This window comes from Vicia villosa, unplaced genomic scaffold (genome assembly GCF_029867415.1).
Source record: "Vicia villosa cultivar HV-30 ecotype Madison, WI unplaced genomic scaffold, Vvil1.0 ctg.000888F_1_1, whole genome shotgun sequence".
NCBI lineage: Eukaryota > Viridiplantae > Streptophyta > Magnoliopsida > Fabales > Fabaceae > Vicia > Vicia villosa.
This window is the reverse complement of record NW_026705399.1, coordinates 253593-325681: the sequence shown is the minus strand read 5'-3', so window position 1 is coordinate 325681 and position 72089 is coordinate 253593. Positions and strand designations below refer to the sequence as shown.

General features: G+C 35.4%; 4 protein-coding genes across 8 annotated transcripts; 3 read left to right on the top strand and 1 right to left on the bottom strand.

Annotated features, from left to right (window-relative positions):
* Window positions 1–4443: 4443 nt before the first annotated feature.
* LOC131631950 (uncharacterized) lies at window positions 4444–6151 on the top strand. Of its 4 annotated transcripts, XR_009292880.1 has the most exons (4): window positions 4444–4897; window positions 4986–5080; window positions 5321–5403; window positions 5896–6151. XR_009292880.1 is itself a non-coding variant. In XM_058902713.1 (2 exons), exons 1-2 carry the CDS (start codon window positions 4492–4494, stop codon window positions 4997–4999), a joined length of 420 nt encoding a protein of 139 aa, XP_058758696.1. In that variant the 5' UTR covers window positions 4444–4491; the 3' UTR covers window positions 5000–5211. The 4 variants fall into 4 exon arrangements, 1 of the variants encoding a protein (XP_058758696.1); XR_009292879.1 differs by having other exon boundaries at window positions 5321–6151; XR_009292881.1 differs by having other exon boundaries at window positions 5253–6151.
* An 18871-nt stretch (window positions 6152–25022) lies between these two features.
* On the bottom strand, window positions 25023–46052 carry LOC131631949 (diacylglycerol O-acyltransferase 2D-like). Of its 2 annotated transcripts, none has more exons than XM_058902712.1 (9): window positions 45684–46052; window positions 45516–45590; window positions 45312–45373; window positions 34989–35095; window positions 34738–34893; window positions 34547–34633; window positions 27487–27584; window positions 25328–25415; window positions 25023–25237 (listed from the first exon to the last, which is right to left on the bottom strand). In XM_058902712.1, the coding sequence occupies exons 1-9, from the start codon at window positions 45821–45823 to the stop codon at window positions 25136–25138; spliced, it is 915 nt and encodes a 304-aa protein (XP_058758695.1). In that variant the 5' UTR covers window positions 45824–46052; the 3' UTR covers window positions 25023–25135. The 2 variants fall into 2 exon arrangements, with proteins under 2 accessions (XP_058758695.1, XP_058758694.1); XM_058902711.1 differs by having other exon boundaries at window positions 45312–45397; window positions 45684–46050.
* Window positions 46053–47341: 1289 nt separating this feature from the next.
* On the top strand, window positions 47342–48748 carry LOC131631944 (uncharacterized). The gene has a single exon (XM_058902704.1). It carries the CDS (start codon window positions 47342–47344, stop codon window positions 48746–48748), a length of 1407 nt encoding a protein of 468 aa, XP_058758687.1.
* Window positions 48749–67746: 18998 nt separating this feature from the next.
* LOC131631955 (benzaldehyde dehydrogenase, mitochondrial-like) lies at window positions 67747–71013 on the top strand. Its single transcript, XM_058902719.1, has 11 exons — window positions 67747–67924; window positions 68021–68146; window positions 68238–68380; window positions 68523–68676; window positions 68868–69097; window positions 69230–69319; window positions 69629–69802; window positions 69892–70029; window positions 70140–70277; window positions 70385–70446; window positions 70537–71013. Exons 1-11 carry the CDS (start codon window positions 67855–67857, stop codon window positions 70808–70810), a joined length of 1599 nt encoding a protein of 532 aa, XP_058758702.1. The 5' UTR covers window positions 67747–67854; the 3' UTR covers window positions 70811–71013.
* Window positions 71014–72089: the final 1076 nt, after the last annotated feature.

Below are 72089 nucleotides of genomic sequence, written 5' to 3'. Positions count from 1 at the left end.
GTAGTTAATTCCTCCTTGTGTACCAATGAGGGGTACGTTGGCGAATTCTCCACAACTTTCAATGGTTTCTGTACCGCAGCGAGCCAAGGTATACCACTGAATATCATTATTAGTAAGAGACATAAGTCTTTGAGACCAACGTAAACCTTCTCGGTTTTCCGTGAAAATGGGAGACTTAGGTAAGTGTGAAACAATCCATTTGAATAAAAGAGGTGCACAACATACAATAATTCCACCACCTTGGTGATTCCTATGATGGACAGAGAAATACATGTCACCAAGCAGAGTCGGAACGGGATTTCCATTCAAAAAGACCTTTATGGCATTGATATCAACAAAGTCGTCGATATTGGGAAACAGAACCAACCCATAGATGAGCAAGGCTAGTACAGCTTCAAAAGCTATCATGCTACCAGTCTCGATGAAATCAAAGGCTCTCTTTATTAGAAACTGTGAAGGCAAACCTGGAAGGTTTCCTTTGGTAGTCCAATTACTCTCTATTTCAGATTTCTTCAAGTGGGTACCTGTTGCAATGACTGGTGACTTGGGAATGGCTTCCAAACCATTGAAAGGTATTTTGTCAGACACAGGAATACCCAAAAGATTGGCATATTCTTCCAAGGTTGGTACCAACTGATAGTCTGGAAAGGTAAAACACCGGTAGACGGGATCATAAAACTGAACCAGAGTTTTGAGAAGCCCCTCATCAACATGAGTGTTCAAGATAGGCAAAAGCTTTCCATGGCTTTTCCTAAAATCAGAAGGATCTTGTACAAAAGACGCTAACTCTTTCAGTCTTTCCACATTAGGCTCTTTGAAACCGTACTTCTTGGTATGCCTTTTTACCCACTCCATAACCTAATCCTATAATGTTTGCAAAGAAAATTCTCTAATTGTTTGGAAAAAATCATGTTTTTATGGAAAAAGATTTTTTTTTTTATTTTTTATGGATGTATGAATGCATGGATGCCACATATTCAAACATGGTAAAGCGAATATGGTAACGCAAACATGGTACTGTAAACATGGCAACACAAACATGGTAACACAAACATGGTACACACAGGTTCAAAGGTCCAGCGTCACGAGCATGAGGTCAGAGAACCAAACATGGGATAGTTCTAGTTAATCACCTGTACAACATGTTCTACTGATACGTCAGAGTCTACATTTTTCTTTCGGATATTACCGGCTTTCCACAATTAAACTCATGAGCCAGCAATATTCTCAAGAAAAACTCGTCTGAGTGTGGTTCTCCGCATGACAACTAATCCAAGTCTTCACCTGAATAGTTTCTGCACCACAACCTAATAAGGCCAGGATGGGTTGGGGTTCTACAGCCAACTCAGCTTCTACAGTTCAATGAAAGCAATAATGTCTTCGCAATTAACTCGCTAAACATATATTACAAACAAGGAACCTCCACTGAGCGGAAGGATTCTCACGTGCGCCTGCACATGACTATACCCTCCACCTAATTTCTTATGTGTACTTAATCCGGGTTAGGATTTGTCCATAATGTATCACTTGTAACAGAACCACGCAAGTAACAGAACCAGAACCACACATATAACAAAAAATGAAAAATAAAGCAAATAGAATTAACCCTTCCTTTGGAAACAATAAAAAGATGGTCCCCAGTGAAGTCGCCATTTTTCTGTCGCGGGCGAAAAATCGTTTTGTTCCTCTTTTTGTGGGATGAGACACCTGATGCCTTCTTTGGGCTCGAGTGCTCAAAAAAATGATTTTTCTTTTGTACCGACCAAACTTTTTATTGTTTCCAAAAGAGGAAAAGGAAAAAAGCTGCAATAACCTAAAAGTGGGGAGAGAGATCTTGGGTAAGAGGGTTGGTTATACGAAGGGAAGGTATTAGCACCCAACGTATCTATAGTACTCTATAGGTTTCTTTGCTTTGTTTTTCATTCCATGTTATTGAGAGGTTCTTGTGAAATAGGTGGGACCTAAGGTGTTTGTTTGATTATGCTCGCAAAGATCATCGCGATCCTCTGCATACATATCCCTTAGAGGGAATCAGAGCATCTGTAGCTCGGGGTCTAAGGGTGCTAAGGTTTGAGTGGTTTGAGAGAGAAGTTTTGCTCGCCAAGGATACGACCTTGTGCCTACGTATTCTCAAAGGGATGTTGAGAAAGTCAGAGCAATCGTAGTTCCCACTTATGCTAGTGGAAGCAAAGGAAAATAGACAAATGTCGTCTAAATGCTAGATGTATCTAATCTATATCATCACATACATCTGTTTGATTTTTGTTTGAAAATCTTTTCATTATAAGCCCGGGGCCATGCCACTTATGGCGCTTAGAATGATAAAGATGTTTTTGTTTGTTTAACCAGCCTTGTGGCAAAAAACTTTCAATGAAGTCAGCCTTGTGACAAAAAGTTTTGATTAATCAGCCAGCCTCGTGGCAAAAGTTTCAATGAAGTCAGCCTTGTGACAAAAACTTTGATTAATCAGCCAGTATGGTGGCAAAACGGTTTGATTGATTAGCCAGCCTTGTGGCAAAAAGAAATTTGATTGATTAGCCAGCCTTGTGGCAAAAAAGTTTGATTGATTGATTGTTTGTGATGATATATAAGAGATACTCCTAGCATAGAGATGAAAAATGTCTAATCTCCTAGGGTATTTGTTTTGGATATTTGGGATGCTTATAAGAAGCCCGTGGGTCCTTGTACGAAGCCCAAGAGGAGGCTATCCGAGGGTCCTTGCATTGTAAGCCCAAGAGGAGGCTATGGGAGGGACAATCCAGGGTCCTTGCATTGTAAGCCCAAGAGGAGGCTATGGGAGGGTCACTCGTTTGCACAAAGCCCAAGGGGAGGCATGGTATAGTTGGTTTGAGCTCTTAGAGCGATTTCACCGGGAAACCATACTCTATGTCCTAACCTAAACTAGGGAGATTCTTTGCACGAAGCCCAATAGGAGGCTATGGGGAACCTAGTGTTGTACTAAGTTGAACAAGCATATATATAACACAATCACAAATATGAACAAGTACGAACAAATATGAACAAGTACATGAACAGATATGAACAGTTATACATATATGACAAAGTGTGTGTATATAATGGAGTTTATGAAGGAAATATACCTGTAAGCATGATCCATTTGTAAACACGGGGGCTCGGGACTCATACTCGGGGAGAGGCCCACTTGAGTTTATTCAAAAGCTATGTAAACAGGTCTTTACAAGGGGCTTGGGACTTATACCTACATGGAGGCCCATGGTATTTTTGGGAAGATTTAAAGAAACCTTCATTTTTGGTTTGTTATTCAAAGTTAAAAAAACAGATTGATTGAGATATGTACAAAAGGCGTACAATGAAATACCTAATTTCATGTACTGGAATGGGTATGTACAAAAGGGGCTTGGGACTTATACCTACGTGGAGGCCCATGGTATATTTGAAAAGTTTTGTTTCTTTGAAGTTTTGTTGTTTTGAAAATGATTTGAAAATTGTTTTGAAAAGATTTTTGTTTTGAAGTTTTATTGTTTAAAGAAAAAAAACAAACTGTACAAAAAGAAAAGAAATGGGACTTACACTCTCTAATATTCGAGAGGCCCCACATCGTTTTGAAATGAGTTGAATGATTTGAAAGTGAATTGATTATTATTGTGAAAACAGTTGATTGAGTTTTAGGCTTACCTCGAAGAATGAGAAAATTAGATTTTTGAGTTTGAGGTGTTACCGTGATCTTCAGATGTTAGGCATCCACACCAGTAGAAAGGAAACGTTGGATGAGTTCACAGCTTACAGCATTCCATGATCATCCAATAATTGTTTATGGAATTCTACAGCAAATGGAAGACCAAACAAAACAGACAAATCCAAAAGACAACAGAGAAATAATCTCGAAGTCTTGGATGAAGTTAGAAAATTCAAGTAAAATGTGCAACAGTAATCAAATAAAAATTTAAATGATTAACTACACAAAATAATATGAAAATATCAAATTCAAATAAAAATTAATTCTAAAAGAAGATATTTTTGTGGTTTTTTCATGAGAAGATAAAATAATTAGAAACACAAACTTAAATATGCATCTAATATATTTTTTTTGGTTGTTTTAATAAGAATTTATAAAAAAACATACTTATGAACATATGAAAATATTAAAAAACATATTTTTTGTCATTTTTAATAAGGATTTAGAAGATAAAACTATATCCTATATTAAAATAAAATATTAAGTCTTTTTTCTATGAAAATAAAAAGAAACTAAAAGTAAATTAAAATATAAATAAGAAAAAGAGAAGATTGGGCCAGGAGGTATTAAAATCAGATTGGAGGTGTAGGCTCAATTGGAGAGAACTGAAATAAAATAAAAAGCAAACTGGGCCGGACCGGGTCGGGTCAGTGTGACCCGGATCCACCCAACTCACTAAACAAGGAATGGGCTATTGAAAACCCTAATCAACAAAAGAAGCAGCAGCGCTTCTTGTCTCTCCCTCACGTGTTTTCTGCAGAAAAACAAGAAAAATGGAACAACAGACAAGGTTCCTCTTCCTTCGATTCTCTCCCAACGTGAACAGCAACTCGGTTTCTCTTCCTCACTCTCGGTTGAACAACGATAACACAACAGCACTATCTTTCTCGCGGTTCTCACTCAAACTCATGGCCTTTCCCTCACGGTTTCTCTCTCTCTCGGAACAACAAGAACGATGGCGGCCATTGAAGAAGCTCGAAGAATCCAGGTATGCTTCTTCCCAAATTCCGTTTTTTGTTCTTTTTAATGATAACTCAGTGACATCTCTCTCTTTCTGTTTCAATTTTGCTTGCGTGAACAAACAACAACAACTCACGCTCTCGGTTTCTCACGGTGAAGGACTCTCCCTCTCAGTGAATGATTTTCGGCCATGGGAGGAGAACCAGAGGAAAAATCCAGGTATCACCTCTTAATTTCGTTTTCACTTTGATTTAACAGTATAATAACTCAAGCTATTTCCTGTGTTCTGTCGATTTTGTTCTAACAGGGAACCAAGTTTAACAGCAACAAACTACAATATTTAGAGAAAGAGTTGAATCAACGTACCTACAGCAAGGAGATTTTTGCGGTTTTGATGTTGAGGTAAGCTTTGATCCTTATGCTTCTGTTTATGAACTTACTGCAAATTTGTTGTTGCTGAATTTTTGTCCAAGTCAGAACACTTGCTTTGCGAATTGTTGTCGTGTTGATGTGATTTTGAACCGTGGCTTGTTTCTGTTGTGACTTTGCTGTTGAATCCTTTGATTTGCTGCAGATTGAATGATGAAGAGAACCATGCTTGATTCTGTTTTGATGCTGCAAACTTTGTGCTTTTTGTTGTAGGATCCTTTGATGAAGATCATCACCACCTCTTTGGATATTAGGGAGACTTGAAGATGGCCTTCAAGTTGGAACTCTCCACCAAGGTATGAAGAATTTCTTCTTCACTTCCCTTCAAGAACTATGTAGCTAGAAACTCTTATTTTTCAAGTAGTTTTCTTTGATTTGAAGAATTTCTCCTTCTAACAAAGAAACATGAAAACTATAAGAGAAGAGGAAGAAGTGAGAAAGCTAGTAGTATAGTAGCTTTGGTGTGATTTTCTTCAATGAGAGAACTTCCTATTTATAGGCAAAGTTAAGGGAGTGTTTGGCAATTGGTAATCTTGATTGGCAAGTTTCAATCATTGCAAGATAAGAAAAAGAATATATTCTTCATCATTGCAAGAATAAAAAATAAGAATAAGAATATTCTTATGCAAAGATATTTTTCATGATATAAGCCATGTGTGTAAATTTTTATGTCATTTTATGATATCTCTAAGTTGCATAATTTTATGACATAAAAATCTCTCTTTGGCTTTCTTTGACTTTTGCTAATTTCACCCCTCTTTTTGTTTCTTTTTTTCATGTTGCATGAGGACCTTGAAGAAAAGCATGAAGAAATTTGATCTTGAAGAATGAAGACTTGAAGAATTCAAGAATTGCATTTGAAGTTTTATCTTTTTCTTTTCCTTGTAATTCCAACTTTGTATGAATGAAACTTTGTATTCTTGAAAATGAATGGAATTTTGTAATTCTTGAATTTTGGATAAAGTCTCTATTGTAACTCATTTGAAATTTGGAACTTGTTCATGTAAAGAAACTCCACTTGTAATGTTTGAATTTCTCTTAGAACTTGAATGAAATTGTATGAACCATGAATATTGGATATTCTTTGAATGAACTTTGAATTTTGGCAAATTCAAATGATCCATGGTAGTTCTTGAAGTAATGTGAAGAATGTTCTTGCACCAATGAACTTTTAATTCTTGAATTTATGATTTTAAACCATACTTGAAATAATCTTTCAACAAATGGACTAAAAGATATTTCTTGCAATTTTCATGAATTGTTCCAAATTTGTATCATCTTCCAAATAATCCATAAGAAACAATTTTCTTCACCACGACGAATCCATAGGCCAAAATCTTGAAATAGATTTCAAACAAAACTCTTGAATTACACAAATGGAAATGGCGCACTTTATTTGAAAACCTCCATGGACACGAAATTATCTTGCAAAGAATACGTGAATGAATGAAGAATCCTAGTTTGGTCGATTCAAAGCCTTTGAGCTTATTGAAGTGAATCTTTGAGGACCAAATGGTGACTGTGGATCTTGAATTGAGATACAATTTCCATTGGATGTTGTCATAGGGATTATTTGAAGATGATTGAAACCTTTGATTGACTTCCTGGGGATTTTTAGGGTTTCCCAAATGTGATCCCTGATTTCAGTCCCTGATAGTTCAAAAATCCTAATCTGATAATCTGAGATTTCACTGTTGATCAATCCTTGTGTAGGAGATGTCTTGAGCCAATAGATTAGGTCAAAATGATGCGCTTGGGGTCTTGAGGTCATGTCCCAAGTCATTAGGTCAAATCCTGAGCAGAAGTCAGGAGTATGCTGTCTTCAGTCAAAACCCTAATCTGGTTGATTCAAAGCCTTTGAGCTTGTTGAAATGAATCTCTGAGGACCAAATATTGATTGTAGATGAAGATGATTCATTTGAAATGAAGGGAGAACAAAACCCTAATTGATTGTTACTTGTACTGATGAGTGATTTCCTGATTAAATCCTGCTGAGTCACAAGTAGCAAACACAAGCTATGCAATTTGTTAGAGATGCAAATGATGCATATGCAGATGATATGAGGCGGTATCTTAGGTCAAAAATTGGGGTATGACAATCATCACCATTCTCAGCAATCGTCAATCTTCAACAAGAACTTCATCAACTCACCATAATCGTTTTCAATCCTTCATTAGCATCATCAACAAACTGCAACGAAACTTCAACAAAATCCTCTTCTCATAATCAATTTGGATCTTCATCTCCATAATCAGCACCACTCTTCTTTCTTCATCATATAAATTCCACCTTCAACTTCAACACTCCAATAATCTTCATCGTTCACCTTCAACCAAGTTCATGAAATCTGCAAGAAGCCGCAATTTCCGCGAATCTTCAATCTTCTCTGCAAACAACAACGACATCGCAGCGTCAAACATGGAAAATTAGTTCAGAAAAGAAGACGGGAAAGCGTGAGGCAGAAACGGAACATGTACACGGTGCCGAGTTGGAGAAGTTCACTGGCGGTGGCTGCTCGGAGAGGATTAACGCCGCCGTTTCATCGTGAAGCAAAAGAGAGAACAAGCTGAATAGTCACAACTCACGTAACCCTAAATCCCTCTTTGTTTTTTCCTTTCAATTAAGTGAGCTAAGGCCTTGATTAATTGTGATTAATTAAGCTTAATGGACCATTAATCTGAATAAAAATCTGATAATTGATTGACATTAATGGAAAATTAGATTGACATATAGGTTTGAATTGAACTTTGAATCATGAGAATCTGATGGATCACCATAACATTGGGCCTTACGAATTTATGTTGTTCATACCTCCATAGAAGCCCAATCACGCCTCATTCTTGTGCTGAACAAAAAGATGTGACAAAAAAAGACATGCTATTGGGCCTTAGCGCCCAAAGTGCTTTCTGCACCATGATTTCAGCATTAAATCCCCCTGTGTGCATAGTTTTACATATTAGATTTAGTTGTTTTAACTAGTTTGTTTCCTATTTCTTTTAGATAATAAAAATGTATGAAAACAATGATATTTTTGTTAGACTTTGACGTGATAATAGAATATAGAATCATTGAGTTTTGCTAATTTTTGGTTGATAAAAAGATAATACAAAAACATGTGATCTCTTATTTTTGTTAGTTTTTAGATAGAAAACGCCATGAAAAATATTACATTTGTCAGACTTTTGCATGATTAAAAAACGAATAAAAAACATGTATTCTTTTCTAGTTAGAATTAAATTTTGTTTTCTATATTCGTTTTAGAAGATCATAAAAACACGCGATATGTTCTCTTGTTAGAATTTATTTGTTTTGTTATATAGTTTAGTTCTAATTCTTTGATAAAATGCCATGAAAAATATAATGTTTGATTAAATTTTTTTGCTAGTATTTTCTATAGCGTGCTTCCTTGTTACTACTGATTTGTTGGCTTAAATGTGCGAGATACTTCGAGAGAGCCTTCGATTGCGATTCGACTTGCTTCGTGTTCCAATTTATTTTTGGGACACAAATTCGCTTCCAGTGCGATTTGTCTTACGACTTGATTTGCGTCGTGTTCCACTTTATTTGTGGGACACGAACCTATTTCCGACGCCAGTCACCTGATCTCTCATTCATTGAGATGTATACTCTTGTATTTTCTGGTTTGTTTCTCTTGCAGGTTGCTCATGTGGTTATGCTCGACATGTACCACATGTCGCTCGTGATTTATTTTCACGACGACGCTTTCTGACTTGCTTTGCTTGATGATGGCTTACGCGAAGTATTCCGGACTTCTCTGCTCACGCTTGCTAGCTCATTGCGGATTTGCTATCCGTTCGGTATTGTCTCCTTGTCCCTTTTACCGCTTTCTGCATCATCCTATAACATGAGAAGTAGGACTTAGACATGCATCTGGCCAAGCCCTCGAAAGAGGCTCTATTTTTGTTGGTGTGTTTATATTTGTGCTTTGCGGCAGGGAGTCATGGTGTAATAAGTCCTATATGGCACTCCGTTAAGTCCTCATGGAAGGCACGCGGAAAGGGTTAGCAATCAACCCCCGCCCAGTCTCATCGAGTCCGTTCGGTATGCGCACGCTACGCGTTGCTTGCTTTTGAACTAGCACAAGATCTTGTTATCGAGTATGTCAGGAAAAAGGTTCATGCAATCAGACCCCCGCATTTCCTATAGCTCGCATCGCTCGACGTTGATGCTCGGTGTACGCACGCACCGTTTTCCTTTCAGATCCGTGACGGCTTGGTTGCTGAGAGGGATCCGCTCCTCTAGTCTAGGGCCCGATCATTTTCGCGAGGTCTAATGCTTGGTTGACTCGGGTGATTCGCTCCCCTTGGCTATGGCGGGACCGCTTTTCTACCACTCGGCCAGTGTCGTTGGTTTTGTTTGCTTTACGAGCGGAGCTCTTTTGTGTGATATTATTGTTTCCTTTTGCCTTTTCCCCCGTAGGTTGCTAGTTTAGCTTAGACTTGTACCCTTTGTATGATAACATTAGGTAGAAAGCTTTCCCCTTTAGCTTAGGCCTTCCTCATGCATTCTTTAAAACACAAACCACACTCTTTGATTTTCTTTTCTTAAGAGCTTGTTATTTCCGCTCCATTTCCAAGCGTAAGACTCCAAAGGTCGAGCAGCGGAGTGTGAATGTAACTCGTTCACCTAAAAAACAAAAAACAAATAGAAACTAGTTAGCCGAGCTACGATACCTCTGATTCTGCAAAACAGATACGCAGGCAGCGGGGTAGGACCCGTGCGAGCATAATCATTTCTTTTCCCTACATTCTGCATTCATTTTAGTCCAGATTAGCGTAGATTTGTTACACACCCATAGTTTTAGACACAAGCGTGGATACCATCGAGTACGATGGGCGCGTGGGGTTCTAACACATTCCCCTCGCGTAACCGACCCCCTTACCCTCTTCTCTGGTCGTGAGACCGTTGTTTTGTTTTGTAGTTTTCTAGCATTCCCTTCCTTTTCAGGATAAATATGTTAGTGGCAACTTTGTTGATTTTCGCGGTAGCGGCAGCTGGCGACTCTGCTGGGAACGTTGACCTATTGCGGGTCTGGACTTAGCGAGTCGATCCTAGCCCTTGTGTGTTTATCTTTGGGTGTTTTTACTGCTTCGCATATTTATCTGTTTGCATTGCATTCTATGTGCACTTTTACTTTTCTGCATCATATTCTGGACTGTCTGGATTTCTGCCTATTGGGTGGGTGTTTCAAGAGGTAAAAGGCCCAATACCCCGGCCATGTGTGAACCAATGAAACCCTAGGACAGAGTGGGAGCATGGTTTGTCTCGAGGTGTACGCCTTGGGATAGATTATGTGACCACGAGTAGAGTAGTGGTTTCAAACAGAGGTATTATCGTCACCCGCATCCGCGCTGTGACGGTGCTTACCTTCAGGCGGACCGTATACTGCGTTTCATGACCTTACCTTGACCTAGATTTTACCCGTGAGTGGGGCGGGAATCAATGATCATATAACAGGTACATTGTTGGTGACCGCTGTTCTTGTTCGTGGGTTACCGTTGTTCTTGTTCGTGGGTTACCGCTATTCTTGTTCGAGTGTACTATTGGTTCCTGTTCGTGGGGTACTATGGTTCTTGTTCGAGTGATATTCTATGTTCTATTCCAGTGTGTTGGTGACTATATGTTCTAGTTCCGATGGTAAATTGTTCTATTGGTGACTTATGGTTTGTGCGGTGGTCCGAAACTATGCCGAACCTTTGAACTTGTGCCGTATGATTTCTCGGCATCCCAGATATATCCAGTATTGTGGTTCCCACCACTTTGCATCATTGCATATTTACTTGTGAAAAAAATGATGTACAAAAAATAACTAGCATACATGTTCCTTCCATTTCCAAGGAATCATATCTTTAAGCCTCGTGCCAAGCTTTTCCATCTCTTACTTGTCAAAAATCAAAACACGAGGATTCCTTGGAAATCGAATGAACATGGCACTGCATTCATATCATGCATCTCATACATTTCATGCATAACAGGTGTTCAGGATCGAGGATCTCTTATTCAGATTTGATACTCTCACCAGACCTAGAGACTTGACTCGTTTTTATTGTGAGCTCAAAGATTAGTCATATAACAACTTTGTGGGGATTTTACCTAGAAGAAAGCTCAGTTGGGGTTCTTTTTGAAGACTTGTCTTATGCTCACTTGCTTCCATGCTTACTTTATCTGCAACTGGTTAAGCTCCGTATTGTGTGGATGTCTATAGGTTCTCTGCTTGATGATGATGGCACTAGGTGTGAATTCTATTATGGGTCACCTGATCGTGATGTTGGATCTGCAAGTCTTTGAAGTTGCTTGGGGCTCCCGAACGAGGGATAAGCAAGACATTGTCTATCTTGAGCATTGCACCATTTGCATTGTTCGAATCCCTAAAGCATTACAAATTCCATGTGACTTCGCCAGAATCTTCTGCCAGACAGTAATCAAGGGTGATCCGCAAGGGCACACCTCATTCTCAAGGTTCTGCTTCATATTTTGAGTCACCTCCTCCTCTCTTGGAGTTTCCTTGTCAGTATCATTTGCTTGTCAACAGAGACGGAAAGAGTAAGAATCAAGTTGATGTATTCCCCATGCCTGGTGTTCAGTTGCTTCCCTGTTTAATGGAATTTCAGTTGGTTGAGATTCGTGTTTTGGGTCTTTCTCACCACAGATAGCTCTCATGATTTCGATGACAATACTCGGTGTTTTTCATTCTCGGGGCACCTGATCATAATGTCAAGCCTTACAAGATGTTGAAGTACAAAGAGTCCAGGACTTCCTCGATGCAGAAATGTTTGAGTTTATTCATAATGGTTCCTACTGGTCAATCCCATTTCATATGCCGCAAGTAGAATGTTTGATCTTCCTCGAGGAGTAGCTCATGAGAATCACTTGCAACTTGTACTACCAGAGGCTTCCTTCCCAACAACTCTTGTGTGTTCCAAGTAACGACTTTGATGACCAAGCGGCAGCGGCTATTGTTGTTCGCTGATAGTAATACAATGTTCCTCCATTCAGTATGGTGATTTCTGTTTCAGCAGCTATGTTTAGGGCTCCCGACCGAGGGATAAGAAAGACTCCGTTTTCTTGAGTTTGCATCATTGGCAGCTCAAATACCTAAAGCATTCACAAACTCCAGTCGCTGTTTTTTTGGGGCTCCCGACCGAGGGATAAGCAAGACGCCTTGTATCTTGAGTTTGTGCACCACTAGAACGACTCAAATCCCTAAAGCTGAGCACTTACAACTTCTGTATGGCTTCGCCAAAATCTTCTTCTGGGAAGTAATCTGAAGGGTTCTGCAGGAGCAGATACTAATGCTTGGTGTGCTTTCCATTATGGGGCACTTGGTTATCTGATTGAAGACTGTAAGTCATTCAAAGACAAGGTTCAAGACATGATTGACACCGAGACTATCACATTCGCACTTGAGGGCCAGAACTGAAGTTCTCCTTTGACTTAGCGGATCTTCTGAAGCAATAAGTCCATACGGAGAGGATCTCCTCAATGTTGGCAATTCCTAATTCATCATGCATGTTCATGTTTAAGCTTTCTTGTTTTGTTCAATATTGTTTGCATGCAAAACTTGTTTGTCTTTGAATTATAATCACAATGCATTGAATATGTTTGCCTTGAAAAAATTCATTCGCTTTTGCTCTTATATGTTTTTCTACGCTTTTGTGGTACTCAACTCTTGTTAATAAAGCATGATAACTCCGAAGGGAGAATGATGAACATAATACCAAGAATCTCAAATGGTATGTTTTTTAGTAGAACCCTGTTGGTGATGTACAGGCATTGTTTCAAATTCCCAAACACCGGAGATATAAGGGAGACAGACCCTCGATAACCCCTATGAGCCTTTGAAGTAGGAGTTTCTTTTCTATACGAAAAAACCCTTATTTTTTAACCCAGGGGTGGGTAGTATTCAGTTAACCTGATCGTGCATTCAAAATTCATCAGGAGCACACATCTAAGGATACAACAATGGTTATCCTTCAACAGATTGAGGAAATTCAAAATCACAACGATTATCCGTCACCTCAGGAGGTTGAGACATCAGGATTATCCCTCACATCAGGAGGTCGAGATCGACAGCAAAACCGCAGTGGTTATCTCTCACATCAGGAGGTCAAAGGATGATAATACCACAATGGTAATTCATCATCAATCAAGGACTCAGGAAGTCATAATCACTTCCAACAAATCATAGATTCAGGATCACACGAGTTGTTCAAAAGAAAAGAATGAATCAAAAAGAAAAAAAAAAGAAAGAAAGCCCGCTAAGTCAACAACTTGAAAGCATGTGACTTAGGCAAAAGTTAGGGCATCCCGCTGGACATCCAAATCAAAATTCAAAAGAATTTGTCCAGGCAAAAGTTAGGGAAACAAAACAAAAAAAGTGAAAGCGAAAAACAAGGATTAGAAAATAAAAATCCTCATTGAAAGAACAAAGTCGTGTGATCAGACACCAAAACAAAAGGTAAAGTGACTGTCATGCCCGAACGCCTCCTTGATTCCTCAATCATCTCAAATTCCTGTTGAAATATGAATGTTTGCATCAATTTAACTGAACTTAGGACTGGAGAACATCACGAAGGGGGTGGGCACTAAATATTTTGAGCCTAAAAATCTTTTTTTCTAAAAAACCGTGAACTTAGCCACGTTACAGTCCTCAAAAGTCCTAATTGAAGCAGGGTTAATTCGAAGGCATACAGTAACGAGAATATGATACACTGACTACTAAGAGGTTTGCTAAAATGCTTGAGTTGGTATCACACTATCTTTCTTTCACAAAAAAAATCGATGTTACGACATCCTTTCATAAAGTTTCTTTAAACTTCCAGAAAAACATACTCTTTGCATTAGAATTATATTTCTCATAATAAACATTGTTTGCATATGAACAAGTGCTTGACATCAAGAAAGTTTCCATCATGAACTTCAGATGTTATCCTCCTAAAGGACAAGTTGTCTTCCGAACTCCGTTGAGCAGAGGCAGCAATATCTCATGTTTAATCACACTAAGGGGCACAAAAGCCTTTGAATACTCTGTCAAGTTTTCACTCAATCTGAGGCAATCAGGTCAAGATTCGAAGAATCTCTCAAAATGCTAAGCAATCAGGGGCATTCACCCAAGCGTAACTGAAGCTACCTCCAACACAGGCCATGCAGGGGCACGTTTTCAAAGTCATGCTACTGGGGCAAGTTGGCTATGATAGCACAAATCTCAAGAAGTCCTTACGAGACGAATTTCTTCAAAGTACCTGCAGGCTGGGGGCAAGACACTATGCATTGGTATTTTTCCCTCATCAGGAGATGATCAGTTTAAGTTCAGGTGTGAGCTAAACAAACTTATGAACTCGAAGACCGTCGAGAAGTTAGGATCATCATCCTCAACATTCATCAGAGACTGAAAGTCTATTACTTGTTGACATCTTTACAATCAATACGAATATGCAGAACACTATGAAAGTCAATGGTTGTTTGGTCCCCTTTGAAGTCAACATTTGCTTGACCCCTTAAGCCCACTTCCTGGTGGCATTCTCTTGGAGAAACAATGCATGTTTGATGCTCCGGCCGATACTTGTTTGGTATTCTAATTACTGCTTGCCTGTCAACTCATTGAATCCATTGCTTGTATGGAAAGTTTAAAGCCTAGATGTTTGACAATCTGTTTGCCCTTGCATTTTCCCATTGTGGGTGAGCATCACTATCCTCCGTCATGTGAGGAAACCCCGTGAAGATGTTATGCTATATCCTGGGGCATTTTCATCTGTTTATCTCGCAGGTACATCCTTTTGAGCGCATCATGTGAGCGCATTGGCGGATCTAGCCAAGTGAGAGATTCTCATTCCCCAGCTGAGTACATTCAGACAAGGTTTTCTTTGTTCCAAGATTCTCGTCTCCTCAGGAGAGCACATCTCAATGCCATTTCCGTGCTTCAGAAGTCTTATTCCCCGATGGAATATCTTCTCCCCAGTTTAATCATGATTGAATGGTATCTGATTTCCCAGCAAGCTCTTAATGAGGTTCCTTGCCCGAATTCCTCATTTCCCCAGTAGAGTGTTTCTCTCCCCAACAGATTGACATGTTTCCCCTAGGAGAGTCATCTTATTCCCCAGTGGAGTAATTTTAACAAAAGGTTCTTATGCCGAGTTCCTTATCCCCAGCGGATTTCTTATCTTCTCAGTGGACCATTATGCAGAAGTATTCATCTTCTCCACTGAGTCTCTCCTCAACAGAGTTTCACTTGCATCCTCAGCAGAATCTGTTTCCTTCAAGGATTTTCCCAGCGGAATGCGTTCTACACAAACAAGTTGGTCACTTCACATCAGAGTTGTCTCCATGACTTGCCTTTATCTCTAGGGGTGTTCGCGGTGCGGTTTGGGCGGTTTTAACGCTAAAAATCATCCGAACCGCGAGAGAAAAAAACGTGTGGTTTGGTTTGGTTCGGTTGGCTTTCAAAAATAAAACCAAACCAAACCAAATCAAACTAATGCGGTTTGGATTGGTTCGGTTGGTTCGGTTTTTTTTTTTAAAAATATTGAGCTATATACATACATATAGAGATAAAATATAATTTCGTGTTTAGCCATTCATACATTACTATAAAAAATTTATAATTGTCAAAATAAGATTATAATTTGATACATAAAAATGCTCTTACAATTTTATCTTAGGTCTAAAGAATGACATACATGAAATTGCATTCATAAATAAATATTATACAAAGAATACAATAAAATATATTTTGTATTTATACATGAATAATATTTTATTTTTGATGATATATAAATTAAAATAAATATCATACAAAGAATATGATAAAATATACCCATAATACTAGTTGATTTCTCTAAAAAATTGAAGAAATATATATTGGTTAGTAAGATTTTATAAAATAATGCGGTTTGGTTTGGTTTAGTTCGGTTTGCAAATACAAACCGCAAACCGAACCAAACCGCGCGGTTCCGCTAGAAAATGACCCGAACACATCCGAACCAAATGCGTTTTTTTGCGGTTTCGATTTGGTTCGGTTCGGTTTTGCAGTTTTCTATTGGGCTGGTTTGGTTTTGAACACCCCTATTTATCTCCACATCCCCGAAGTGTCGAGAATTTGCTTCTCCAGTGAAGTTGCCAGGGTATTCCCTAAGCAGTCAATTGGGATGTTCATATCCCCAAGCGGGATTTATTCCCCAAACAGAGCTCGCATCCAGATTTGATCGTCTCCAACAGATTTCTGATCCATCTTTGCCAGCTCGCAGTTTGTGACTTCTGGTCACTCATCTTGTGCTCCCCGCAGAGTTCTATACTCTCTCTAGGATTGCTTCAGCACTTCAGTGCCCCTCCGCTGTCTCCTTAAGAAGCGTTCGAATCATGCATCATTCGCATAACATTCTTAAAAGCGTATAGCGTATTCCTTCTCAGGAACGTTATTCCCTAAACATTCATTCATGCATCATGCATAAATCATATCATATCTGTTTCTTTCTACAGGAAAGTCATCAAGATATTCTAATGCCTCCCAGAGAGCAACTCGCCTAATCGTTACAGGCGCTTATCCTGATGTCTAAATCAGAAGAAGTTTGTCTCCCTCTCCCTGACATTGTCAGACCAGATGTAAGCCATGCTTATTCCCGATGTCCCCAGATTGGTTGAAGATATCTGTTCCTATCCTAATATCCAGATTAGTTGAAGGAATCGCCTCCGGATCTCCCAAGATCTTCCTAAGGAGCTAGCCCATTGATACCTCAGATCAGTCGGAGATATCTCCTGATGATTTATTTCATCAGAAGAGGACTGTCTATTATTCCTGATATCGCCAGGTCAGTTGAAGACACTCCTATTCTCGATGTCCCTAGATCGGTTGAGGATATTTGTTCTTATCCTGAAACTCAGTTTAGTTGAAAGAACCGCCTCCGGATCTCTAAGATCTTCCAAAGGAGCAAGCTCTCTGATGCCCCAGATCAGTCGGAAATATCCATTCCCTGATGATTTAGTTCGTTCAGAAGAAGATATGTCTGCTCAGTCCTGATGTCCACAGATCAGTTGAAGACAATCTTGATTCCCGATGCCCTCAGATCGGTTGAGGAGGTCCATTTTCTTCCTGATGCCCCCAGATCAGTAGAAGGCACAATCCTGATGTTTCCGATCAGTTGAGGACTTCCACCCACCTGACGATTTATTTTCGTCGGAAGAAGACTTGCTTGCTTAGTCCTGATGTCCCCAGATCAGTTGAAAGCATTCTTTAAAATTCCCGATGCCCCCAGATCGGTTGAGGATATCCATTTCCTTCCTGATGCCTCCAGATCAGTAGAAGGACACAATCCTGATGGTTCCGATCAGTTGAGGATGTCCACCCACCTGACGATTTATTTTCGCCAGAAGAAGACATGTATGCTCAGTCCTAATGTCCCCAAATCAGTAGAAGACATTCTTATTTCCGATAATCAGATCGGCCAAAGACGTCTGTTTTGCTGTGATATCCAGATCAACCGAAGATGTCGACCTTCTCTCTGTGCCCAGACCAATTGAAGTTTTTCCCTCAACAATGGGGTTGCCTGGTCTTTCTTGTTGCAAGTAGGATCAGTTAATTATCAAGAGCGCAAATTATCGAGTTCATTCTGGTATTCAATCTCCTTTCACCTCAACGGTTCGAAACTTTCGTTTCTCGCTCGTCAAGTTCAAGAAGTTTGAATAGGGGCAGCTGTTGCACCCCAAAATTTGCCCTCTTTCTCGGTGCTATAAGTTATCAAAAATGTTTATTTCGTCTCTCAAAAATCAAGAAATATTAAAGAGTTTTCGTTGTTTCGAGATCATTAAGTATAAGGGTTTATGAGGTGACTTGCAATAGAACCGGTCTTAGTACAAGGTTATGAGCTTAAGGAGAGCATTGAGTGCAAAGCCTCATTCTTTCTAATATTTTCGACTTAACATGTGATGTTGGTCTGAATTGGTGAATTGAATTGAGTTAAGGGTTTTCATTGAAGATGCATATCAATTGGAACTGGTTCCTTGAGATTTGAAGTAAAGTTGAGTTCAAAGGATTAAAAGTTCTTAAGCATCGGCGGAGATTTCTTAGAATTCAAGTTACGAGTCCAAAAGGTGTATATCATTCATTAAAATTTCAAGGACATAGTTTTCACTTATCATTCAAACCATAGCAAGGTCTCATTACAAAAACTTCATACACTACAAAAATCCAAATTACAAAGCCCACTAAACCATACATTTTAAGTTTCATTCAAAGCCCATGTTCAAACTATCATTACAATATCATCACAAAATTCAGCCCATGTTCAAATTATATTTGCAAATCCATTCAAGTTTCATTACAAAATTACACCAAAACTCTTTACATCATGAACAAAGCAAAAACATAAGTCTAAAGAATGAATGTTCCTTTTGCATTTTCCTTGACCAAGCACCTTCTTCAGCCATTCGGTTGCAACCCTGCACCTATGTCAATATCTCACGCTTTTTTGCATCCAAGTAAACCGAGTCAGCTCATAGTAAAACTGGTTCAACACAATACAGTCCAAGAAAACTGGAGCTGCAATTAAACGTTCAAGAAAAATCCAATTGCCAACTGAGTGTAGAGTGGACATAAGAAATCAGAACAAAAATATGGAATAGAGAACTCACATAACAGAACCAGAGAAGAAAACGCAACAGAAAAAGGAAAATCGTAACAAACTCTTGAACCGGGAAAACTCTCTCTGGATCTTCATCTTTCTCTCATCATCTTCATCGCTTCTTCAATCTTCACCACATTGAATTCTCCCTTCAATCTTTAGATTCTTCTCACTGCATCTTCATTCAATCACCTTCAAAAAATTCTGCAATCAACATAACAGAAAACCAGAAAAAACTCAAAATCAATCTTCAATCCTCTTCCATTCATAACCAATCTCACTCCTCTCCATTCAAGGATTCAGCTTAGTCTTCATCATCTTCCTCAGAACCTCCATCGATAACTTCTCATCAACATCTCTTGATCGGGCATCTTCATCATCACCATTCTCAGCAATCGTCAATCTTCAACAAGAACTTCATCAACTCACCATAATCGTATTCAATCCTTCATTAGCATCATCAACAAACTGCAACGAAACTTCAACAAAATCCTCTTCTCATAATCGATTCGGATCTTCATCTCCATAATCAGCACCACTCTTCTTTCTTCATCATATAAATTCCACCTTCAACTTCAACACTCCAATAATCTTCATCGTTCACCTTCAACCAAGTTCATGAAATCTGCAAGAAGCCGCAATTTCCGCGAATCTTCAATCTTCTCTGCAAACAACAACGACATCGCAGCGTCAAACATGGAAAATTAGTTCAGAAAAGAAGAAGGGAAAGCGTGAGGCAGAAACGGAACATGTACACGGTGCCGAGTTGGAGAAGTTCACTGGCGGTGGCTGCTCAGAGAGGATTAACGCCGCCGTTTCATCGTGAAGCAGAAGAGAGAACAAGCTGAATAGTCACAACTCACGTAACCCTAAATCCCTCTTTGTTTTTTCCTTTCAATTAAGTGAGCTAAGGCCTTGATTAATTGTGATTAGTTGAGCTTAATGGACCATTAATCTAAATAAAAATCCGATAATTGATTGACATTAATGGAAAATTAGATTGACATATAGGTTTGAATTGAACTTTGAATCATGAGAATCTGATGGATCACCATAACATTGGGCCTTACGAATTTATGCTGTTCATACCTCCATAGAAGCCCAATCACGCCCTCATTCTTGTGTTGAACAAAAAGATGTGACAAAAAAAAGACATGCTATTGGGCCTTAGCGCCCAAAGTGCTTTCTGCACCATGATTTCAGCATTAAACCCCCCTGCGTGCATAGTTTTACATATTAGATTTAGTTGTTTTAACTAGTTTGTTTCCTATTTCTTTTAGATAATAAAAATGTATGAAAACAATGATATTTTTGTTAGACTTTGACGTGATAATAAAATATAGAATCACTGAGTTTTGCTAATTTTTGGTTGATAAAAAGATAATACAAAAACATGTGATCTCTTATTTTTGTTAGTTTTTAGATAGAAAACGCCATGAAAAATATTACATTTGTCAGACTTTTGCATGATTAAAAAACGAATAAAAAACATGTATTCTTTTCTAGTTAGAATTAAATTTTGTTTTCTATATTTGTTTTAGAAGATCATAAAAACACGCGATATGTTCTCTTGTTAGAATTTATTTGTTTTGTTATATAGTTTAGTTCTAATTCTTTGATAAAATGCCATGAAAAATATGATGTTTGATTAGATTTTTTTGCTAGTATTTTCTATAGCGTGCTTCCTTGTTACTACTGATTTGTTAGCTGAAATGTGCGAGATACTTCGAGAGAGCCTTCGATTGCGATTCGACTTGCTTCGTGTTCCACTTTATTTTTGGGACACAAATTCGCTTCCAGTGCGATTTGTCTTACGACTTGATTTGTGTCGTGTTCCACTTTATTTGTGGGACACGGACCTATTTCCGACGCCAGTCACCTGATCTCTCATTCATTGAGATGTATACTCTTGTATTGTCTGGTTTGTTTCTCTTGCAGGTTGCTCATGTGGTTATGCTCGACATGTACCACATGTCGCTCGTGATTTATTTTCACGACGACGCTTTCTGACTTGCTTTGCTTGATGATGGCTTACGCGAAGTATTCCGGACTTCTCTGCTCACGCTTGCTAGCTCATTGCGGATTTGCTATCCGTTTGGTATTGTCTCCTTGTCCCTTTTACCGCTTTCTGCATCATCCTATAACATGAGAAGTAGGACTTAGACATGCATCTGGCCAAGCCCTCGAAAGAGGCTCTATTTTTGTTGGTGTGTTTATATTTGTGCTTTGCGGCAGGGAGTCATGGTGTAATAAGTCCTATATGGCACTCCGTTAAGTCCTCATGCAAGGCACGCGGAAAGGGTTAGCAATCAACCCCCGCCCAGTCTCATCGAGTCCGTTCGGTATGCGCACGCTACGCGTTGCATTCTTCTGAACTAGCACAAGATCTTGTTATCGAGTATGTCAGGAAAAGGGTTCATGCAATTGGACCCCCGCATTTCCTATAGACCGCGTCGCTCGAAGTTGATGCTTAGAGTACGCACGCACCGTTTTCCTTTCAGATCCGTGACGACTTGGTTGCTGAGAGGGATCCGCTCCTCTTGTCTATGGCCCGATCATTTTCGCTAGGTCTAATGCTTGGTTGACTCGGGTGATTCGCTCCCTTTGGCTATGGCGGGACTGCTTTTCTACCACTCAGCCAGTGCCGTTGGTTTTGTTTGCTTCACTAGCGGAGCTCGTTTGTGTGATATTATTGTTTGCTTTTTCCTTTTCCCCCGTAGGTTGCTAGTTTAGCTTAGACTTGTACCCTTTGTATGATAACATTAGGTAGCAAGCTTTCCCCTTAAGCTTAGGCCTTCCTCATGCATTCTTTAAAACACAAACCACACTCTTTGATTTTCTTTTCTTAAGAGCTTGTTATTTCCGCTCCATTCCCAAGCGTAAGACTCCAAAGGTCGAGCAGCGGAGTGTGAATGTAACTCGTTCACCTAAAAAACACAAAACAAATAGAAACTAGTTAGCCGAGCTACGATACCTCTGATTCTGCAAAACAGATACGTAGGCAGCGGGGTAGGGCCCGTGCGAGCATAATCATTTCTTTTCCCTACATTCTGCATTCATTTTAGTCCAGATTAGCATAGATTCGTTACACACCCATAGTTTTAGACACAAGCGTGGATACCATCGAGTACGATGGGCGCGTGGGGTGCTAACACCTTCCCCTCGCGTAACCGACTCCCCTACCCTCTTCTCTGGTCGTGAGACCGTTGTTTTGTTTTGTGGTTTCCTGGCATTCCCTTCCTTTTCAGGATAAATATGTTAGTGGCGACTCTGTTGATTTTCGCGGTAGCGACACACCCGTACTGTGGTACCCCACCAATAACATCACTCTACTCCTATCATCCAGCTTCTTCCTTCTAGCTTCTAGAACGTGTTTGTAACACACAAAACCAAAAACCTTCAGATGACTAACACTTTGCTTCTCTTTAGTCCACTTCTCTAAAGGAACAATTTCCTTCAGCCTCTTCGTTGGACACCTGTTGAGCACATATGCTGCAGTAGCAACAACTTCTCCCCATATATTATGAGGAAGCTTCTTCTCTTTTAGCATACTTCTCATCATATCAAGCAAAGTACGGTTTCTACGTTCAGCAAGACCATTGTGTTGAGGAGTATAAGGAGCAGTAACTTCATGCTCAATTCCATTATCATCACAGAACTTCTGGAATTCTGTGGAGTTATACTCACCTCCACCATCCGTTCTGAGAATCTTTATCTTCTGACCACTCTGCTTCTCAGCCTTCACCTTGAACTTCTAGAATTCTGTGAACACCTCAGTCTTAAACTTGATAAGTGTTACACACATCATTCTTGTGAACTCATCCACAAAAGACACAAAATACCTATTTCCTCCAAGTGAAGGTTCTGGAAATGGTCCACACACATCAGGGTGCACTACTCCCAGAGCATGCTTTGCTCTTGGAGCAACTTCTGATACAAATGGCAATCTGGGTTGTTTGCCTTTCATGCATACCTCACATGACTTCTCAGGCTTCACAATCTTAGGAATGCCATGTACAAGCTTCTTAGAACTTAGATGTCCCAGACTTCTATAGTTCAGATGCCCCAACCTCTTATGCCATAGCTTACTATCACCTTCTGAGCCTTCAGCACTCAGACACTCTGTTTCAGCTGTTTCTACATTCACTTTGAATGTTCTGTTGCTTCCCTGTTCAGATTGCATAATCAACTTCTGATTGGAATCATACAACTTCAAGAGGTTGTTCTTCATAACAACCGAGAAACCTTTCTCAATGAGCTGACCCACACTCATCAGATTGCTTCTGATTCCAGGAACATACCAAACGTCTTTGATCAGAACAGTCTTTCCATTCTTCACTTTGACTTTGACATTTCCCATACTTTATGCATAAAGATACTTATCATCAGCGCATCTGAAGCCATCAATAGCACAGGTTCATCATCTGATCCTCCTCTGGCTATATTTGCTTCTTCTAGTCTCCTTCCTTTGTTTGCCAAACAGTCTCTAGCAAAATGGCCAAACTGTTTACAACAGTAACATTGAACTTTCTTCTTATCATTTCCCTTCTGATATCTCTTCTCACCAGAAGTCGAGGCTTCCTTCTGGAATCTATCACCACGTCTATGCTTTTGGTCCTTCTTGACAAAAGAAGCCTTCAGAGCTTGCTCAACTTCTCTCTCAGAAGTTCTCTCAGTCAGACGCAACTCTTGTGCTTCTAAACTGCTTTGCAACTCTTCTATTCTCATGGTTTCCAGATCTTTAGAATGTTCAATAGATACAACAATATAATCAAATTGAGGAGTAAGTGACCTCAATATCTTCTCTATGATTACTTGTTCAGAAAGGGTTTCTCCACAAGCCTTCATCTCATTAGTGATCACAATCACTCTAGAGATATACTCAGAGACTTTCTCATTGTTCTTCATGTTGAGATTCTCATATTGCTTTCTCAAGGATTGAAGCTTCACCTTCTTCACTGATATGTCACCACCGTAACACCTGACCAGTATATCCCACGCCTCCTTTGACGTCATAGAATCAGCAATCTTCTCAAACACATTCACATCTACACACTGATGAATGAAGAACAACGCCTTTTGGTCTCTCTTCTTCGTCTCTCTCTGCGCTTCTCTTTGTTCTTCCGTTGTATCCGCTGCAACCAGAACATATCCTCTAGTGACAAGATCTAGAACATCTTGAGCACCAAATAATACACGCATTTGAATCATCCATCTATTCCAGTTTTTACCATCAAGAACTGGAAGTTTGGTATTCAAATTGCTTCCACTCATCTTTAAACTTGTGCAAACAAAAATAGATTTTACTCACACTCACACAGTGTTTCCCAACCCACAAACAGCCAAGAAAATGTGATTCAACACAACTTTGTTTCCCTGAAACAAAATCAATCACACAGTTACACAAACTCACGTTCACTCGTGTTTCCCTGTGTTTGAAACCGGAGCTCTAGATACCAATTGTTGGTGCACAAAGAATAAAGATGGTGACAAAGAGAATAACGGCGCAAAGATTAATGAGAGAGAATAAAGTTGTTGTTAATAAATGATACCTACTACAAGGCTATTTATACAAAAGAAAATTCTTGCCACATCAGCCCTAATAACGTAAACTTAGTGAACAAGTCTAAAGGTACACATAGTACAAAACTAACAAATACTAAAGTACCCTTACTAATAAACAGCTATGCTAATGGGACCCAGAAGATAACATCTTCTGAGTAACCATCAGAAGATCAGCCCACATCAGAACTTCTGATGCTCATCTTCTGAATATTGAATTACTCTTCAATACAATGGACTCTCTTGCCTAGCTGCTACTGTCAATATCTCTTTTCAACAACTCTGCTATATTTTCTTTAACATCTTAGCCTGAACAATTTGTAAGATAGAATGATCCTATTGCGGTCTCTCCCTCTACTCCAAACTCAACTCTTGTTATGGATAGTCATTCTCACGGATTATACGCGTTATTTTTTATAGTAGTTCGGTTTTGTTCTATGTGCGAACACCAATATGAATATTAAATTGAAAACAGGCTGACATTAGATGAGCCATAAGCCCAATATGTTGCATATTAAATTTTAGTTTAAATAATTTTAAAATTAAAAAAAGAGTTAATTCGTCTATGAAAAAAATAATTAAGAAATTTCAACTTCTAAAGCGAATCTTTCTACTATTACTAGGAGGTTTTATATATTTAACCTAATAAAAAAACTTAAATAAATACATGAGTGTCTGTGTCTAATTCAAACCCTGCACACTCCTTTTTTTTTTTCTCATTTATTTATGCATGTATAATAGTATGTAGAATACCATATTAATATCAAACTAATAATAAAAAGAAAAATACATGATCTGATTCAAACATATATGAGTGAATTTTTTGTTTTCTCAAACAATTTTCAACTCAAGGTTTGTACATCCAGCTTTAGCCTTGTGTTTTTGGAATAGATCTCTAAGTGCTTCAACAAACTCACTATGTACTTTGGTAACCTAAAAATACAAGAAAAGAAAGATAAATTAATATGCATGCATTGATTATGAACATATGAACAATTGAGTACTATTATATAAAACTCATACCTGTTCTGTTGTTGGTTTTGGATTCTTCTTAACATGAATAGGTCTACCCACCACCACATACAATGGATTCTTGAATGGTATATGAGATCTATAAAAGGAAAATAAGTTAAAATAAATATATTAATCATATATGTTAAAAATAAAAGGGAACACAAAGGTTAAGAGATGCAGAGAATGAGAATGAAGCAATTTGACTAAGAAAATGAAGGAAAATTTCTTTGGCCACCTCCCTATGGGGGTCACCCCCAGCGAAAATACCAAAATACCCCTGCTTCGGAAGTTCATTTCCGAAAGCGTTTTTTTTTGAAAAAATTGACTTATTTCGGAAGTTCATTTCCGAAAACATTATTTCGGAAGTGAACTTCCGAAATACCGCGATTTCTGCAGATTTATCAAAACACTCCCCCTCCCCCAATCATTTACCCTAAATCAAAACAAAAAGTGGCAAAGGCGAAAATTTGTGCAAACAGAATTCCAAAGCTGCATCAAGGCTCCAATCACACTGCTAAACAACATTCAAAAGCCCTCAATCCTAACACTTTGTAAGTTTTGAAATTTTTAGATCTATTATTGAAATGCATGTTATTTAGGGTTTTAATTGCATAAATGATATATGGTTAGGTTGTTAGTAGTATTTAGGTTGTTTAGAAGCATTTTGATTTGGTTTGAAGTTTGGTTTAGGGTGGTTTAGGGGTCTGCCATGGAAGTTGCAGAAAAGTGCATCGCAGGGGTGTTTCGGAAGTTCATTTCCGAAAACACCTCCCTCCCAGTTTTCGGAAATGAACTTCCGAATTGTATCAGAAGTTCAAATTTTTTTGTTTTTTATTTTGTCTCGCATATTAATCGATTTCAACTGTTTACAGGAACATGTCAGACAACCAACAAGCACGCAGGACTGCGTCTTCTAAAGAGGGCGCTAAGGGAAGAAAGGGTTCTTCAAAGAAGGAGGTGAAAGAGGTGAAGGAGGTGAAGGAGGTGAAGGAGGTGAAGGAGAAGAAGAAGCTTTTGACTGGTTCTGCTTCTCGTCCCCTGGGAGTCCATGGCTCGGACGCGCAGGCTCAGCCTTCAGGCGTGATCAACGCTGATGGTTCTGATACTGAGTGGGATGAAGATTTGTATAATTATCTTCATTCGGAGTTCGCTCGTCGAGAAGAATAACATGTTTTTATTTTGTTTGATGTGTATTTTGTAACGCTCGTCGGGCAGAATAACATGTTTTTGTTTTGTTTGACGTGTTTTGTTTTGTTTTGTTCGGATTTCGGATTGTATCGCACAATGTTTTTGTATTGGATTTATCATGTTAATAAAAATACGTACTACTGTAAGTAACAAATGATGGAGGAGGTGTAACCGGGGTCGGAACATATGACGGAGGAGGTGGAATTTCGGAGGAAAAAGAACCGGAGGTACGTCCACCGCGAGACAAAGGAGCCAATCATTGTAAGCTATAGTTTATCATTATCATCTGGGGACGTCATTTCTAAAAAATCAAGATTAAAAATAATAAGATTTTTTTCCCAATTTTTTGTAATGACGTCCCCTGATGATAATGATAAATTATAGCTTACATTGATTGGCTCCTTTGTCTCGCGGTGGACGTACCTCCGGTTCTTCTTCCTCCGGACATCCACCTCCTCCGTCATATGTTCCGGCCCCGGTTACACCTCCTCCGTCATTTGTTACTTACAGTAGTACACCTTTTGAAATTTGGAAGCCTTTTTTTCTCCCCACCACTCTCTCATCCCCACCTACCCGTGTTCAACAATATATATATGTAACTTTAATTTTATGTAATATTATCGTTGTAATATTCACCCGATTAAATAAAGCGAATTGTTGTTGTTTTTCATTTTATTCTGTCCAGACATATTTTCGGAGGTTCATTTCCGAATTCTCCAAGGGGGTGTGTTCGGAAATGAACTTCCGAAACACCACATTTTCTGAAAATGTAACTTTATTTCGGAGATGCATCTCCGAAATCAATATTTTATATTAAAAAACACACGTTTTCGGAGATACATTTTCGAAAACACCTTTTTTAAGAAAATAAGTACAGTTTCGGAAATGAACTTCCGAAACAAGGGGTATTGTGATAAATTCACCAGGGGTTGGCAAGAAAGTTAGGAGGTGGGTGAAGAAAAATTCAAATGAAGACTTACCCGAGTATTCCCCAAAATATTATTGGATTAATCTTGATAAATCTCGTAAGATTATGAACTAACTTGGTAGAAACTTTCCACCACTTATAAGTATTTGTCTGTCACCAAAAAAAAATGCAAATCAATGACATCTAATTTATCTAGTTGTAGGATAGATTTTCTAATAGTAAAGAAGTTTTCAATTTAATCAACTATCAATAATCCAAACTTATGTGGTTTTTGAGGGTGTACAAGTGGTACAAGACTTAACATTTAACATAATTAAACAATAATTAAATAAGACTTTACGATATTTGTCATGGTAAAATCTAAGACAAAATAGAATTTATATTTGCTTTCTCACAAATAGAATATTAATATCACTAATCTATACAGAGTTTCCAAAATCTTAAATAGTCATGTTTGGAATTTTGACGGCAACTAAGGTCATCATATTAAATTAAAACTTATGAGACTTATTGAGATAATGACTTATTTGATGTTAAATTAACATAACTAATATTAGTAATTAACTTAAATTGCATTTTGATTTACTTAAGAATAAAGTTGTTCAAAGTTTTTGAAGACACTGTATAAGATAATTACGATTTAATCTTAACAAAATAATTTGAAGTCATATTTAACTATAATTTAATTTTGACAAATTCATTATAAAATCCTATTTAAATATAATTTGATTATGATAAATTTTAACTTCTATGCAGTAGTCCGCGATGCACATCCTGAAAATGACGTTCCTTAAGAACATAATTTGTATTTGACTTCTTACTACATAGTCTTAGGTAAATACTCAAGTATCCTAGAGTATTGTTGGATATATATTATAATATAATTATTTAACGATAAATTATTTTTAATATTTAATTACCTTAAAATAAATTTAAATTTAAGTTTTGATAAACATTTATAACTTTTGTTATGAGTCTCTTCGGGTTCCCCACGGCCTCCCTAATGTTCACGATGGCGTGTTTGGTTTGATTTGGAAGATGGAAGTCTCGTTCAAGATAAAAGCTTTTGGTTGGAGGCTTTTCCGTAATAGGCTTCCAACTAAGGACTTATAGGTGACTAGAGGTATTGTTCTTCCTTTAGAGAATTTATTATGTATATTTTGTGGTAATTATTTGGAAAACATGAATCATCTCTTTTTTAGTTGTGGGGTAGTGAAGAAGATATGGTGTGAAATAGCGTTTTGGATTGGTAAAGGGAATAGCTTTTTTGAAGAGTGTTTTTTGAATTTTATGGATTGGCACTCCTTTTTTAGTGGGAATATGGTGAAAGATAGGAAATTGGGTGTAGTGTGGCTTGCTACTACTTGGGCAATTTGGTTGGTTAGAAACTGAGTGTGCTTCCGGAACGATTTTTGGAATGTCACAATACCGTTTGGAACATTAAGCTTTTGGTGTGGAAGTGGTCTTTTTTGAGAATATTACACACCCCAATTATATTTTTTACGAGTTTTGTAAGGAGCCGATGTATTTCCTCTCGTAATTATAATTGGTATGTAATTTTCTTTATCGACTTTCTTACCTCTTGATGTAATCGGGTTGGAGAACCCTTAATTCTCCCGTTATAAAATTTCTTGCTTACAAAGAAAAAGGAAATATTTTATAAGAAATAAACATGATATGTACATCTACAACTCAATTTTATAAAGTTAATTTTTAGAGTAAAAAAATGTATTATGTTTTTTATAAAAAAATCAGCTTTATGATACCAGCCTCAAATAATGGTAATTTTGTTCTTATATGTATTAAAATCTCAAATGAGTACAGAAAAATATATTTCGATTCTATCAATTTTGAGTTTGTTCACAGAATTGTTCGTTAATTGATGATATATGGTCTCGTTAAGATTTTGATCATTTGTAGTTAATACAAGTTGCAAAAGGCACTAATACCAAAAAAAAAAATTGCAAAAGGTACATAAGGTAGAAATTTAGGGCCCGTTTGGTGCGCAGGATAAAAGACATGATATAATATCTATATCATATTTTATCTCAATTCAGTATTTGCTGACACAACAGGATATGATAAATTAATCCTGAAACTTATCCTATCCTGTCTCACTAGTTCAAATTGTTATCATGTTGGGTTAAAATCCGGAAGGATAGAATAAGAAAATGATTTACTAATTTACCCATATAAAATATAATTTAAAACAAAAATTAAATATGATAAAATATAAATAAAAATTAATTTGATATTAAAATAAAAATATTAATAATTAATTTAATAAAATAAAAAAATTAGAATATTTAAAAATAAAATAATTATTAAAATTTTAAAAATATGAATTCTAATTTTATTTTTTATCAAATTAAATATATGTTTTTGCAAGGGTAATTTTGTTATATATATATATATATATATATATATATATATATATATATATATATATATATATATATATATATATATATATATATATATATATATATATATATATATATATATATATATATATATATATATATATATATATATATATATATATATATATATATATATATATATATATATATATAAAACACGCGCGCGAGAGTTAATGATGTTTTTCAAGAAAAATTGATATTATTTACTCAATAGTCAATGAATTTTTTTTTACCAATTTATAAATTTTAAAATATTTTACAAAATAATTTTTAAAAAATATAATTGTTTTATTAGGGTATATATATATATATATATATATATATATATATATATATATATATATATATATATATATATATATATATATATATATACACACACACACACACTATCTGCTATCCTATGTCAACAAAACACATGATAGGATAAGTCTTATCATGTTTGTATCATATCTTATCCTTATCCTGCTTGATATCCTATCCTGCGCACCAAATGGGCCCTTAATGAGAAGTAAATAGTAGAATTTCTTAAAATTATATTCTTAGGTCTTGAAATCTTTTGGAGTTTTTAAAGGGATTTGGAAAACATTTTTAAACACTTTGGATTTGTATGATTTTTACATTGGGAGTTGGAGAGTTTGGAGGACACTTAGGGTATAAAATAAGATCTAGCTTAGTAACTGAAAATTCTATTTTCTAAGCTAAATATTTTGTAATATCTTTTGAAGTATACTTTATAAGAGATTTATTGTCTCCCCCATACGTAGATCTATTTGATCGAACTAGGTACATAATTTATTTGTGTTCTCTTCTACTATTATTTTTGCTGCTTGAAGCCATTTAGTTGGTTATCATTGTTATTTTTCCTCACACATCAAAGTCGACGTGTGCTTTAAATTATTCAATCAGTTATTCACAACCAGTGGCATCCACCATGTGGTTAAGTTTGCAAGTGAGCACCATGAGTTTCAAATGGGACATCGATATTTTTTCAGGGACAATGACTTCGGATTGTGAAAGTTGAATATGAAAGCAATACTAATTCAACAAAAGTGGGTAAAAAGAAGTATTAAAGGGAGAGGCATTGATGTTCGCAAGCCTTATATAAGTTAAGAAGATCGAGATGGTGGATAAAACTAGAAATGCCATTATCTTGTGCATCAGAGATAAAGTATTAGGGGAAGTTGTAAGGGAGAAGACTGTGGCTGAGATGTAGGTCAAACTTGAGTCATTATATAAGACCAAGTCATTGGCTCAAAAATTGTGTATGAAATAACAATATTCTTTTTGTATTGTGCAAAATAAATCTATTATGGAGCAGCTGGAAAATTCACAAGATCATTAATGAATTGTAAAATGTACAGGTAAAAATTGAAGATGAAGATAATGCCCTATTCTGGTTAAGATCATTACTCGGATCTTTTAAGTACTTTAATGATGTCATTCTTTATGGTAAGGAATATATTACACTTTGGATGAAGTCCAAAAGAATTTAAGATCAAAGGAGTTATCAAAGTTGAAATATTTGAAGGTTTAGCATAATGGTGAAGGATTAAGTGTCCCAAGAGGAAGGAGTGAGAGTGGGAGAAATCATAAAGGAAAAATATAAAGTTCAAAGTCCAAGTCTTAGTTTTTTGATAATTCAAAGTTTAAATCTTTCAGTTGTCACAAAACCGATCACTTCATGAAGGATTGTCTGCAAGAGGGTTATTCAAGGGTTGGTTCACTAGTGGTAACAAATTGAGAGACAGAGAAGAGTTAGGTTATAAAAGAATATTTTGAAACTTTAGATCTGAAAGAAGGTGGAGTCGTTTAACTAAAAAATAGTAAGGTTTGCAAAGTTCATGGTATTGGTACAGACAAACTGAAAATGTTCCAAGACCGTGAGTTCCTTCTACACAATGTGATGTTTGTTCTCTAACTTAAATGCAATTTTTTGTCCATAAGTACCTTTGATGATCTATGCTACTGCGTTAGAATTTAATGTGAGGTGTTGAAAATTTTGCATGGTGCATTTATAGTGGCTAAAGGGTTCAAAGTATGTGGGTTATATATTTTGGATGGTTCCATTCTTATTGGTCATGCACTAGTAGCTAATCAAGATATTCTTGATAAATCTAAGTCGTAGCATTCGAGATTAGTATCTATCACTGAAATAGGTTTAGTTGAACTTGTTAATTAAGGTTTTCTAGAAAGTGAGAAATTAAATAAATTAGAATTTTTGCATTCCAAGAAAATAACACAAGGTGAAGTTTGGAAATATTGTGCATAATTTTAGTAGACCTTTTGAGTATGCTCACTTTGATTTATAGGATCCGAAAGAGGTGGAAACTCATAGGTAGAATTTTATTTCCTCTCTATTATTTATGAATTTCAGAGCTTTGAAGTTTGCGCATATCAAATAAGACAAACTTGATGCTAAGGTTGTGAAGTATATCTTCATTAGTCCTAAAGGGGAGAACAGTTATAAACTATGGAAGTTGGATCCCGAGGATCATAATTTATTATAAGTAGGGATGTTACTTTTGATTGTATATGTATGGGGAATGGGGATGAAGTGAAAAAAACTGAAGGTTAAAGAATTAGAATTTGAGATGGAGGTTTCTACAAGTGTGACTATAGACGAGGAGGTAGTTGAGACTCTTATTTCTAGAACAATTGAATGGAAATATATAATGTCTCATAATTATCACTTACCTCGCGAAAGATTTAGGAGGGATATTTTACCATCTAAAAGGTATGGTTATGTTGATTTTATTTGTTATGTTTTGAACATTGCTGAAAGGTTTCAAGACTCAGAACCAAAGATATTTAGAGAAGCGACCAAAAGCAAAGATAGTCAAAGATGATTGTTGACAGTAAATGATGTAATGAATTCACTAATCTAGAATTGTACTTGGGAGCTTGTGACACTACCTAAGAAACAAAGGGTGATTGTATTCAAGTGGGTCTTCATGAAGAAAGAAGATATTCTAGAATGCAGGATGCTAAAATCTTTAACTCTCCTTTGGGCCATCATACAAAGCTTTAGGTTAACCAATGCCCTCAAATCGAGAAAAAGAATAAGATAATGGAGAGTACTCGTTATGCAAAAGGGACTCGAAGAATTATGTATGGTGTGGTTTGTAATAGATTAGACATATCATATGCAGTCAACATAGTAAGTCAATTTATGAAAATCTTGGTCAGGTTTATCATGAAGCTTTGAAGCGGGTGTTGAGATATTTTAATGGTTCTCTAAATGGTGGTTTAAAGTACACAAAGTCAACTCAATAGGAAGACACTTTGGAGAATTGTTTAGATCCAAACCATGCAAATAATGTGGACACCATAAAATCGCTATAAGGTTTTGTGTTTATGTTGTTTGTGATAACTATAAGATGGAAGGCATATCAGTAATCAATGGCCGTAGTATCTAATACTCAAGCAGATTCAAGAATGTGTGGAGATAAATTGTGATAGTTAGAGTATCGTTCACTTGGAAATCATAAAGATTATCATGAGAGAACAAACACATTGAAATCTGTTTACACTTTATAAGGGACAAGAGTGAGTTAAATGAGATCCAGGTTTAGAGAGATCCATTAGGCTAAAGTATAACAAATATATTCACCAAATCATTGCCAAGATCAAGGTTTAAAAATTGCATGAACTTGATTAACTTTGTTGAAGAGTCATTCAAACTTTGGAGATAACAATAAGGTGGTTGGTGGTTAAATTGACATCACCATTTGTTTAAATTCAAGGTTGAGAATTGTTGTAATATGTCTTAAAACTGCAAGTGAGTAAAAATATTTTGGTACCGCCAATTTTCAGACTTGTACGCAGATCCATTTGTTAATTGGTATTTTCTTTAGCCTGTTAGGGTTTTGGAAATTATAAATATTGTTCTCTCATTTATTTTTAAGTCAAGTTGCGGAAGGTGAATAAGGTAAACATTCTGGTGACAAGAAAATGGTAGAAATTCCTAGGATAATATTCTTGAAGTATTATTCTCACTTTTAAGGCACAAATTTTCTGAATTCTCTACTCTTCTATTCTCCTTCTAAAACGAGTTTTATTCACTAGACGTTGTCTTAGTGTGCTAAGAGTGAAAAACTTATCTTGAGAGTTGTGTATTTTTCTTGATGTGAATAATTTGTTTATTCAAGAGCTTAGTTATCCTATGCATTTATAATTCACTTGGAGGTTGCAAGCTAAACATGTAAACAACTTGGTGTAAAGAATGTTGTTGGGCTAAATCTGTGTAAAAGTTCAAGTTGTTGCAATTAAACATTGAGATATGTAGAAGGCTGCGTGGTTTAAGACCTAACAAGTATAATCTTTGATGTGATCTCTATATCTCTATCTCTTTTATTCCAGTCTTTTAATTTTTCCGTTGCCTGATTATTTGGTTCTACCCCTTTCTCTTAAAATAAATAACTTAAAATCAACTTTTGTAAAAAAAAGTATTTAAAATCCAAATATCACAATTCTCTCTCTTTTGTTTGGATTCGTTTGTTTAACAAGCTCTTTTTTCAATGAATGATTTAAGAGTATCATCATCCTCAACACCTTCAATCTTTTACAATAATTTATGTGTTATTACCTTACTTAAAACTTAGCATATATCATACTCATATCAAGCACCTTTCCATTGACATTGATTTTATGGGTAATAAAGAATTTAGCACGAGAAATAATATATACCTGACCAAAGCAGAAAATTGGAACAAGTGGGTGACCCATCTCTATTGCTATTCGAACAAATCCTCTTCTTTCTTTAAGAAATACATTCTACATGCAATTTATATACTTCTTATCAGGAGAAAATTATCAATGGTGTGAATGGTTACTATTAGATGTAAGACCTTACAAGTTTTATAATTTAAGTAATGTACCTCAGAATCATGCTCCATGAAAAGTGTTTCTCGAATTCCACCAGGTACTATAATGCAACTTTGTCCAGACTCCAACAAGGAAATTAAGATTTTTTTCTCCACTGATGTAAAACCCAGCCATGTCCATACTTGTCTCAAAAATGGTATATAAAAAGACTATTCATTCAAAAATAGAGATGAGAACAGTTATTATATTCTAACAAAAAACTTTTGTTAATTAAACAAAATAGTCAAGTAAATAAAATTCTTACCATGCTGCTAACAAGAAATCTTATTTTTGAAATAGGCATGAAACCTACGTTGTCATGAAGTGCAAAGATGCCGAATGGAAAAATTGAATGTGGCTCATAGCCAAAAACTGCATGAAGATTGTGATGTTATTTTTATATCAAAGGTTAAATAAAATTAATGTGAAAGTATTACATGTATATTAGAGCATGAGTTTCAACTAATGGAGAAATTGTGTAAGTTAATCACAGTTTAATTGTGTATAAATAAATAGGGGTTCTATCGTGTAATGGTTTAACCGTACAAAATACATGTATTTAATATCTTTTAAAAATGTCCTGAGGATACTCGTTAGCATGACCCTTATATTTTATATAAAATGATTTATTTGTTGCCTCCTTTTATAAGTTCTACTTAACGTGGTTATGTGGGGGAATTTTAGCCTTAATTATCTTATTAAATATTATTTTCCTTTTAATGTACTCCATAGTTAACTAGTCATCTTCCCCATAGTTGACTCATGTTTGATTGTGTTCATACTTGTCAGACCTTCTATCGAATGAGAAGAATTTGCTTATCTATTAGTCACGTGCCTTCCAATTTCTACAAACTATATAATTATTTTTAGGTATAAACATCAAGTATATAGACTAAGGCACAACAATACTAAAAAAATTCAAATGAATATTTTTAAAGGAAAAAATAACATTAATAAAAAAAGGTAAAATTCCAAATCAAGTACAAAAAGCGGGAAATTAACACTAGATGTACCAGAAGCTACAAAAATTTCGCGTAAAACAAAAGAAATATACAACTACAAGAGTAAAAATAAAAAAGCCACCACAACCCAACTATAGATAAACCACCCTTGAGGAACAACAGCCATAAAGAGGATCAAACTAGAGCTCAAGCCATATGGACCACCAACACCAGATCAAGACCACCAAGGGAAGAAGAAAAGAGACACACATAATCCCAACCTGGTTGAAATCCCATTATGATATTGGTTAATCCACATGATAGGGTTCTGAAGTCAATCTGTGAAGGGGAAAAAGCTCTCTATTGATCTAACCAAAAACTAATTTCAAGCCAAAAATACTTTTCTCCTCCACTTCTTTTACGTTTGTTGAAGAACTAGAAAACAAAATTTCATTTTGTGCCCTCCAAATTGTCCAAACCACGGCGTGCCAGATCATACAAAACCCCGCATAGACTTTTCCTACCACCTAAAAAAAGGAAACTCTCAAAGAGAAGAGTAGGATCCCTAGGAACAATAGTTTGTCACCCCAACCAATTGAAAGTCCTATACCAGACACTATTAACTAAGTCGCAAGTGTCAAACAAGTAGAAGCGAACTCAATGAAGAACACCACAAATATGATATAAGGTAAGTATAGGGTCCACAATTACCTTTCTCTGAATGAATTATCTCTAGAAGAGAGCCTATCGAGAAGAATCTGCAAAGAGAAAACAATCACCTTAAACGGTTTCCAGCTACCCCAAATGAAGGGGAAATACAAATTGCATATGGAGGAGGGTTGACTTGAAAAACTTGAAGAAACTAGAAGAGAATGATAAGAAGTTGACATCGAGAAATTACCATCCCTAGCAAGCTTCCAAGTTCACTTATATTTGTCTAAGGAAAAAATATACCATTGAATAACTGAGAGGAATTCAGCGACGAATAGTTTTGAATGAACAAAGAAAGACCTCATTCACATGAAGTGCCAAATGAGGGTCTCATCTACATACATCCCTACAATTCCCACATTTCCCTTAATATATTCAGTGATCATAAATAATAAATGGAACCAATCCTTAAGGGGTATACTCTCTATCTAAGGGTCAAACAAAAAAGAAGTTTGAAACTCTAATTCGACCTTCGTAGTGATACCATCCACAAACCAATTTGAAATGTCTTCCTATGTAGAACCAAGAAGGGAAACACCTTTCCACCAGGAGGAGGAATTCTATAAGCCTGAGTCTCTACCACCTTTTAAAGAATAGACAATAATCGCACCATAACGAGTGACTAGGATATCATTCCAAATACTAGAGGCACCTAAAATAAGACACCACCTCCACTTAACCAGGAGAGCTAAGTTGACCAAATGAAAATATCTAACCCCCAAGCCATCTTTACTCTTATGCTTACACACATCGACCCAATCGACCCAAAGGATTTTATAATCACCCTTAAATCATCCCCATAAAAACCTTCAAATCTGAACTATTTTCCTCCAAACATTTACAAGCATTTTCCGAAAAGATAGGAATAAAATTTACCTAGAGGCCAACAATAAACTTAAAACCCTTAAGCATAACCTTTATAGTCCAAAAGTTGTCAACAAATGGATCCTCTAAGATAAGGGTATCATATGCATACTAGAGATGATACATCACCAAATATGAGGCTCTTATACTAAATCTAGTGAGGAGACCCAACTTAATGGCCCTACTAACCAAACCACTTAACCCTTTAGCCACTAGCAGGAAGACGAAGGGAGCTAGGGGATCTCCTTTCTTCAAACCCATTTGAATTCTAATCTCTTGAGTGGGGAAACCATTAACCAATAATGCAAGATTCATGTTAAAAACACAGACTCTAATCCAAGACCTCTTTTGAGTTGTCAAGGTAAGGTTATGCTTAGCATTGAGAGAGCCAAAGATGGGCGGGGCCTGTCAAAATTAGGCTCCTCAGAAATCCCTGAAAAATTATTGAAACTTCTTGCCTAATCTCAGACACTCATTCCAACCAAACATCACCAACCTTCAAGGCTTGAATAACATTCCTCCTACTCCTAGTCTTGACTGAAGTGTGAAAGAAATCAGAGTTAGAATCACCTTCCTTAAGCCACTTAAATTTGGATCTCTGGTACAATTTAGAATCTTTGATCCTTAACAAAACCAAAGTTCCACCAAACTTCTAAAAATAGGTATGAATCTCCTCCTCAGATAAGGATCCATAATTAGACATAACATCCAACTTCTTATCTACCTCCCCAAAAGAGTCAATATGAAAATCTAAGTTACAAAATACTTGCTTATTCTATCCTTTCAACAACAATTTATGGGCTTTGAAGTTATTCAATAAAATAAAAGCCTTCCAACTTAAAACAGAAGAACTAACCATGAAGAAAGAACAACCACAATGAGATAACTAATGGTTGTTGAACCAAAAAGGTTTCGGCCCCTAGAATTGATTAGAATACTTAAGAATGACAGGGAAATGATCAAAAACATCCCTAGGGAGATCGAATTAAGTCTTCAACCTCCAAGAGTACAACCAACCATTAGAGGCAAGAATCCTATCCAACCTGCTAGCAACACCATCGTAAGGCCGAAACTAGGAACTTCCTACCTATAAGAGGGAGATCAATCAACTTCATATGAGAAATAAAGTTAGAAAAATCCAACCAACCAACCCCACCGGAAGAAATAGAAGAACCCTTACCCATAACCTTTCACCAAGACAAAAATATAGTTAAAGCCACCTAGAACACACAAAATCCCTCCTCCAAACTTGAACTTACATGAACAATGGTCTGTTCACATAGCCTCTCTATTAGATATGAGATACTTAGAGTAAAAATTTACCACAAAACAGATGGTCTTAGTTGCTCCCCATTCTAAACAAACGCCAAGAAAACCAGGACCTGAGAAAGAAAAAATGATTTATCTTCATAGCTACACCAAATAGAAAGAAGACCCTCGTTACTACCAATAGATGGATTAAAACTCTGGTCACAAAAAGGATTACTCTACAAAGAGGTCACAAGAGCTTCAGAAACCTCAACCAACTTGGCCTCTTGAATAGCCACAAAATCTAAGCAGTTGGCCGAGATAAGATCCCTCACCTTATTTTTCTTAATCATTCCTCTCACGCCTTTAACTTTAAAGAAATATATCAACAACGAATACGACCCCTAGACAACTAAAGGGACTTTAGCTACCTATCTCAAGTTTCTAACGTGGTTAATTTTTCAAACTCTACAACATTACTCAACTAATAAGTACAACCCAACCGCTTTGTTGACTTATGGAGCCTAGATGCTAAAATAATTTGTAAACTACCGGAGATACAAAATAAGGACTTCATGAGGGACAATAAACGTGAACAAAATTGGAGTAGAAAAACCATCTAAACACACATATAAAGAAACCCCCTAAAAACTCAAACCTCCCTATAAAATTAGTGTAAGAACATTATCCTGAAGACAAAAACTAATAAAAGTATGAGATTTAATAGTACTTGAGTCTGAGATAGAGGTGGAAATAAAAGGAGACAACTTATCCATAATAGACACCAAGACTAGGTTGGATGATGAATCCTCATAAGGTGAAGCTGAAGAGAGATTAAACAATATAGACTAATATGTTCTATTAAAAGAGGAAAAAACAATAAATAACATTATTTTGGAAAAGACTTTAAATCTTGTTGAAATTCTGGTGTTTAAATCTCAGATGTCCTAAGAGATGTCGAGACAATGATCTCTAAACAACACACAATGACAAGGTATATAAAGTGCAGTGCAGAAACTTAAAAGAACACAAGTAATTGTTCATCCAGTTTGGTATATAACAATACCTACTCTGGGGCTACCAAGCCAATGATAAGTCCACTATGAAAGTATCAGTTTGAAGTACTATGCAAACAACTTCTAGTTCACACGTAAACAACCTTCGATTTACCGCCTTCTCGCCTAATCACTATCCGTGCTATACTTCTATCTAAGACTCGCCTAGATATGAGACCCTTCTCAATCCCCCTAAATCACAACTGTGATAATCAATTACAAAACTTTAGAAGACACACTTCCATGACACAGTCACTCAATGCTTAAAGGCTTATGAATGAACACAAAACTTACAACTCAATAAAAACATCCAACTCATCTATCAAGATGATATTTGAGAGGCTCCCAATACACAAGACTGCATAAATCCTAACACAAACTACAATGTAAGGTCCACGAATAACTAGGTTTGTTACTTTCTATTTAAAACAATCTTCTGGACTAGATTTAGGCTTCAAACCGCAACAGGGAACTCCAAAAAATACTCCAAAATCTTCTCCATGAAGATAGGGCTCCAATCATTAGTTTCATAAATATTCTCCATATTCAGAAACTAATCAAATATCTTGAAAACAGAGACAACCTCTTATCCCTAAATCAAGCACCACATAGAACCCTACAAGAAATGTGTTCCCTACCCACGTGATGTTGTGACGTGGTAAAAACGTGGCTAGAAATTTGTAGTTGCGACGTGGTTAGCACGCCACAACATCTTTTATGAATAAAATATTAAAGATAACATAAAAATGGGGGGAGTCAGAGATTATTTTTTAAAAATATATATTTGCGACGTGTTAATAATGTTGCTGGTTTTAAATAAATTTTGAAAATAATAAAATCCCTAAAAACGTGATGGAGGAATTTTTGAAAATTTGAAAATTTAGGTTGTGTCGTGGTATACACGTCGCAAATCTTTAGTGGGAATATTCCCTGACCTTGAATTGACTTGGTCTGACTTGATGCAGTGTAATCAATTAATAAAGTATCCGTTGGAAATGTTGTGATATGATTTCCACGTCGCAACTAGCGACATGTTTCACACGTGGCAAACTTCTATCCGTTGGAAAGGTTGCGACGTGATTTTCACTTTGATGGTTTGCGTTATGGAAATCACGTCGCTATGGGCCATTAAATACTACCAGCACACTCAACCAGAGAGACACGCTTCGTTTCTTTCTTCCTTCCACTTTCTTCCAGAAGGAGTGGTTGGAAATGAGCGAGAGAATGATGATGATGATATATATGGACCTTGAGAATTTTTCGGATCCAGAAGACCCTTAGGATTAATTTTATTTTTATTTAAATTTGAAATTGTGTAGGATAATTTAATTTTATGTAATATTTTGTTTATTATATTATAAATTTATTATGTTTTAGTATTTTTTTATTATATTTATAAATTTAATATATTTTAGCATTTTTTATTATTATTATTATTATTTTAATTAAATAAATATTTTTATTAATATTTATTAATTTCGAATTAAAAATAATAATAGTAAAATCTTTTTTATAATAATAATAATTATATATATATATATATATATATTTAAAAAAAAATCACTTTTGTGACGTGTTATACATGTCACTAATTTGTGATATGCCTAACACGTCGCAACATTTAAAAATTAATCAGAAAGGTTGTGAAGTGATTTTCACATCGCAACCTGGTGTCATGTTTTTCATGTCACAAAAGTTCTCCGTTTTCTGTGCCTTCCAGCTTTTTCTGTGCCCTGTCTGTTCCAACAGAAAAAGTGTGTTGGTGTATGTGTATCAAGTAGGGACGTGATTTCCATGTCACTAATTAGTGACGTGGGAATCATGACACAACTCAATTGCCACGCACTCTCAAGCAACATATATGCGCTCGTCCCTAATTCTGTGTTGTGACGTGATTTTGCACTTTGTGGCATGCAATTCACGTCACTACAGAGCTTATTTTTTGTAGTGGAACTGCATAATATTCCAAAATATTCTGCACCTGTAAATAAAACAGACTTCAATAGATTCAGCTGTACTTTAATAGTCACGATGTCGGATGATCTTGCATATGACATCTTTCTTGATATGTCTCTTCAGTTGAAGTGGATAGAACATCTTATCCAACATGTTCCCATAAATTGTTTTACCAAACATAATGTCAACTATAAAATAAAGAATTAACACTTGTTTTTAAAATATAGCTCTAATAAAAATAAAGACTCAATTTAAAAATAGAAAAATAAAATATATAAACTAATAAATAAATGTTATAAATTTTATTTTCTTTTTTGGAAGAAAAGAAAAGTTATAAATTTGTAAGAATTTTTGTTAGCAAGCGGATCTAGTTTCACCAAATGAACTTTATAAATTATAAATTATCGGTTATGTTATATGTTTGAAATTTTGCATTGCCAAGCATAATAAGAAATGATTTAATCCATACTATTTAGTCATATTAACTGTTAAAATAAAATAAAAAGGTTATTTTATTTAATTAAATAAAAATGTTCTTTCTTTAATAGAGTCACAGCTTTTTCTGGTTACAATTTAATAAGAAAGCAAACTTTACGAGATGATTTTGAAAATTTTGAAAAGAATGTAAATAAAATTTAAAGTTTTAAACTTTTAGTGGCCAACAATATATGGTCCCCTCCACTTCATGAATTCTAATTCGAATCAAGGTTAAACATGGAAGAGCCCTACCAAAGATCCATGAAGATCTGAAACATTCTTGGTGCTATCTCTATTTTACCAACAAATCATAAAGGAGAAAAACGTGTGTCCTCATTTGGTTGTACTTAAATCTGCTTGGTAAAGAACTTATCAAATAGTATAAATTATATAGTTGGTGTATTTGATAAATTTTTAAATTTAGAGAGTGATATATCAATGAGTTGTCCCACAAAATTTATTCATGGTGGATTCTATGCTTAAAAGTAGGGTAGATGCTCCTTGAAGCTCTTCCCAATAATTTTCTCGTTCGAGCATTAACACATTCTTGTAGCATTTTGTTCTCCCTCTAAAGATGGTCAAATAGGAAAACTTCTCCTCGTCCAGCAGCGCCAAAGGCAAAGAAAATTGATTCTTGACGAGTATAATAAGTTAAGTCTGATAACTCCTCCTAGCGAGCTTCTTCGAATTTGTTATAGAAGTAAGAATGATTTTCTTCAGAGATAAAAGACCAGAACTCCATAACCGTCCTCAAACCAGAGCGGGCCATCAATGTAGGAGGCAACCCGGTCAAAGTAGGCACACAATTCCCCACGGAACCCTGTTTCCCTAAATCCCACGCTAAAAGCTGGGGACATTTAGCAAGCAACCTCTCCACTTGAAACTCCTCAAGATTAGGAAAAAGGCCTAGGTTTCCTCCATCATCAGACTGTGAGGAACACAAAACACCTTCCATCGTAACCCGATTAGATGAATCCCAAACTTCCATCTGTGCTAGAGTAGACATGCCTTGGGTAACCAAAATAGCATGGCACCTGTAGTCAAAACCTTTCCAATGGTCGTGATATTGGTAACACCGACCAAGATATTGGTAACTCGGGATTTATTCCTCATTTGTTGCATTATTTTCTCACATTGCATCTTATATGCATTGAAAGAACATAAAGGTTATAGAAGAAGTCATCAAAGAGTACCCGACAAAGAGAAAATCCCTTAGTATGCTCACCAACAATATCCTTCCTAGCCTCTTTCGAGCTTACTTCCACCAGCAGACGCGTTTCTATATGGCGTTTAAATTTTTTTCTTCGATGCTGTATCGGGAGGGATAACAACCCCATTGTAACCTAGAGCCCCGTAGAAGGACACCCGCTGCCTCTTCGGAAAGATGTCTTCTTCAGTCAAACATATCATCTTGTAAACATAGGATAGTGATTCAGCCAAGAAGTGACTTTATCTCTAGAACTAGAAAAATATGTATGAACATTTGTAAGGTGGCCCGTGATTTATTTAACATATTAGAGCATGAACGTTTTCATGGTGAGAGTTGACTAGGGAAAACTGATCCTTGAAATGTTTCATGCTATCTGAATAAACATCAAACATCTTGGCACACTATTGAAGACATATTAAGTATTGGTCCTTTCATGAAGCAGTCGAACTATGCTGAGCTTATAGAAGGTGAAAGAAGAGTGTTCGGGTTGGCACGTACCCCTTGTATTCACACTAATACAGGAAGACTTTAACATAAGCATAGCTCACTGTATGCAATTGTGAAGGGGTGATTAACATATTATTAACGACATCAATCTCCAAATTGTTAAAAGTGAGACGTAAACATATTAAGGAAAACACACACTCGTGAAGAGGGATGACACATTTGTCATACTTGTTGCACACCCACTTGTCTTCCTCAAGAATAAGTACTCCCAGTCATATTGAGGTCCCACCTCGATGAAAGCATAATCTACGTCGCCCTCAAAGACAAAATTGGAGGCAGTGTCCAATATCTCCTAATCCACCCATACCGATGAATTGTACCTTTTTTCCTTATGAAGCAAAGTATATGGAATTTCCATTCTAAAGGATGTTGCCAACACATAAAAGGCGAGTATGAATAAATGAAACTCTGATTAAGCATATAAAGGAAGCTCAAACATCAAAGACGTCAAAAATACACTTTCTACAAACTCTAACAGATAAGAAAACGAAAGCAAGAAAATAATATTGAATTTACCTTATAAAAATGGTTTGGTTGCCTATGCAAATTGAGTACCACTAAACGAGAATCACAAATGAACTTGACCAAAGAATTGATGCAGAAGAGCTCACGAGAAAAAGCGAAGTTGGTAAGACAAAAGAGAAGATCTTTTGTAGGTTGCAAATGTCAAAAGGGGGTAAATGATGTTTCAAAAACCTTTTTTGTGTGCCTCAACCACAAAGGACCACATGATCTATTGTGCACTACCAAAGGTTGAGATTTCAACGAAGATTATTCAAAAGTACTGAAGTACCTTAAGGAAAAGGAAGCATCATGGTCAACTAATGTAGGGACATGTGTCAGAGATTCCATGCAAAATGTTACATATTACAAGAAATGCATTTAATGTGCGTGTTCCTGATGGTGGTGACATCCCATCAAGAGCTCTTCATCTCCTTAGGGCCGATCAGTCAGTCTAGGGCATATACGACGTACCCTTGTCCTGCAAAATAGAGACAAGGGCTTGAGGGGTATCTATTTTGTGCCCCTCACAAGGCTCAAGACGAATGCCCAATGACAAAGCGAACGCAAGGAATAGGTGTTTCACCATTCTCTTCCAAGTTAGACAATTCGGCCCACCGAAGCATTACTAACAATCCAAATCGATCAAATGGTTGTCTGCACAAAACGCCACACTCATCGTAGACGATTTTAACTGCTCCCTCTATATAAGAGTCAGGAATTCAAATTCATTCTCACTTTGATATTATATTTTATTCTCTCACTAACTTAAATGGTAAAAGACTAACAAGTCAATTCACCGCACAGGAATCTCATGTCAACCTAGAAAAACACCATTTAATCGTTCAACATCTATTATTTTAAAAGCGTCAAATAAGTATAAAAAAGAAAAAAAGGAGCATGTCCCATGCCATTTCAATAATAATAATAATAATAATAATAATAATAATAATAATAATTATAATAAAAATAATAGAAAAAGTTGAAATGATAAAAAATATATATAAAAATCATTAAAAATTCTATATATATATATATATATATATATATATATATATATATATATATATATATATATATATATATATATATATTAATTTTTTTAGATTAATACAAACCATAAGATTGGTTAGGATGGAAAGCCTCTGCATCCTCCAAGTGAAGCGTGATAGGAAAATAACTGCAAACATGTTTACATATGAATCTGAAATATAAACAAAGAAAAATAGTAAACTTATGCATTTTCCTTATATTACTATTATCATTTCCAACCAAAATTGGAAACCATTAAGGTAAGGAAAATAAGGGACAAAATAAATTACCTGGACAATTTCTGGCCCAATAAACTGTTCTTGTTCACAGGAATCACCACAAACAGTATCATCAAAGCAAAAACCCTGACATGCAAATTACTGTTCCAGTTTAACACCATGAATAAAAAATAATTGAATAAAAATAAAGAAAAGAAGAAGAAATTAAAGAAAACATACAGAAGTGATTTTGAGAGAGGAAGGAAGAAGAGAGTGAAGAGTATGAACACAAGATTGAAGTGAATTGCTCCAACACATAATGCTAATGCAACAACAGATTTGAAAGAGTTACTTGATTCAATTCTCAACACTTTTTCCATGTTTTGGTTTTGTTTTGGTTAATGAAAGAGTGTTTTTTTTTTTTTTTTGTGGTACTAAGACACTGTCTGTACTGTTTTCAGAAAAAGAAAACACACTGTCTGTACTAAACTCCCTCCTGACCAATTTCTTAAATCACTAGGCCATCTTGCTTTTACATATTTATGATTTCTGACAATAAATAATACGAATTTTCTTTTTTGGTATGGTTAGTAACACCACTACTCAATAACATATTAAGGTGATAAAAAATATGAATATGTTTGTTTTGTAGCTACCAATTCTATCTACAAAATATGGATAAAGGATAGTTCAACACATTTCGTAATGTGAAGATAGAAAAAAATTACATTTGATGCACACAAACAAAATATAAACGAAAAACGCATGAAAAGCTAACATAAATTTGAAGTATTCTAGTTAATCAAGTTAATGAAAATTAAACTAATTTGAATGCCCAGGAAAATTAAATTAATGTACCATTAATATTAAAATACTAAAATTAACATTTATTTAATTTTATAGTTTGGCTGTGATGTTATATTAATTATGCTTTATTACACAAAAAAAAAAATATATATATATATATATATATATATATATATATATATATATATATATATATATATATATATATATATATATATATATATATATATATATATATATATATATATATATATATATAAAAAAGAATTGTCTTTCATATCATTTTATCTGTGAAATAAAATTCAGATTTAAGTCTATTTTATTTTATTTATGAAAATGATGTCTCAACAAAGATTTAAATTATATGAATGGACAAATGTTTAAACATGAGGCCAATATTGTTCAAGAGCTGGAGGTTGGGGTGAGCAGGGGAGTAGGGGTCAATTAATTATCGCAGGGCCGTCTGGGTCAGGAGCTGCTAAATGATGTTTTTATTATGTCCATCAGATTAATCAGTTATAACATCAGAGGTCTTGGGGGTTTGGCTAAAAAGAAAGAAGTGCAAAATTTGATAGGTAGGCAGAGACCTACATTCATCTGTATCCAAGAAACAAAGTTAGAAAATATAGACAGGAATTTATGCCTATTTATATGGGGCTCTAATGATTTCGACTTCGCGTTCAAACCATCGAATGGCAGGTCCGGGGGTATTTTGGCTATTTGGGACAAAAACTTTCTGTCTATAAGGATCACTCATGTTTTAGAGTATGCTCTTTGGTTGGAAGGAGAATGGGGAATGGGGCGTAACGTTGTCAGCCTGGTTACCGTATATGCACCGTGTGACATCTGATTCTGTTAATTTCGACATCTTAGGAGATGAATCTGATAGAATAAATTGGAGATTAATTCATGGGGAGGCTAAAGAAATAGCAAAGGATGTGTGGGATTTAGGTAAAGATTTCGGTCTTATTCATAAGGGGGAAGAAGGAGAAATTGTTCAAGAGCTGGAGGTTGGGGTGAGCAGGGGAGTAGGGGTCAATTAATTATCGCAGGGCCGTCTGGGTCAGGAGCTGCTAAATGATGTTTTTATTATGTCCATCAGATTAATCAGTTATAACATCAGAGGTCTTGGGGGTTTGGCTAAAAAGAAAGAAGTGCAAAATTTGATAGGTAGGCAGAGACCTACATTCATCTGTATCCAAGAAACAAAGTTAGAAAATATAGACAGGAATTTATGCCTATTTATATGGGGCTCTAATGATTTCGACTTCGCGTTCAAACCATCGAATGGCAGGTCCGGGGGTATTTTGGCTATTTGGGACAAAAACTTTCTGTCTATAAGGATCACTCATGTTTTAGAGTATGCTCTTTGGTTGGAAGGAGAATGGGGAATGGGGCGTAACGTTGTCAGCCTGGTTACCGTATATGCACCGTGTGACAGAAGAAGTAAATCAGCTCTGTGGTCTGATCTTCTCAACAGAATTAATCGAAATAGGGAGGTTAGTATCTGCATATTGGGGGATTTCAACGCTATCAGAGATATATCGGAAAGAAAAGGAGGAAATGAAACTTACAATATGAATGAGATAGAGGAATTTGATAATTTTATATCTGATGCGGAGCTGATTGATATTCCCATACTAGGCAGAAGCTTCACTTGGCAGAGACCTGGGGGTTCGGTTATGAGCCGGTTAGACAGATTTTTATTATCAGAGAAGTGGAATAGAACTTGGCCGAGCTGCACACAGTGGTGTCTGGACAAAGGGTTATCTGATCACTGCCCTATCATGTTATGTGAATCTTCACTCGATTGGGGGCCAAAGCCGTTTCGTATGCTAAAATGTTGGAGGGAGATGCGAGGTTACCATGATTTTGTCATTAAAAATTGGAGAGATATTAAGGTGCAGGGGTGGGGCATGTATGTTCTGAAGGAAAAGTTTAAAAAGATCAAAGTTCGTCTTAAAGAATGGCATAAGAATCACTTTCAAAACTTGGAAGGTAGAATTAAAGAAGAAAAGGAAAAACTTAACGGTTTGGAGGTCCTTGGAGAAAGCACAGGCTATTCCGTGGAAGATTTGCAAGCCAGGAGCGAGATCTCATCTACAATTCACAAATTATCTAACCTCAACTGTAGCATCCAATGGCAAAAGGCTAGATCAAAATGGTTGAAGGAAGGGGATGCAAACTCTAAGTATTTCCATAGTTGCATTAACAAGAGAAGAAAAGACAATGAAATATTATGCCTTGACGTCAACGGAAGAAGGGTTACGGAGGTGAAGGATATTAAAGAGGAAATTTTCGACCATTTCAGCCGCCAATTTGCAAGTAGAGGAACTTATGCAATTCCGGAGAACTTAATCTCTAACTACATCGATGACGTTCAGAACGTAGAATTAGTGCGTGAATTTTCAGAAGAAGAAATCAGAAGAGCGGTGTGGGAATGTGACAACGACAAAAGTCCAGGGCCAGACGGTGTTAACTTCGGGTTCGTGAAATAATTTTGGGAGGAAATAAAACAAGACTTCTTGAGGGTTATGACTGAATTTCATGAACACGGTAGGATAGTGAAAGGAGCGAACAGTTCGTTCATTGTGCTGATCCCTAAGAAGAGCAACCCCTTGAAAATTTCAGATTATAGACCGATAGCATTAATAGGTTGTATTTACAAGGTGCTATCCAAAGTCCTTGCTAATAGACTAAAGAAAGTTATTGGATCAGTAATCTCTGAAACTCAGTCAGCCTTCATATCTAGCAGGCAGATCCTTGATGGCATCCTAGTTGCGAATGAGATTGTGGATGAGGCGAGGAGAAAGAAAAAGGAATTGATTATGTTCAAAGTAGATTTCGAGAAGGCGTATGATTCAGTGGAATGGAGTTATTTGGACTGTATGATGGCAAAGATGGGTTTTCACGAAAAATGGAGGCGTTGGATAGCTGAATGCTTAAAATCTACAGCGGTGTCTATTTTAATTAATGGCAGCCCGTCTAAAGAGTTTAGGATGGAAAGAGGATTACGGCAAGGCGATCCGTTGTCTCCATTCTTATTCCTCATTGTCGCGGAAGGCTTCAATATGTTGATGAAAAAGGCGGTTGATTGCGGCAAGTTCCTAGGATTCAAATTCGAGAAAGGTTCTGATCGATTCACACATCTGCAATATGCTGATGATACTTTGATTATTGGGGAGAAAAGATGGTCTAATATCAGGATTATCAAGGCAAACTTATTGCTGTTCGAAGCAATGTCAGGTCTAAAAGTTAATTTCAACAAGAGCTCGATTGTAGGCTTAAACATTAACGACATATGGCTTGAAGAGGCGGCAAATATTCTGAATTGTCAAAAAGGAGCTGTTCCGTTCAAATACTTAGGCCTTCCCATTGGCGCCATCCCGAACAGAAATGCAACATGGCAGCCAGTTATAGAGGCGGTTAGAGGCAGACTTTTGAGATGGAGAAATCGGTTCATGTCTTTTGGTGGTCGTGTAGTGCTTATCAAATCTGTCCTTCATGCGCTTCCGGTCTACTTTCTCTCGTTCTTCAAGGCTCCGACAGGTATTATTTCTAAATTAGAATCTTTATGTAAACAATTCTTATGGGGTGGGAGCGAGAATGATAGAAAAATCAATTGGGTCAATTGGGAGAAAGTGTGTTATCCTCAAGAGGAGGGAGGGTTGGGTATTAGGAAATTGAATTTGTTTAATCTGGCTCTATTAGGAAAGTGGAAATGGAAAATTAAATCGGAAAGACACGGATTGTGGTTAAAGGCGTTGAAGAATAAATATGGAGATTTAGAGGTCTCGAGGGGGATAGCTAGTGGAAAAGACTCAATTTGGTGGAGAAATCTCTGTGCTTTAGAAATAGGGGAATGGGAAAACTCTAGTTACTTTTCTGTGAAAGAGATTTATAAGGATTTTACATTTTCCAGGACTAATCATACAGCGTTTACGTGGAATAAGATTTGGCACAAAGCGATACCATCAAAAATTTCTTGTTTCGGCTGGAGGTTGTTTCATAATAGTTTACCTACTAAGAACAACTTACATAGAAGGAATGTTATAGGTCAAGATTCCACTAGCTGTATTCGGGAATGCAGCGCCGATGAATCGATATCTCATCTGTTTTTCGAGTGTCCCTTCTTTTCAGGTATTTGGCAATCCATTTGCAAGTGGCTCCGGATCTGCACAGCTCTCCACAGAGAAAGTATAGCTCATTTCACCCAATTTGAAGGTCTGATTGGTGGAGATAAGGAAATATCGTCGAAAGCTCGTGTGATTTGGTATGCATGTGTTTGGAGCATTTGGAAAGCTAGGAACGCCAAAATCTTCCGCAACATAGAAGTGGATATTGTAAAGCTGATTGATGATATTATTGAGTGTTCTTGGAGATGGTTGTCTTCAATTGATGGGAATGTACAACTAAACTATGCTCAATGGAGGATTAATCCTAGGCCCTGTCTCGGCCTAGATTTTTAAGCTGTTTTTTCGGTTCCGCTTCGGTTGTGGCCCTGTTAATTTTCTGTCTTCCCAGGTTCTGCTATATATTGCAAAGCACCACTGGCAGCATTCCTCTCTGCTTTGGTGGTTGAAGTTTCTGGTTGTTGTCAATCATTTAGATCGGTGCGGTTCGAGGCTTTTTGGAATCAGCATTGTTTTTGGTTCTATGTAGCAGTTTTAAAGTTTTATGTTCTTTGTTATGGGTGGTCTGCTAGTAAGTGGTGTTTGGGACAAGGATGTATTGTTGCTGTTTAGTTTTGGTGTTTCCTTAGTTACTATCTTGTTTAAGTTTTGTAGCAATTCAGTGGCTTCTTGGCTGGGATGTTTTAGCTTGATACCACATCTCTTTATTGTAAGGATTATGGCATGTCTCATGCCTTGTCATTTTTATATCATTTTGCTTTGCTGTTTCAAAAAAAAATTGATCTCTTTCCCACCATCTCATTTTATTTAACGACAATTCACAAAATGTGTCGGGTTAAATAGGGGTAGTTTTCACTGCTCACCACATATAAGCTCAATAAATGCAAATTTTAGTTATCTTTTTCATTTTCACTCTAAATTGCTTCTATATAATACTTCACTAAGTTATGTGTTAAAATGTTAACCTTGCATGTCCATCTTATTCCATTGTAATGGAAAATTCACCACGGCATCAAAAGATCTTGCTTCGATCTTGTTCCTTACTCCTAGTTCCATAGCACATCATTGACACTGTTTGTGAGAATCGACATCTAATTCCCTCGAATCTTTGTGAGTAATCACTATTTTCCAACCGTAATTTAGCAACGATCAATTTCATTCTTATTTAAACAATCAATCGATCTCGTAAAATCCATGGCCGAATCAAAATATGCTCGATTAGCCGAACACAACACTGTCGCCGCAAAAGTATGTGGAACAATGTTCACTACTACGGAAAAGTGATACCACAATGGTTGAAGAAGTCTTACCACAACGACTGACCAACCATTGTGAGGTAAGATGTGATTGTATGTACGATGATTTCCATTACGATTGCGCGTCCGTTGTGATAAACTATATATGTAGCGTGCTACCTATCACAACGATTAGTTTAAACAACTGTTGTCATAAATGTAGGGTCATGGGTTCAATACCTAGCTGCAACCAAAATCAAAATGCTTTAAAAAATTACATTTCACTACAGGTGTATATCAAAATTGTTGTGGTATACATAAGAGTTTATTATAAAATATGGGATTGATTATTTTTCCTTTACCCTCATTAATCTTATACAACAATTCAAATAATTGTTAAAAAATTGTCCAAACATATCCGACCCAAATGCGATTTTTTGCAGTTTCGATTTGGTTTGGTTCGGTTAGAGAATTTCTATTGGGCTGGTTCGATTTTAAACACCCCTGTTTATAATTCTTTTATTCAAAAAAAGTTGTGAACAAAGCCACATTACAACCCTTAAAAAACCAAATTGAAGCAAATTTTATTTAAATACTACATCAAAATTATGTTAAATTGCTATCAAAGATACTTTCTAACCATCTTCAAGTATATCATGTTCTTGCATTACCATTTTCACACTTTGATTTTATAGACCAACATTGTGTTCTGACCATTGATCCATTCACTGTACATCACAATGTTGTCTCAATAACAAATTTTGATTCCAAAACTTGCATGGACATTGCATTAGAATTACCATATTGAAGGAACAATTTTATTTGCAAGTCAGCATTTAGCATTAAGGATGTTCCAATAATGATAATCAGTTGTGGAATTTGATTATTCATAAGTGATCACATCATGAGGAAATTACATCAAGACTTGTTTAGTCAGGGGAAAACCCTTCAAGACTCAGCTGAAGAAGCTCCTCCATTCCCAGATCACATATTGGGGATGGACGGAGAAGAGGAAAATAAGATAATCACTGAGGAGAGTGAGAAAACAAAAGGGAATAAGGCTAAAGAGGTGAAGAAGCTGAAGGAGCCAAGTGGGTCAGCATCAATCATGTCTCAGGGTATCTTTCCTGAGAAGCTGAAGAAGAAAGGTAAGAAAGAAATGATACCGAAGAAAACCAATGATGAAGTTGAGGATGATGAGGACCTTGATGAGTTGATTAAACAAGCAGCCAAGGATCACAAAGAGATTCATGCAGAAGCACCTAAAAGGGAGAAATCCCTTCCCTTGGCTGAGGAGGAAGAAGTTAATAAGGCTGGAATGAGTGGAGTGATTAAAGAGGTGAAGGTGAACAAAAAGAAGAAAGATGGAGAGACTGAAAAAGAAGGGTAGAAGACTTATGACTTGACTGTTTATGACTCTTCAGAGGAAGAGGAAGAAGAAAATGCAAACTCTGTGGACGAGGAGGTGGAGGAGAATTCAGAGAATAAGGAAGCTGATGATGAGGAGGATCAGATGAAGAGGAGGTAGAAGGTGAGGGTTCTTCAGCCAGTTTGAAAGAATTGGAGCTGACTGAAGAAGTTCCTAAGAAGGTGGCTGAAGTGATGATTAAGGAAGTCACTCCTAAGAAGGTTTTGGGAACTGAAAAAATCGGCACCCTTCTGTTAGAACATAGTTTGGTTCTAATCATATTTTTAGTGTTTTAATGATAACAAACAAATAAATTTTGTAGAAGCAAACATGGTACTTTAATTATATATTTCTGATTTCAGAAGATGTACCAGTACCAGCACAATCAGAACTTGGAATAAATGTAAAGCTGGATAAATGCAAGAGATACTCAAGTCTTCAAGGAAACTTCTAATACTGCACCAAACCGCTGCGAATATACCTACAACAGAACTTGAAATACAAAGATGAATAGAAGATCACGAAAGAATATATCTACAACAGAAGCTGAAATGCATGGCTGATCAGAAGATCACGAAGTCTGATTCAAAATAAAGCCGTTAAAGACATAATCATTAGTAAAACGGCTACAACACTCCAAAAGCGCAATTCCCAAGATTGATTGAAGAAGCTATCCACATGCAAATCCTTGTTAGAAAACAAAAGATGAGACAAACACGCAAACCATTTAATGTTGCAAAAAAGAGTTGAAGTTAACGGGAAAAAAGAGTTGAAGTTAGCGTTGTAATTTAGGGTTTGTGTTGGTGATGGTGGCCGCCGTTCTTAGAGGTTGAAGAAGGAAGGGTTAGTTGACTTAGTCAATTATTCCTAAATGTTAATTAAAAGAATATATATAAACCTATATTATATTAACTAAGTTAAAATTATAATAATAACCAATAATAATATAAATAATAATAATTTTTAATAAAAAAATATTATTGATATATGATAAAAAAGTTGGATTTGTATAAAGCATTTTTTTTTACCGTAACTGTAGTATAAAATGGTTAATAATATAATATAATTATAGTGCAATTAGATATTAATACAATTGTTAATTAATAATAACCATATTTGAACTTGATAAATACAATTGTTAATTAATAATAACCATATTTGAACTTGATAAATAGAGGTTGAACCGTTGAAGAGATTAAAACAATTATAATATTATTTGTTTAATAATAATTAATGTAATTACTTAAAATAATATCACAATACTAATGCTAATTTTTATAGTAGAAAAAGTCATCCTAATTTATATTTTTTATGTTGGTTTATTATCATAAAAATAAAACAAAAAAAACTAGCCTAAAAATAAGGATAATAAGCGCCCCTTTGATACTAAATTTTGACACTTTTTTTTAATTAATATTTATTATTCAAATTGATTAGATTTAGGAAATTAGTTTGTTTTAATTTGAAAAGGTAAGGTCATGGTTTCTATTTTTTTAATTAACTCTAATGGGCTTAAAACCTAATATAATTTTCTAAAGAAAATAAACTCCCACCTTTGAATTATATGATTCTTAAGAATGGGCTTTAACAATTACAATGTTAAGCCCATTAGCGCCCCCATTTTTTGTACACGCCTCTTATAAAAAAAAAGTCACTATATTAAAATAAATAGGGTAAATTTTGGGATATGACACCACTGTCAGACAAGATTGACTTGACTACTTGGCCAGAAAGGCCGACCTGCTCGATACCAATTGTAACACCCTGCTTCCCCATTACTCAATTATAATTAACAAAAATAAATTTTCACGAAATAATCAGAGTTACACAAGTAGGAATGTCACATCCCGTAAAACATCATGAAGTATTAAGTCACTTCATCTTTTATTGCTCAGTAATTTAATCAACTAGGGGAAGTTCAAAGTTAAATTATTTCAATGGCTCCATGGCCTAAACTAAATAAACGCCACCAACCCATGGTTTAACACAAATCCAACAAAACAAGATACGTAACAATGAAAAAAACAAAACAACACAAGTAAAATAATCCCATGTTTCCTCGTGTTACGTATCAGAGCGACTTCTAAGACTCGACCGAACAACACAAACTCCCTACTTACTCAAGTACCTGGATTATCTGTACTTCCGAAGAAGCACAAATACAACAACAGAAAAAGGGTTAGAATTTGATTCAAATAATTATTGGTGAATATCACATGCTAAGGAGTAGTATTCACAAAACAACACAGCAAATAACATACACACTTATATCACATAACAACATTCCACACATTCACTATGCACAATTCAATCATTTATGCAAAGTGATTCATCCATCACGACACTATGCATGCGGTACTAACACAAACAATACGGTTCAAATATATTAAACCTGATTACCGTTGGAATCTGGATAAGTCTTAAGCGTTCCCCTGAACTATGACTTATCTCAACATGACTCTATCCTGAGAGTCTGGAAGAGACTAGGAACCCATCATGGATTTCCACCTAGACTGATCTCCACATAATGATATGAATGCATGACACATCACAAACACAAGCATAATAATATTATGCACACCATGATCCTCCTGATCACCGTAATTCTCCTTCTGAATTACTCCAAGACACAAGAAAATCATACAATTCAAGTTGTCACAATTCACCACAAAATAATCGCAAAAACATCAATTAAATATCACAAGTTCATCACATGTTTGTACGAGTCAATTTCGTACCCAATTCACATACTCGTCGAAGTTCACAGAATACGATAACACCCACAAATGTGTCGAAGCGTTGGAAATCTGACATGAAAATAATTTTAGAGGAAAGTACGTTAAATCAGCTTTCTAATGGTTTGTACGGCGTGTCACTCTGACACACACAACTCAATATACGAATTTTTAAAGTTTTAAAAATATTTGTTTTAACTCAGTGATAATGGGTTACCTCAAAATTGATAACCAGTTACTACCCATTACAGTAGCCAACCCACGCAAAAAAGCTTATGTGGTAACCGGTTAATTCATTTCAAGTAACCAGTTACTTGACTCCAAAAATGTTAAATTTTAATGAGGTAATCGGTTACCTCAAAACTGGTAAACGGTTACTACTGAATCAGAAGGAGTTTTCTACATATTTACCAAGTACGCTTTTAGTCCCGACATGTCCCAAAACCCCGATTTTATCAAAACAAAACACAATTTCAATTACCGGTCTATTTTCCTATTAACACACAACAATTATATAATCATTCATATATCCAATTCATCATGCTTTGCACTTACACAACATCAATTCCATCATATCAATAGGAACAACATACAATTGAAATTCAACCACAATTCATCACACCCACTTAACACAATAATGGAATTTATCCAACAATCACACAAACATACAGACAATTTTAGAATTCATATAAAATACCAAAATCCTAAGAGGGGAAGGAACCCTCACTATCCTCTCATGTTCAATCACCATTAAAAGAACTCATTCTCCCCCTTACCTCAATTCCAAGCTTTGATCCCTCGGAAATAGTGAAAATAGTTGCTTCTCTCTTCCTTTCCCTAGCACTCCTCTTTCTCTTTTCACGTAGAATAAATTCTAACTTTTCTCTTCTCTCCCTTTTTTCTCTAATTCCTTATTATTCTAATATTTAGTTATTTATCCCAATAATACTAATAATAATATGAATAATAATAATAACAAGAATAATAATAACTTATATTATTCACTATTAGTATCCCCTTACTATTATTTTATTATGGGTTAAATAAGTTTTTGGTCCCTATAAATATTGCAGTTTTCATTTTTAGTCCTTCCTGCCTTTAGGCAACAGTTTTTACAAAAAAAACCGTTGCCAAAACCAATTAAAACCATTGCCAAAACTAAGGAAGGACTAAAAATAAAACTGCAATATTTATAGGGACCAAAAACTTATTTAACCCTTTAGGGAGCAACACTACCTTAATAATTAGCTAACCCCTTAACTCATAGTATACCCTCTTACTAGTGCCCGTAGCCTTATTACAACCCAATCAATAATTATAATTAAAACACAAATGACTAGATATTTAAATGGTGTGTTACAATCAACATTATCATCATTCATCTCATATAAAATCATTCATGGATCATTTGCTAACTTCAAAATATACAAAAAAAAATGTGTTTGCTTATTTGCTTGTTTCACAAGATAGGTGACTGATCAAGAAGGCTCAGTAAATTAGGGTTTTGAGATTATCAAAGGGGTCTTAAGCTTCTCATATGCTCAAGTGTTTCCCATCATCAACATTCAAGCTCAAGAATGCTTCAAATCAAGATCAACAACTTTCAAATTCATCCGGTACACCAATTAAGGTTTTGACATAATTCTTAGAGGAAGTTGACTTTTGGTCAAAGCATGGTCTTATGGCTTAAAAAATGATTCAGGGATCAAAATTACTTCATTATAACCCAATCATATTATTCATTTATTAGAAGAACTTGATTAAATTGGTATTGGGAAGAATGCAATTCAACTGGCAAAAGTCAACTGTTCAAGGTTTGCCTTTGACTTTTGGGAATTTTGGTCAACTATGGACTTCTAATATCAAGGATCATGAAAATATGATTATTGAAGTCATTTGATCCAATTTAATCAAGAAAACCAATCAAAAGTCTTTAAAGTCAAAATTAGGGTTTACGGAATTTTTTCTAAGTTATGAAGATTTTACATGTTCAAGTGCTCAAATTTGAAAGCTTGTAACTTCTTCATCAAGTCACCATTTTTTATGCTCCAAAGATTGAATTGAAGAGAAAAGTTCATACAATAGCTTTGTCCTTGAGGATGAGTTCCCAAAAAATGAAGGATTCAAAGTTATGGAGTGATCAAGTTAGGACTTCAAAGTTGTCAAACACTTAGAATTTTTTCTAAGTGTTAAGACAAATTTTTCTCCAAAGTTTATGTCCATTTTTTCCTATGATCCAAGATGAATCTCTTCAAACAACCAGCAAGGAAGTTGAAGTATGCAACCTCAACTTTCCAAAAAGTCCAAAAACTCATTCATAGCATGTGTGAGCTGGGAGATTCGAATTTAAAAAGAAGGCACCATGGAATTGCATTAGAGGTCCATCTTCATGTTCATAATCAAGTCCAAACCAAAGCCATACCTCTACAAATCTCTTTTGCAGCCTATATAACCTCTAAATCTCTCCATAATCTGATACTTACACAAATACTTCATGAGTTACGCAAAAATTTGAGATATTGTACATTGCATTATACCATTTGTGAATGAAATTGCAAAAAGCCACTTAGCCATTTTGATAAAGATCAACTTTTCTCAATCACTCTTGATTAAAGTTTGCTAAACTGATTTTTCTTGGATATTGCTCCATTTAAACCTTAGAATTAGTCCCCTAATCTCAACAAAGCATGGTGTAACACTTCGATATTTAAATTATAATTTTATTTGATTAATTATGGTTTATGTGTATTTTAATTTAATTATTAGTTGTGATAATTAGATTAATATTGACAATGAGTGTGTATGAACCCGAGATGAGGGTGTAAAGGATAACTAGAGGCTAGTAGAGTCTAATTAAAATTATTAGAGTTTATTTTAATAATTAAAATAATAGTTTTTTACTTGATTAAGTGTAAAATAGAAGCTCTATTAAGTCAAATCGTGATTTATGAGAAATAGAGGAGGGAAAGCAGTAAAAGTGTTAGTAAATGAGGGGAGAAATTATAATTATTACTATATTTACCCTAAGTATATAATTAGGAGTATAACCTAGAGTTATAGTTTTTTTTATCATCAGTACGTAGAATTTGGAAAAAAGAGAAAGTTGCAGAAAACCCTAAGGGAAGCGATCTAAGAAAGAGAGTGAGGTACGATCGATTTTGAGGTAAGGGGAGAATAACTTTTAATAAAAAGGGCATATGCATGACAGGTAGGGTAGATGAGTCCTTAACCTCCAATAGGGATGATGATTTTGATGAATTATATGTTTTTATTCTTATTTTGATCGTATGATTGTGGCCAAAAGGTTTATCCTAAAACCTTTTTAATGTGATTATTGAGTGCTTTTGTATTGTATTGTTGTTTTCTTGAACCTGTTGATATTTGTTAATATTGTGTGATGATATTGATAATTATGTGTTATATGAGAAATTGATGTTTTGATGATTTTAGTGGGGTTAATTTTGTATAATTTGATGCATATAATTTGGTACCGATATTTGTAAGACGGTACTTTTTCAATAGCGTCACTTTTCATTATATGCTGCTTCGTTATTAGTATTGTCGTTATATATTTGAGTGTACTGTAGTGCTACACTCTCATCAATATATATTGCATCATTAATACACATGTTGTTTCTCTTTTCCATCTGAATCCTGTAGCGCCAATGCTCTTTTGATAGACATAATAAAGTGGTGGGTAGGGAGCAAATTGATAGAATCTACTAGAGCTGTCAATATGGGCTACCCGGCCCATATGGGCTTCGGGCTTTTTAGGGCCGGGCCCAAAAAACCCATTTTTAAATGGGCTCTAATTTTACTACCCCGGCCCGGCCATGTCTGGGCTGCGGGCTACCCGACCCTAAATGGGCTTCGGCCCTAAACGGGCCCATTTCTATAAAAAATTAAAATTTTCTCCTTATTTTTGTAAGTAACCATATCATTGCATGCAAGAATACATTATATATATATATATATATATATATATATATATATATATATATATATATATATATATATATATATATATATATATATATATATATATATATATATATATATATATATATATATATATATATATATATATATATATATATATATATATATATATATATATATATATATATATATATATATATATATATATATATATATATATATATTAAATTTTATATCCAAAATTATAATTTCTAAATACTCCATATAAGTTAATAATTAAAATGTAAAATAACACATTAACTTAATTTAAACTATCCAAAATACATCACAAATTATATAATGTAGCACAAATAATTAAATAACTTGTTCCAACAAATTTTAAGTTATAAATATTCATGACAGTTATAATTTTATGATAATTATAACAAGAAAATGTTATAAATTTTTATAATAATTATAATTAGGAAAGGATAAATTTAATTATATTAAAAATATTTAATTTTTTTTGGGCCAGTGGGCTACCCATGGCCCATACGGGCCGGCCCATATTTTTTAGGGCTTTTTAGGGCTGGGCTAAAAAAGGCCCGGATGTAAATGGGCTCGAAAAATGAGGTCCAGGCCCTAAAATTTTTCGGGCTAAATGGGCTGGCCCATGGGCTTCGGCCCATTTTGACAGCTATAGAATCTACCAATGAAATGTATACCGTAGCCGCAAAATATAAGTTAATTGGAAACCAATGAAACGTATATTGTAGCGGCAAAAATAAGTTAATCGAAAATCATGTTGCAGGTTCACTAGTATATAATTATTCTTTAGTATATTTAATAATAATAATAATAATAATAATAATAATAATAATAATAATAATAATAATAATAATAATAATAATAATAATAATAATAATAATAATAATAATAATAATAATAATAATAATAATAATAATAATAATAATAATAATTTAGCATTATCAGTATAATAATCTTGGAAATTTGGAGTGAGAGATGAATATTTAAATTATTTGACCAATTTAAGTTATTCTCAAGTCCGATAGAATTGTCAATAGAGTTGTTAGGGTTGTCAATAGAGTTGTTAGAGTTGTCAATATGGCTGTCAGAGTTACTTCCGAGATGTTTAGAGTTAAATCTGATGCGTTAGAAATATTAAAATTGAAGGTATTTGACCCTTTAGAGTTGTTTTATTATTACTTGAGTCATATCATTAGCCAATTAGGTTCATAAGAGTTACCCTTATATGTAGGAGTTGTCAGTAGAGTATTTTTGGACACTTTAGAGCTGTAGGGATTATTGTAGAGTTGTTTATAGTTTCTTGGAAACTCAGTCGAATTATAATTATATATTGTTATAACTTTTTACAAGTTAATAATATAGAATAAATTAATGAAAATATTTTGTTGAGATGTTTTGAATTTATAAAAATGTTATTTTCGATTCTTTTGAGTTTTCGAGATTGTTGGCTACTGTTGGGTAGTGTTAAGGGTTGCTTGGAGTGATTTAAAGGATTAAAATTATTTTTGTTGATTTTATTAATTTTGATGAGAGATGGTTGTGTATAGGAAAATGATAGTGTTGTGCCTGATTATTATGCTTTCTAATTGAATACTTGTTGATTTTATAAGTATATTGTTATGGTGGTTGACTGATGATGAGTATGTGATGTTGAATGATATTAAAGTTGCTGTTGTGTTATGGGATAATAGTTCAAGTAGGGTGAACTATTATCGTGGGTCAATGCATGTTGTTTATTGTCGGGAGGAGACTTTAAATCTTATTTTGTTGTTGCATTGATGTGTTTTGACATGCATTCATGATGTCGTTGTTGTTGATGAAAAAGACGAGTTGTGATCTGAGCAGTGTGGATTGGTGACCTGTACCAAATCCGAGCAGGGTGGATTAGGGGTTCGAGTAGGGTGAACCCGATTCTTGAGTGAACAAATTTTTGATGGTATGGTACCACATGCATATGCATAAAGTTGCATAGACAAATTGCGTTACATAACGAGTCATGTGTATATTTGTTGAATTATAATTATTGAGTTGTGATTGATTGGTGTGTTGGGCACGAGAGTGTAATTGATACATTGTGATTGAGATTATGTAGAATGTATTATGTGTTGATATCCTACCTTGCAGTATTTGTCTTTGATTATTGATTATGATTTCTCACCCCTTATGTTTGAATGTTACCCCTATGTTGGTAATGTGCAGATAATAAAAAATGAAGGTTAATTACCTTTGGCCGTTCGATTCGGTGTTGTCGCTCTGATACGTAACACTCGGGGGATGAACACTAATTGTTTTTGCTATTTATATTGTTGTTGGATTTTTAAATTGTCCGTTGAAGTATTTTTACAGCTTGAAACTAACTATGTTGGATTAAGATGCTATGATGTTTTTGAGTTGAATTATGATGAATTCCACTGCTTAATTAAAAGTTGTTTTTGAAGACTAATTATGTCGTGTTCCGTTCATCCGAGTTAATAGTGTTATGTATCTTTTTGCATGCGATAATTGCCGTTGTTTTAAGAAGTAAAATGTAGCATTCTGTTTGGATGTTGGGATTTTATAACTCTAATATTTATAATATTCGCCGTGTAGAAATGAGGTGTTACACATGGCACATTCCTTGATTCACTCCTTTCTTCACCAAGAAGCAATCCATATTTTTTGAAACTTGTAAAAACCAATTGATCAAACCAGTCTTCCAAATGAATTGAGATTGATTTCTGCAAGTTATGTAAGCCATATGGAACCTTTATAAATAAAGAACCAAGCCTCAGAACTCAACACACCAGAATTTGCTCCAAAACTCCATTGTTGCAAGCTCACAGACCATTTCTTCAAATTTCCTTCTCCTTGCAAGTTCTTTGCAAATTAATCATTCATACACATCCCATATAGCATATAGAATCTTTTGTAAGCATCAAACCTCAACTGAAACACCTCCATTAACATCTCAATATCACACTTGTTCATCTCTACAACTCGAGTTGTCCAGGAATTGAGGCACTTTCAATCCAAAGTAGGCATTGCAAAAGCTTCCTAGGAGTCCACTAAAGCTATCCAAATCATCACAACAGAGCCATAAGTGCTTTAACGCAACTTTCGGTTCTCACTTCAGAGGTAAGTAAACCTAACTTTGAACTTCATGTTAAGAGTATCATTTTGAGTAATTCTCGATTCTATCTTGTTTAGCATGATGTGAGGATCATTAATCCTCAATTAGTTATTTATTGTTAGTGTACATCAATTAATTTGATTTTGAAAATTTAGGGTTTATGTAGTTTTCTGGAAAACTAGAACACTGCAATTTAAATAAATGAATGAAAGATATATGGTTGGATTCGTCTTGAAAAACTGAGAAACTTTCATGTTTAAAGTTTTGAAAATGGTTGAGTTTTGAAGGAAATCTTTTTTTGAAAAATCATGGTTTCTCAAGGTTGAAGATGAAGTCTGAAATTTGAATTTTGGACATTATTTATATTATATATATTTGGAAGCGTTTATTTAATGGATGAGAGTGTAGTACCGCTGGTCAAGGATAAACACTGAAGGCACCTCATGATCACCATATGCGCGTGGCCTAGTGGTCTAGGGTTTGCTTGTAAAGAGAAGGGTGTGCGTTCAAGTCCCCCTGGCTGCAAAAGCTAATTTTTTATCAGTAGTTTTATTTTTTTTCTTACAACTTTGATTATTTATTCAACCTATCAAGCTAATTTATTTTTGCTTTATTTTTTATACACTCTTCACTTATGTTATATATTTTATGAATATACTTTAAAAATCTAAAAATATTATTTATTTAATCATCTTTTAATTAAATCAAAATAGTATCTTTTATACCTTTTAAAAGGTCTTTTAATCAAAAAAAAAATTCAAATGTTTTCTTTACCAAATGTTTTAATTAAACTTGTGTGATTCCCTTAGGTTTGAGTTTAGCCTCCTTGGAGGACAATAACATGATCTCCATTAATTTTCACCTAGGATTTAGTTGCTTCTACGTAAAGAAGTTTAGGGTAAAAATACTAAAACCCTAATATTTTGATCCATTGATTTTTCCTTTGATTCTTGATGCAACACCATGATAATATTGACTTGTTGCCATGATTATACCTTGTTATTTATTTGTGTACATATTTGATTAATCCATATACATGTGATATATACCTTTGTTATATACTTTTGCCCTTAATATATATACATTGTTGATTAACCCCACATACATGAGATATTCATTCATTTGATCATTACATCATATTCATACATACATGATATAATTGACTTTGAGGTATGTCGTCCCTTTTATTCATAAGACTTTTATACTTGAGTTTATTTGTATACATTTGATATCCTTAACTCACTTTGATTGTATCAATGATACACACACCATGTCTAACCCACCACTTGAGATGCTTACCCTTAATGCTTACTTGAAATGTATGATTTCTCATTGTTATTACTAATCCAGAGGAATGAGATAGTATTGTTGTCAAGTACTCACCCTCTTTCCCTTCTCTTTTACTTTGTGCTATGTATTGTTAAAGCTTAGCACTTTCCCCCTGTTTTAAAACCTGGTTTTGTATTGTTAAAACTCAACCATTTTTTTAAATCAACTTGGTTTTGTATTGTTAAAACTCAATCACCACTCTTGTAAATTATCCTTGCCTTGTATTGTTAAAGTTTAGCTCCTTTTAAAACTTGCTTAGTATTGTTAAAGCTTAGCATTTTAAAAACCTGTTGTGTATTGTTAAAGCTCAACACCCAAAAAGATTTTTGCCACTTTGGCTCTTTATTTTCCTTATAAGGGGAACTACAAATGCTATGACTTGCCTATTGCACAAATGGGGTATGTAGGCACAAGATGTGATGTCTTACCGAGCACACTTTTAAAATTCTTTTCTCACCATCCCGCTCTATTTCACAAAACAAAAACAATAACAATAAAACAATAATATATATTTTCAAAGAGGTTCTTGTAGAGTACTACAGATGTGAGGGGTGCTAATACCTTCCCCTTGCATAACCAAACCCTGAACCTAAGATCTCTGTTTATTTTATTAGTTTTGATTTAGAAAATTCTTTGGGTTTTATTTCGTTATTTTCCTATTTCCTTTGAAAACAATAAAGCGCGGTGGCGACTTTCACTAAAATACGAGCTGGGACAATCCAATGGCCTCGGTCTCAATTTTTCACCGCTACAGACTTCGCCTCGTCATGTTTGGCTACCAATACCTTCTTCTATTTCTTTAAGGTCTTCATTATCGCTTGATCTTTGGTGTAATTCCTTTGGGAGAAAGCGAGCTTCGACTTTAACTAGTTCTCAATCTAGGCATGTTTTTCCCGATTAGTTCGTTCCATTGGCAAGACCCTCAGTAAGTAGTTCTCCTTTAGATCATGAAACTTATGAGGCGCCTTGTTACCAATTGCCTTATAGTCTTTTGGTAAATATTTATTGAAAGGAAGGATGGTGCTACAAAATTTTATGGCGTCAAGTGTGGGATCATTCCACATGGAGGATTGAGGAGGTGGATCGTTCCTTGCAGGTGACAAATGCTCACCAACCCTATTTTCTTTTTTTGAATTTTAGGGGTTTGAAGATCATGGGGCACGTTTCCATAAGCTTGTCTCTTGGTCCCTTTCATCATCAAGTCGTCTAGAAAACTCTAGGGGCTATTTATTCTTGGGCGCTCAACTTTTCTCTTGTCCATACGCTTCTTCATTTCGGTCAAAGGTATTTTGTACAGTTTCTCTATAAAAAGAGGAATTATAAGTATAAGTAACCTGACCAGCAGAAAATTCCAAATAAAGTTCATTACAATATTAAACTTATATATTTGTTTATGTTACTCTCATCCCCTACTCTAAGAACCTCATGGTACAAAAACTCATGATCTTGAATTCATCCAAAAGCTAAACAAACTCCTCCCATCAGGTGTGAGGTAGTCAACGTCTTTCTTAGTGATCTCCTCTAGATTATTTGTCCAGGCTAGAGGAAAGCAAGGGTTCCGTCTGTCCCAGTTGTGACCGTAAATGTGCTATCTCACCTTCTAACACTCATAAACTCATCTTTCCAATTTTGTTAAAGATTGAAGTATGGTTTGAACATGGATCTTCCAAGCAGGTAGCTCAAGGCATTTAACGTCACCGATCTACCTCTAATGCTCTTCTTGGTTCCAAAAAAAAGTAGAAGAACATTCATATGGTAGGATGGACCTTCAACCGCTAGTATATGATTCCAAATTCCCGAATCAAGCTCTAGCCATTAGGTGGGATCTAGGACGAGGCAATGTTAATCACCTTTAGAACTTCTGCCTCAAATGAGGAGAAGGAGACTAAGACCCCTAGGTCGGGAACAACGGGGAGAATTAGGTAGAAATAGGGGTTGGGAAAATTGTCCAAAGCATCCATATTATTCATCTTACCATATAACACGCTTCCAAGAGAACCTTTTACTTATCACCTGAAGAGGAGAGGTTGGCATATTTCGGAAAGGAGGTTATCCCTTCCTCTCACTGATGTAATAGGTCTTGAAATCCTTGATGCCCTTGTGCTCAGGATTAGAGACAACTATTAGCTTCTTGCTTCATAAGAGAATAGAAGGGAAAAAGGAGTCACTATCGCTACCACTGCTCTTATTGCGATTGGAACTAGTAGAGTTCTTGCAACTACCGAACATATCTAGCTCCATTAATTTGTAGTTAGGGTTGAACCCATTTTATAATGGTTTAATGACTATGGGTAATCAAGGGTCTCTTCCTAGGTTCCCTAGCATTCATAAAAGGTTCTTCATGTTTCTGTTACGTGTGAGAGATTAAGACCAGGTTGGCTTTCCGAGACTAAATCATCATTGATCACATTTAATGTTGCGTGTGCGTTTCACCTTAACTGGCGTTTGGGGATTTCGCTAAGCTGGCGTTTGAGAATTCATCTCATTGATATATGGAAGTCTACCCTAGGCCATGCCTAAGAAACGCGCTCCAGATACGAATGAGAGACTCACCCTAGATAATCCTGAGGGACTTGCCCCAGATATGACCGAGGGACACGCCTCGAGTATGCTTGAGGGACTAGTCCAAATGAGAATAGGGGATTAGGCTTAATCACTTCTCCCTTTCTAATCCCTAATGCTTAAAGGACTATGTATCAACATATTAGTAAAAAGTCCACAAGAAGCGACGTAGAAAGTTCTCAAAGGGGAGCAACACAATATATCATCCCTACCAGTTTCCTAACCACCCATTTATTAGAACGTATATCCATCATTTGGTTATGGCGCCCATTTTCTATATCACTCGCCTTTTTATGAAATGTGGGAGTGATGTGTCCCTAGTATGGGAAAGGAAGTCAAACAGATAAGTCATGTTCTCCAAAATAATAAGTGAGGTAAGTGTCAGCTTCTCACGCTGTTGTGGGTGGGCATTACTTCCTTGGAATCTAAGATCCAGACCCAACCCTGAAGTTGAGAAGATGACATTTAATTTTCTCTAAAAACACCATATACAAAACATCTCACCACTCTTGTGTGAGCTTGCGCTAACCTCACAACATTCCTAATTTTTTTTTTGACAACACTACACTACAAGGATATTGTTTCGTATTATTATTTTAGAAAATACAAATATTTAACACATTTATAAATTAGTTATATTATCACAGTGAATAATGTAATGATAATTATACTTAAAAAAACAGTATAAATTAAGTATATTACCAATTATCAATTTATACTTTTTACTATACCGAGGTGTCAATTTATTTTAATTCTAAAATAATACTAAAAAAAATTATAGGAAATAAAAGTTAAAATTATATTCTATAAAAACTAAATAAATTTAAATATTTTATCAAATGAAATATTAAATCTATATTTTAAAAAGGAAATTTTCTAAATTATTGCTAGAACTTATCCAAAATGTATACTAATAAGGAAAAATAAGCTTTAACACGTCATGTGATGATCCAAATCAAATTATACAATTTAGGTAACCGAATTCCACAATTACTGCATAAACATTTTTTGTTCCTAAGGTTCAATGCATGTATTGTTCATGCATTTTGTCTATAAATAATGAGTCAATGGAATTTTATAAATTGAATAAATAGTGAAAAAAAAAATTAAAAACAGTACCTACAATAATGGCTTCTTCCATGAGGATCTCAAGGTTCATCTCTAGATCAGTTTCTTCTTCTTCATTGTTCTCTCGAGGTAGAAGTTGTTCATTATTCTCTGGTTATTTTTTCAATTTTTATTCACTATTATTAGTTTATCTGTTATGTGCTGAAATAATAATAAACTTCTCAGGTTTGAGTGCTAGAGTCTCTAAATACAGCACCGATGCTTCTTCCATCGAAGAACCGATCAAACCTACGTTTCAAGTTGATCATACTCAGCTTTTAATTGATGGAAAATTTGTAGATTCTGCTTCTGGTTTGTATTTTCTTTTTGGTGTTAATCTTGATTAGTGTTTGTTTGTATATATATTTAATGCTTTTGTGGAATTCTGTGTCATCATCATTAGGTAAAACATTTCCAACGTTGGATCCAAGAACAGGCCAAGTGATTGCTCATGTTTCTGAAGGTCAACATGAAGATGTTGATCGCGCTGTTGCGGCTGCTCGCAAAGCATTTGATCATGGACCATGGCCTAAGATGACAGCCTATGTATTGCATCTTTTTTACTTTTTTTGTGTCTTGTGTTCTATCAGTATCCACTGTCCAACATGTCCATGTCTGGTATATGTGTCTGGTATCCGTGTCTGTGTCAGTGTTTCACTAATTTTTTTCTTTTGTTATGATTTTATAGGAAAGGCAAAGGATATTGTTACGGGCTGCGGATTTGCTTGAAAAGCATAATCATGAGCTTGCAACACTTGAGACTTGGGATAATGGGAAGCCATATGAACAGTCTGCGGAAATTGAAGTTCCAATGCTGACACGCTTAATTCGGTATTATGCTGGTATGTGAAATGTGTTATTTTAGTACAAGATTTTATACTAGGGTTGTAAGGAAACATTGATGTTGCGCCCGAGATTGAGTGAATGCAGATATCTGATTGACTGCAGGGAATCCATTTTCACAAAAGTGCTTCTCTCTTTGTTTTTGGGAAAGTATACTAACTAACACTTGTATTTCTGAATCTTTCCTCAGGTTGGGCAGACAAGATTCATGGTCTCACAGTTCCAGCTGATGGGCCACATCAGGTGCATACATTGCATGAACCAATTGGTGTTGCTGGTCAGATCATTCCATGGAATTTTCCTCTTCTCATGTTTGGTTGGAAGGTTGGACCGGCATTGGCATGTGGCAACACTATTGTTCTAAAAACATCTGAGCAGACACCACTGTCTGCTTTGTATGCAGCAAAACTATTTCATGAGGTAACTAATACATTCACCAATCTTGAAAATGACAGATAACTAGAAACAATTTATTCCTAAAAATTGACGATTGAAAATGAACAGAACGAGTGGCTTATATGCTTTGTTGCTAATTTGTAATATTTCTGGCAGGCTGGACTTCCTCCAGGTGTTTTGAATATAGTATCTGGCTTTGGTCCAACAGCGGGTGCCGCTATTGCTAGTCATATGGATGTGGATAAGGTAACAATACATTTGGAGGGCACTTTGTTTAGGAATAAATTGACAATTTGTAATGATTTTCAGAACCATCTCAATTTTTCAGAGGGCACTTTGTATATTTGTCACAGTTCAATGACAAAATAAATAGATGCTTTATTTACCTATGTGACAAATTTTATGAGCCTCTATTTAATTATGGTTTAACCGTGACAAATTTTGAACCCTGTGCAGTAGCATGTCTTGCACGTAGATGGTCCTGATAATTTTTTAGTTTCTTCTTAAAAATAAGTTACCTTTGTATTCATAGTGGAATTATTGAGTCTCTTGCAGATCGCTTTTACAGGTTCAACTGTTACTGGAAAAATCATCCTTGAACTAGCTGCTAAAAGCAATTTGAAGGCCGCAACTTTGGAGCTTGGTGGAAAGTCTCCCTTTATTGTATGTGAAGATGCTGATGTAGATCAGGCTGTCGAGTTAGCACACTTCGCCTTGTTCTTCAACCAGGTAACTACAAGCATAGAGTTCTTGTTGTCAAACAATTATCCCTTTTGTGTAATTCTGAAACATTGATTGGTATTCTTTGTGACATTCAGGGACAATGTTGCTGTGCTGGCTCTCGAACGTTTGTACATGAAAGTGTGTATGATGAGTTTGTTGCGAAAGCAAAGGCCCGCGCTTTGAAACGCGTTGTTGGAGATCCATTCAAGGCTGGAGTAGAACAAGGTCCTCAGGTAAAATTGCATAGCATTTGAGATAAATCGTCGTGTTAAACCTTGATGCATTAGTATTCTGAAATATCTGAATATTATAATGAAAAACTAGTTATGATACAAATAATCAGATTGATTCAAAACAATTCGAGAAAATACTCAAGTATATTAACTCCGGTGTTGAAAATGGCGCTACACTGGAAACTGGAGGAGAAAAGATTGGCAACAAGGGCTTCTATATACAACCAACTGTCTTCTCAAACGTTCAGGTGTGTGTTTGTGCGCGCGTGTGTGTATTTTTTAAATTCCCATCTTTGCAAAGAATTATGCAAATACAGCTCCTAATGTTTTTAACTCTGCGGTTAACAACCACCAGGACGAAATGCTGATTGCAAAGGATGAGATTTTCGGTCCTGTGCAAACCATATTGAAATTCAAGTGAGAGCAATTAGTCTAATTTTTCCGGAAACGTTATTTCTACGTGCTTCTTTGTTACTAGTGACTAATTTTATTGTTGATTGTTCACAGGGACATTGATGAGGTGATTCAAAGAGCAAATAACACGCGTTTTGGCCTTGCGGCAGGGGTCTTCACGAAGAACATAGACACTGCTAATACTTTGACAAGAGCATTGAGAGTTGGATCAGTTTGGGTGAATTGCTATGATGTATTTGATGCTACAATTCCTTTTGGTGGGTATAAGATGAGTGGACAAGGCAGAGAAAAAGGAGAGTATAGTCTTAAGAACTACTTGCAAGTGAAAGCAGTTGTTACTCCCTTGAAGAATCCAGCATGGCTTTGAGGATTATGAATATAAGATCAATAAATCAGAGGCAATGATAATGATGATAAAATCTTTGTGTACTTGTCATCCAGTCATTTGATGTTTTTATGTTTTATGGAATGCTTGAATAATTTATATAGTTAGTTGTATCATAATCTCTTCTTTATTTTAAAACGTTGAGCCGGTCCCTCTTAATAAGATAAGGTTTGATTGTTCTTGTATATCTTTTTGTTGTGGCACTCGTAAGGGATCCAACTAAAGCTGTCAAATAAGTCCTATAACTAAAAGTCCTAATAATTTGACCCCATTAAAGCCCTAATATATTGAACCTCCAATTATTAAAATTTATTTTAGGGTCTAAAACTTTAGGCCCTTTACAAATTTCTTTTTTTTTGGGCCTATTGAGGGGGTCTTATTTTATTCTCAAAACCCACATTGACTTCAATTTACTTGTTATATAGAGCATACCACACACTGCATTGTCATAAGCTGCCTTCAACGATGCATGTCCTTGTATGTCCTTGTCATATAAAACAAATAGTGAAATCTATAACTTCTCTATCTAAAAGGATCAGGTTATTGCCTTGACAAGGTCACTAGACTATAGACAAGTTAAGCTACTTTGAACTATGAACTTTTTTTAATTATGTTTAGAACATGAGAAATGCTATAACACTAAAGCTTACATCAACTTTCTACACCGTATGAATTTATGTGAGGGTTAGATACAATTATATACATATGCACATGTTTTTAGGTGACAATAAAATATAAAAAAAACTAATAAACCGTATAATATACGGTGTAGTGTTAACATTTTGTGTAAACTTAGCAAACCTCTTAGAACATTATGTATGGAGGAATGTAAATCAATTTTAAAAATTTAATGGATTTCTACTTTAAACTATGAGCTTTTTTAATTAAGTTTAGAACATTATGTATGGAGGAATGTAAATCAATTTTGAAAATTTAATGAATTTCTTGTCCACTGCGATATGTTTCCTTCTATTCTGTCATGTGGGATAATAAAACATGGCTACTTTAGTATATTGGATTTTGTTATATAAAAAACAAAATATATATATATATATATATATATATATATATATATATATATATATATATATATATATATATATATATATATATATATATATATATATATATATATTGTTTTTTATATATTCAAATATATTTTTTATTTTTAAAGTTTTTTTTGGAAAAACTTTTTTTTTATTTTTGAAATTTTTTAACATAATTTTTAATTTATTTTTTGTTAATTTTTTTAAAAAAAAAC

What these genes read in the sequence shown, in the direction of transcription:
- LOC131631955 (XM_058902719.1), top strand. Translation starts at nt 67,855, where the DNA reads ATGGCTTCTTCCATGAGGATCTCAAGGTTCATCTCTAGATCAGTTTCT. An exon ending in ATTTGTAGATTCTGCTTCTG is followed by an intron (nt 68,147 to 68,237) that starts GTTTGTATTTTC and finishes CATCATCATTAG; the next exon opens with GTAAAACATTTCCAACGTTG. An exon ending in CAAACCATATTGAAATTCAA is followed by an intron (nt 70,447 to 70,536) that starts GTGAGAGCAATT and finishes GATTGTTCACAG; the next exon opens with GGACATTGATGAGGTGATTC.
- LOC131631950 (XM_058902713.1), top strand. Translation starts at nt 4,492, where the DNA reads ATGGAACAACAGACAAGGTTCCTCTTCCTTCGATTCTCTCCCAACGTG.
- LOC131631944 (XM_058902704.1), top strand. Translation starts at nt 47,342, where the DNA reads ATGTCCATCAGATTAATCAGTTATAACATCAGAGGTCTTGGGGGTTTG.
- LOC131631949 (XM_058902711.1), bottom strand. Translation starts at nt 45,823, where the DNA reads ATGGAAAAAGTGTTGAGAATTGAATCAAGTAACTCTTTCAAATCTGTT. An exon ending in TCATGGAGCATGATTCTGAG is followed by an intron (nt 34,634 to 34,737) that starts GTACATTACTTA and finishes AATTGCATGTAG; the next exon opens with AATGTATTTCTTAAAGAAAG. An exon ending in CAAAACCAACAACAGAACAG is followed by an intron (nt 25,238 to 25,327) that starts GTATGAGTTTTA and finishes TTGTATTTTTAG; the next exon opens with GTTACCAAAGTACATAGTGA.